The 72,089-nt window shown below is 36.1% G+C and overlaps 2 protein-coding genes across 4 annotated transcripts; both read right to left on the reverse strand.

Annotated features, from left to right (window-relative positions):
- Positions 1 to 6,282: 6,282 nt before the first annotated feature.
- Positions 6,283 to 37,362, reverse strand: URE (urease). Of its 2 annotated transcripts, XM_082892917.1 has the most exons (19): positions 37,152 to 37,362; positions 36,861 to 37,017; positions 36,080 to 36,153; positions 35,416 to 35,461; positions 34,843 to 34,948; positions 32,991 to 33,133; positions 32,181 to 32,291; positions 29,703 to 29,866; positions 29,194 to 29,572; positions 28,998 to 29,106; positions 16,759 to 16,898; positions 16,400 to 16,537; positions 16,199 to 16,290; positions 15,263 to 15,392; positions 15,026 to 15,184; positions 14,786 to 14,953; positions 13,741 to 13,875; positions 6,816 to 6,887; positions 6,283 to 6,736 (listed from the first exon to the last, which is right to left on the reverse strand). In XM_082892917.1, the coding sequence occupies exons 2-19, from the start codon at positions 36,984 to 36,986 to the stop codon at positions 6,515 to 6,517; spliced, it is 2,514 nt and encodes an 837-aa protein (XP_082749043.1). In that variant the 5' UTR covers positions 36,987 to 37,017; positions 37,152 to 37,362; the 3' UTR covers positions 6,283 to 6,514. The 2 variants fall into 2 exon arrangements, with proteins under 2 accessions (XP_082749043.1, XP_082749044.1); XM_082892918.1 differs by lacking the exons at positions 6,283 to 6,736; positions 6,816 to 6,887 and adding an exon at positions 7,057 to 7,140.
- Positions 37,363 to 46,512: 9,150 nt separating this feature from the next.
- LOC114283112 (adenylate kinase 4) lies at positions 46,513 to 51,320 on the reverse strand. 2 transcript variants are annotated; one of them, XM_028225943.2, is made up of 6 exons: positions 50,894 to 51,320; positions 49,110 to 49,255; positions 48,866 to 48,985; positions 48,590 to 48,757; positions 47,627 to 47,716; positions 46,513 to 46,864 (listed from the first exon to the last, which is right to left on the reverse strand). In XM_028225943.2, the coding sequence occupies exons 1-6, from the start codon at positions 51,000 to 51,002 to the stop codon at positions 46,766 to 46,768; spliced, it is 732 nt and encodes a 243-aa protein (XP_028081744.1). In that variant the 5' UTR covers positions 51,003 to 51,320; the 3' UTR covers positions 46,513 to 46,765. The 2 variants fall into 2 exon arrangements, with proteins under 2 accessions (XP_028081744.1, XP_082749046.1); XM_082892920.1 differs by having other exon boundaries at positions 48,866 to 48,981; positions 49,106 to 49,255.
- Positions 51,321 to 72,089: the final 20,769 nt, after the last annotated feature.

A 72,089-nucleotide genomic window follows, 5' to 3' on the forward strand; every position in this document is an offset into this window, starting at 1 on the left:
ATGAAACTCGAGCTCGTTCATTTAGTAAATGAGTCGAGCTCAGACGAGCTTTAAACGAGCTGAGCTCGAGCTAGAGTTATTCATGAACAGTTCGGTTCATTTGTAACCCTGCTATAAAGATACATAGGTAAACAAATTAAAATAGATTTCAGTTTAAAAAAATATAACAACATCATTCCATCTATGTGGCTAATGAATTATTGATGAGAAAATGAATTAAAATCTTAAGAGAAATTCATATAATTATATTAAATTTGTAACATTTTTTATAGTATTTTAAAAGCTTAGCGAAGTACGTATAATTTATGTATTTTATTTATTTATTTATTTATTATGGCACAAACAAACCAATACAAATGGTGACTACTTGAGATGTAATTAACAGCATGGTGTTTGTGTTTGGTAAGTGGGAATCGTTTTCTTTGAAAGGAAAACTTGAGTGCAAATCAACTGTTTCAAACAATATGCAAAACGTGTGGCTGTGGTAAAAATAAAAAAATTCATGGAAAAGACCCGTGGAAAAAGACAAAGCTGTGTTTGGTAGGTAGTTCATAGCTGTTACTGTTTTTTTTTTTTTTTTTAAGTTCTCGTTTGGCAAATCCAAAAACAGATTTGAATCCAATGTTAATTGAGGTTAGGTTTGACATTCTTTAAAAAAAGTCAAAAAATTAAAAAATCACTATCATATTTAAATCATATCATTTTATTTAAATCACATTACTTCTTTACTACATCACTTTAAACCTAATTCATATTTCAAAATAAATTATAAAGTATAAGATATTTTAAACAATCCTGAATCATCCATTTGATTTCTTTTTTTATAAAGATTATTCTCTTCAAAAAAAAATTATAAAGTATAAGATATTTTAAACAATCCTGAATCATCCATTTGATTTCTTTTTTTTATAAAGATTATTCTCTTCAAAAAAAAAATTGATTGGACCGTTCAATTTATACAAAGAAGTTGTGACATGTGACAATTTTACCTAATCAACAAACTTTTAACTTTATGAGTTAATGATATCCGTGGAAAGCAGGGAAATGAGGAAAATGATTGACATGAGGTAACTCATGTATGTATTAATGAACATCATAAGAGGTCTATCTAGTACCCTTTTTTTAAGTGAAAAATTAATAATAAAAAGTAAAAATTAAAAGTATCAATTTTTGCCTAATGATGTTTGGATTCATATGGTCTTAACTTAATCTGGTGAATCTATAAGAGAAGGCGTGAGTCTTGAATATACACTGCTACAATATTAATTAAGACTCTCTGACTTAGATTAATAGAGTATATTTTGATATAAGAAATGTTTCTTTCTTTAATCTTTTATAAATGATTTCTATTTTACTTTTTTAGCAGTGATGAACCTCACATTTACTTGGCCATTTTTAATTTTTTTTAAATTTTATCTCATAAACTCAAAAACAATGCCAAAGACTTAAAACACATTTTTTTTTAAAAGTTATAAATAATTTCAAAAGGCAACACCAAACATGACTTGATTCTTCTCTCCTGAAGCCAACTAGGGTGGTTATTTATGTGGCAACTTTTTTTGGTTTGCTTTACAATGTTTCAGTTCTATAAACACACAAGAACGATCTGTGCAACTGTTACTCTCCCTCTCTCTCTCTCTCTCCCATAATGGGACTGATAAAGACTTATACTTTCCAGTAGCCAAAAATTTAATAAACTGTCCCCTAGTAAAGGACCCTATTGTTGTTTGCACCCATGTCTATTTATTTCATCAATAATATTATATAATATATATATATATATATATATATAAATGATCAAATGGAATCAAATATAAAAAGTGTTCATTTGAATGATCGGTCAGACAACTAGTTGGATAATCGGATGATTGACTAATCAGAGTTTATTGATCGCGACTATCATCTGATCATCTATTTGACCACCCGATTATCTAATTAATCATTCAAATGTACAATTTCTATATTTGATTCTTTGTTTGTTCTCTGTATACATAATATTACTGTTATTTCATTCATTATTACTTGACAATGTGCTTTTCATGTGAACGTGTCACATATTGACCTATGTGGCCATGGTCCCCCCTCCTATTTGGGAAATTTATTCATGTAAAGTATATAGCATAATAAATTTAAATGTATATTATATGTATCTTTAATTATAATATTTGTTATCTTTTATTGGTTATGACCTAAGAATTTTTTAATTGTACCTTATGTGGTATATGGTTATAATTCATTTTTTTAATTATGAATTTTATAAGATTGAGTTATGACATTTATAATAATTCAATCCATAAATGTCATAACTTGTATATGAGAGTGTGTATATATGAAATTTTTTACAATAAACACCCTTTATCATACGCGCCCTTAGTTTTGACATTATTTTGATATGTTTGGTTATGTCTTATATAGTATTTGATTATGATTTTTTTTATTATATATAATTATGACTCAAAAAGTATAAAGTTATATTATTTTTTTAAAAAAGATGTGTACCATAATCTTTCTTTATATATGTATATATATATATATATATATAAGTCTAGGTGCACAAAGAAAAATGAACTCAAAACCAAGACTAAGGCCTAATTGACCACTGTGATTCTCTTAAAAACTTAGTTTTAAATAGAAAATTATGGATTCAACTCTCCTTAAGAAAGAGTTGAATTAGGTGACAAACACTTAGTATTTTGCAAAGATAAGAAAGTTAACTCCCATAAATACTAATCTAACAACTAACAACTGACGTTTGTTGAAAAAAGAAAAGAAAATTGAACACAAAATATATAGATTTATTGTCTCATATTTATGCATTTTGTGTCCCATTTTCTCTGTTGCAAGTAGCACAAGTGCATATATATTAATCAACAATGCTAATTACCTCTAGTCTTACATATTTTTGTACACACTCTCTTAGATAGGCAAGAGGTTCACAATATGTAAACTCTACAACCAAGTAGGGGCGTGTATAATGCAGTTCGAATAGTTTGAGAGTAAAATTATAAATTAAATCATGGATAGTAAATTGACAAATAATCAAATCGCGATTTGAGACGGTTTTAATTTGCTAGTTGATTAAAAAAATATTCTTAAACAATTATCAAATATTTGTATAGTATGTTTTATATATATAACACATTAATTTTACAGAATATTTTTCAAATATATAATTATTAATTTGTAATAAATTTCACGTCTTAAATCTTTTATTTATTTTTATTTTGATATTTTATTAGAGATTAAAAATATATATATATTAATTATAGTAGAGGAAAACAGCTTCAAAGGCGGAATATATCAAAATTTAATCCGCAATTAACAGATGAATCAGTGCAGATTGGACAGTTTTAATAGATTAGACGATATTTTATACAATCATATGAGAGTGTAAGAAATTGTGTAGAATATTTAAGTAACCATTATCTTTGCTCATATATATGATATGTGAGAATGGTAGTAATAATAAGGAAAAATTTTAAGATGTTGCTAACGTGATTTTATTGTGAAAATTAACGAGATCTCCTCAAAACCTTCAACTAGACAATTATTATTCTTGGTTTCCAACTACTAATTTCTCTATCTAATTGCACACGAGACTTTGTGCACCTATCATCTTCAATTTTTCAGTCTCAAATAACTTCTTTGCTACACAATAATAACTAATTGTGTAATAATGCTTTAAATTATAAGAACGAGATCCAAAAAGGGCGGCTAGGAATGTGGGAAATTGTCAACCTATGCCCTGTAGCCAATCATGTACAATACAACTTACAAGGACATAAATAAAAAACCAAGACTATGGTACATAATTAATTTATTTTAATATAACAATGTTCTCTCAAAAACCAGTTGACGAGGCTAACAATTATATTTCAATTCTCACATGTTCGCTATGTGAAAAATGATTTCTTCAATCCAGAAGCCACTCCCAACAAAACATAAGCAAATAAGAAAATATTATTATCATTTTCATGACAGATCAGTGTGTTCATATAATGTAATCATATAATATAATATCAAGGTTCAACATCGAATCATATTATCTATCTATCTATATAATATAACTTATAGTTTGTCCATATAATCTAATCATTTAATATAATATTAGGATTCGACAGTGAATCATATTATCTATCTATATAATATAAGCAATTTCCACCTAATTTATATTATCAATCTCACTCTAATAAACTAGGAATATTCCTAATTATAGCATTAATTCAATTCACATGTTTATTTATTTCCTCAGTCAGTTTACATCACCAGTTGGCATGAACTCAAAACTCAAAACATTCATGCCATCCCTCAAGTTCAAATCAACTTGTTCTATTTTTCTGCTGTATCAAATAAATACGTTTTCTATCAAAACAAATGAAACGTAAATTATTCACATTCTAGTACTATAAGATTCAAATGAAATGAATGTTTTCAAACAACATAAAAATGAAAGTAGAAAATGCAGTCCTGAGTTTAACATAAGTGAGGATACGAAGTAATGCCTCAACCCAAATTTTTAAGATTTTATGCCAATAAATAATTTTCTACAGAATAAGTCGCAATCACAAACTTAGAAACTGGGAATATCAATCTATTACCATTTGTAACGTCTTGACCCACAAACCGTTGTTTACATAAACTCAAAAACTCAATAAGTAATTTACAAATAATTTTAATATTTTCATAAATTATAATTTGATTCTAGAATATTCAGTTCAAGAATATAATTATTTTATTATTGCTGAGACCTCATGCTACATATGATATGATACAAGATATGCATCTTCCCATGAATTCCAGCACTTCTTAGTGTTCACAAAAAGAACATCCACTAGCGACAGATTTGGGAGTATGAACATGAACATGATTAGAATAGTTGTTTGTTTACTCAATAATGTTCATATGCAACTTGACTATATTTAGGTCTATGGTTTACTGTACTTGCCTAAAGTTTTTAAATACTTCATTAAATTAACAAGTGTATGTTTGAACATAACCCGAGTAAAAGTGTGTTACCAACCATGTTTTCATTAAATGCACCATTGTCAACTATATAATATTTTTTGTTTAAACATGCAAGTAGCAACCTTATTTTCTCCATAATTCTAATTAACCGACTTCAAACATCAACAATTTATTGGGCTTCAAAATAGGAAACAAAAAAGCATTGTCAGCAAAAACATTTTCATTAAAAGAACATGTAAATAAATTTTGTTAGGTTAAGACTTAAGACGCCCCGGTCCTACATCCCAAGCCATGTTCTGTAGCATAAAAATATAGACTCAAAAGAAGTCCAATTTTTTTGTTTTTTCCAGGGACGAGTAAAGAAAGCTTAAATGGTAACTTAGCAGGGCTGAATTTTTTTAGAGTTGAACTTTGAAAATAAAAATCTAGGGACAAATTGGTTTATTATGATTAAGACCTAGGGCTATCTTCTAATGCATTTAGCATTCAATATGATAAGTCAAAACTCTTTGGCTTTATTAAAATTGACTAAAGTAAAAAAATAATTGAAAATTTTCAAATTTGAGCACTTACCATTGGGACAATGTGAATCCTGATAAATATTGAACAATAACCACTCGACCTAAAATTCAACTACGTATTTAGAGTTAAAGTGCCACATCTCTCTATATCGTATTATAATACATTCATATCATAGTAAAACTATAAAGAGGTTAATGTAATCCTATTCTAAGGTGAACCACGTAAAACTTAGTGATTTTGTATGTTTGATTTAGATTCTTGTTTTGTTCTTTTTTGTGTTTTGTGCCTCGTCAATCCTAATTAGATGTATTAAATCTTAACAATTATCAAACATCAGCCTAATTCTTATTTTTTAACAATGATACTAGCAACCCCATATGTTTTATCCTCCCCTATTATGATACATGTCGATTTTAATTCACATGTCAATATTGCCACAAATCTAATTAGCTCTTCCTCATCCAATCAAATAGATTAGCAGATAACACCAATAAAGTAAGACTAAAGCCATTAACACAACAAGATGAGACTTTGTTGTAGACTCCTACATTGGATAATCAAAATGAGTATATACACTTATATGAAGGAATTCCATAAGGTACTACAGTATTTGTTATCACCATTATCATTACTGTCAACACCAAAAAAATTCAACTGACCTAACTGGTATACATTGAATTGTTCCTAAATACATTGCACCAAATATCAATTTAATAATAAATCATACAAGCGTGGTTTCCATAACAAGTAATTGACTCATGTTCAAGCACTATTAACTGTAGGGAACACAAAATATTTAACAAAACTACAAATTTTTATTATCTTCACAAAATGATATCTGATGATGGACTCATTTACTTATTGGACCCCAGAATGTAAGATGCAACCAAATCATCTAGGCAGCAATCAGAAAACAATTTGATATTTTTGTTTATTAAATTTGGAATGAGAAATATTTTTCATTTATTACAGTTCATTTCAGCAGTTACCTAACACAGTGAAATATCAGAGCCATTATCCATGATGCCTAAAAGAGGAAGTAGTTTTGAGAAAGAGGAACCGTGGTAGCTGCAGTGCAGGTAAGAACCACATCATCTGCTGTCACTGTGTACGTCTCTGGATCTACCTTGATGTTTGGGAGGGCATCATTAAGCTTCATGTCAAGTTTGGTGAGCTTCCTCACATTTCCTACAGCTTCCACCCTCTTGTTGAGTCCATACAGGGCTTTTATCTCATTCTCTATGGCCACCTGTTCGGAAAAAGGTTGATCGATGAATTCTACAAGGCTACAAGCACATTGAGAGAGAGAGAGAGAGAGATGTCCACACCTTACTGACAAAAGCAATGGAGTTAGAACTTCCAGCCTTGCCAAATGCTCCAAACATCGGCCTCATTATCACCTGCAAAAACATGCATTCCAATAAAAAATTGGACTTTCATAAAAAAAAATTCTTCTTGGCTGCCTGATGAAAAGCCGCTGAATAGATTGTCAAACCAATAATTCAACTATAAAATTTCTTTAACTCTTTTTGGACAAATATCAGATTTTGTGTTTTTAATAATAATTGTGAGAGCTTATGAGGTCTACATCCTGCTAGTTGGGCAGGCAGATGAGCATAACTGCTGGGAATTTGAACTTACACTGATGAGCACCTGAAATCCATGTTATATAGACTCAGGTACAAGTATCGGACACAAGTTGATGCAGGACAGATTCGAAATAGGCCTAAATATGAGCAAAAACACAAATAATAGGGCTGTTTTTGGGGTTGTGAACAGTAAATATGAACAGTAGACGTGAACAGTGATTTGTGGGAAGTAGAGGAAGGGTTAAAGAAGGATAGATCTAGATATCACACCTAGAAAATCCAAGGCATCACACCAATGGGCTCTTTAGCATCACACTAAAGAAAGATTGCATCAGCACAATCATAGAAGCATAAGCTTAATTTTCATTCATTCCATTCATAATTTGCCACAAGACTTACAATATAATTTATACTCACTTCATCTTGATTCTAAAACTTTCCAAATTAAATGACATGACTAACTTAGACTCCCTAGGACTCTTTAATGCATTAATCATGTGAAAGACTCAAGAAGACTATTTGACCAACTAAATAACCCAAAGACCTTGACTAGAAATTTAAAGACATTTGACTTGAGAAACTCAAAAGACACTTCTAAATAAATCCCAAGTCTAGTTAATCTCCCAAGTAGGCCCCACATCATCTAGCATATGCCAAATTAAGGCTTGGGCCTTAGAACCGTTGGATCCACGCCTTTTATAGACTTTAATTGGCTGCTGCCATTTTCCATCAACTCTGCCCGGCTTGAAAGAACTCGACCCCGTCGAGTTAAAAGCATGGAACTCTTCATAAAGGTCAGGGTTGAGGCGCCAAAACTCCTCATCAGTAATCCAAGTGCAATTTGACAGTGAACGTTCCTTCCACTTAATGAGATACTTTTGATGACCTCCATGTTGAGTTGAGACAATTTGATGATCAACCACGTCTTCGATTTCATCTTGAAAAATTTTGGGTGCTGGGAGAGATGCCACAGGGTCAGCCCAGTTACTGCTCTTAGCATGCCCAGAATATCGAGTGAGATCCTCAATATTGAACACATTACTTATGCTCATGTCATCAGGTAATTCGAGCACATAAGCATTTGAACTGATCTTCTTGAGAACTTTAAATGGTCCAGCACTCTTCGAATGAAGTTTCTTATATACCCCTTTAGGATACCGTTCGGGTTTGATTCGAACCATGACCATGTCGCCCTCATCAAATTCAGCAAACCTCCGCCGCAAATCAGCATGTTGTTTGTACCCCTCATTGCTGATGGCAATCTTTCGTCGCACTTCATCATGGATATCACGGATATGTTGACTAAAAGCTTCAGCTTCAGCACTTGGGCGAGCCTGAATAAATAGGGGAACCAAGTCGATTGGTTTCCTTGGAAGCAAACCTGTGACAATTTCGAAAGGGCTGCGACCTGTAGATCTGTTCATAGAGCTGTTGTATGCAAATTCTGCCATAGGAAGTACCTGATCCCAGCTGCCAACATGATCACTAACAAGGCAGCGAAGTAGATTACCCAAATTGCAATTAACAACCTCCGTTTGACCATCAGTTTGCGGATGAAAAGCTGAAGAAAATTTCAGCTTTGTATTCAGCAACTTCCATAGTGTTCACCAAAAGTAGCTCATGAATTTTGAATCACGGTCAGAGACAATGGTCATTGGCAGTCCATGAAGTTTGACAACTTCTTGAAAGAAGAGCTTAGCTATGTGGACTGCATCCAATGTCTTTGAACAAGGAATAAAGTGTGCCATTTTGGAGAAGCAATCCACAACCACAAGGATAGAATCGTGCTTTCGAAGGGTTTTTGGTAATCCAAGGACACAATCCATACTTAAATCTTGCCAAGGTTCGTGGGCCACAGGTAACGGAGTGTATAAACCTGTATTCTTCTTTCTTCCCTTCGAAAGTTGGCAAGTACGACATCGTGAAACAACCTTGCCCACATCTCGCTTCAGCTTTGGCCAATAAAAGCGATCCTCGGCCATTGCAATTGTCTTATCTCTTCCAAAATGACCTGCTGCTCCTCCGGAATGCAATTCCCAAATCATATCTTCACGAATTGATGTGTTGGGTAAGCAGAGGCGAGTTCCCTTGAAGAGGAAACCATCATGCAAACAAAACTCACCATATCCTCCCTGCTGTCCAGCCAGCAACTGAGCATGTATAGAGCTAAAATCCTTACAAGAAGGATAATCTCTCTTGAGCAAGTCAAAACCCACCACCTGTAGAGCCATGGAAGAGAGAACATACACCACTCGGCTAAGAGCATCAACAACTTTGTTCTCAGAGCCAGCTTTATGTTTGATAACAAAAGAATACTCCTGCAGAAATGAAACCCATTTACCATGTCGATGATTCAGCTTCTTTTGACAGTTGATGTACTTGAGTGCTTCATGGTCGGAAAACAAAACAAACTCCTTATAAAGAAGATAGTGTTGCCAATGGCAAAGAGCTTGAATCGCTGCATAAAATTCCTTGTCATACGTGGAATACTTTTGCTTGGTTTCATTGAGTTTTTCGCTGAAATAGGCAACTGGGTGCCCTTCTTGACTCAGCACACCCCCAATCCCAACATTGGAAGCATCGCACGCCAACTCAAATACCTTTGAGAAGTCAGGAAGGTGTAGAACAGGAAACTCAGACATCATCTTCTTTATGTCTTCAAAAGCTTTTGCTGCTGCCTTTGTCCAAACAAACTGTCCCCCTTTCATACAGTTAGTGATAGGTGCCATTACCGTGCTGAAATTCTTGATAAACCGACGATAAAAAGTCGCCAGCCCATGAAAGCTGCGAACTTCATGCAAGGAGGTTGGAATTGGCCACTCTAGGATAGCTTTCACTTTACTTGGATCGGCTTCCACTCCTTTAGACGACACAATGAAACCCAAAAATACAACCATTGGACTCATGAAAGAACACTTCTTTAAGTTAATGTAGAGCTTCTCTTGACGGAGGACCCTCAAAACTTGTTGAAGATGAAAGATATGTTCCTCCTTGGTCTTGATATAGATTAGAATATCGTCAAAATAAACAACCAGGAAGTGACCAATGAAAGGCTGTAATACCTGTGTCATAAAGCGCATGAATGTACTTGGGGCATTTGTTAGACCAAATGGCATGACTAGCCACTCGTAGAGGCCATCCTTGGTCTTGAAAGCTGTCTTCCATTCATCTCCTGGCCTTATACATAACTGATGGTAGCCACTTTTCAGATCAATCTTTGAGAATAGACAAGACCCAGCCAACATGTCCAACATATCATCAAGCCTCGGGATAGGGAATCGATATTTGATTGTAATCTTGTTTATAGCACGACTATCTATGCACATGCGCCAACTACCATCCTTCTTGGGTGTAAGCAAAGCTGGAACAGCACAGGGACTTAAACTTTCACGAATGAACCCCTTAGATAGTAGCTCATCTACCTGCCTTTTAAGCTTTGTGTGCTCCCTTGGATTCATGCGATAGGCTGGAAGATTAGGCAATTGTGATCCAGGAATGAGATCTATTGCGTGCTGGACATTGCGCATGGGAGGTAATTCATCTGGGAGTTCTTTGGGGGCAACATCAGAAAAATGGGACAGCAACTTGGCTACTTCTGTCGGCAATTCAGAGACAGATTCAGCAGCTAAATCTGACACTTCTTTCACCACCACGGCATATATAACTCCCAGTTCCATACTCTCAGCTTGAAAACACTTCTTGGTGAGAATATGGAGAGATTTTGGCTTATTTTCAGTGACATCCCTTGGCTTCTTTTCCTTGAATTTTCCCATTTCAGCTGTAGTCATTGGCTTCAAAACAATCTCCTTGTTCTTGAATGAGAAAGCATATGTGTTCTCTTTTCCAGAATGCTGCACATCTCTATCATAAAGCCATGGTCTTCCAAGAAGGATATGTGTGACATTCATGGGAATTACATCACACCAGATAGAATCATTATAAAAACCATACGAAAAAGAGACTAGGCAGCGCTGAGTTACGGGAATGGACGTGTTATCGATCCAAGCTACCTTATATGGATGGGGATGTGGTTGAACAGGAAGCTTAAGACGCTCCACCGTGGTTGCAGATACAACATTCATGGAACTACCACCATCAATGATAAGCTTCCTAGCTTGGTTTCCACAGCGAACCAGCATTTGAAAAATAGAAGTACGCCTCCAGTCTTCCTTTTCAGTTTTTGGCGCTGCAAGGATACGCCTGACAACAGAAATCAGAGAATTGTCCACCTCTTCATCTTCTAAGTCATCTGTATTTAGTACCCCAACATCAAAGGAATCATCATTATCATCATTGTTTTGTTGATCGAATTCAGCTTCTTGCTCCACTGCCATATGTAAACTCCTCTTTGGACATTGAAATGCCATGTGACCAGATTCACCACACTTAAAGCACTTGGTTTCCTTCATGTTTCCTTTGTTAGCTGCATAATTCTTCCCTTTTGGGTCAGCCGTATTGACAGAAGTTTGCTTTGAAACATTGAACCAGAAACGATTTGCATCATTGTACCCCTTGGTTATGGTTTCTCCAACTTGAGACACACTTTTTAGAAATTGGGTGGTTCAAATACTCCTCCATATCCAAAGCAACTTGGAAGGCATGTTCGAGACTGTACAAGGGTTGGCGAAGCAACTCCCTTCTTATGTCAGGCCTCAAGCCAGCCTTAAACCGAGCAAGAGCTTGACTTGAATCTTCCGTAATTTGACTCCTCATCTTTAGCTCATCAAATTTCTGCATATATTCAGCCACTGTCATGCGGCTTTGCTTTAATTCAATCAGTTGTTCACACAACTTCTCATGGTAATTTGATGGCATGTATTTCTCCTTCAACTTGGCTTTCATCTCCTGCCAAGTACCAATTGGTGGCTGCCCCAACCTTCGAATATCACCTTCCACACCCATCCACCAGATTTTTGCTAATCCAACAAGCTTCATTTTAGCAAATCTCACTCGCCGATCGTCAGCCATATCGTACCAGTCAAAGTACTCTTCCATAGAAGCAAGCCAATCATGAAACAAAGTAGGATTGACCTTACCTTCAAAATCTGGAACCTCCATTTTAATCTTCTTAGTGATATCTCTGGCTGAATCATAGGTCTCATATTGGTTCCTTTGCAATAAATCATGGGCCCAATCAGACATGGAATTTTGCTGCCTTCCCTGATTTTGGCCAGCCCTTAATTGCTGCCTTCGTAGCGGATCTACACGCTGCTCTTCCGTGTGCTGGCCTTGATTTTCGCCATTTTCATTAGTATTGTTATTCCCAGAGTTTTCGCCTTGTTCATCATTGTTAGGTTGAGTTGTTTGGCCTTCCAAAGTATTGATGCGCAGACTAAAATTATCTATCTGCTCCACAAGCTTTAGCAGAATCTCGTCACGCTGGTAATCAGTTAATCTTCCCCTAAATGGCTTTCTGGATCGTGTAGACATGATGCTACTCTCGCTCTGATACCAAGTTGATGCAGGACAGATTCGAAATAGGCCTAAGTATGAGCAAAAACACAAATAATAGGGCTGTTTTGGGGGTTGTGAACAGTAAATATGAACAGTGATTTGTAGGAAGCAAAGGAAGGGTTAAAGAAGGATAGATCTAGATATCACACCTAGAAAACCCAAGGCATCACACCAATGGGCTCTTTAGCATCACACTAAAGAAAGATTGCATCAGCACAATCATAGAAGCATAAGCTTAATTTTCATTCATTCCATTCATAATTTGCCACAAGACTTACAATATAATTTATACTCACTTCATCTTGATTCTAAAACTTTCCAAATTAAATGACATGACTAACTTAGACTCCCTAGGACTCTTTAATGCATTAATCATGTGAAAGACTCAAGAAGACTCTTTGACCAACTAAATAACCCAAAGACCTTGACTAGAAATTTAAAGACATTTGACTTGAGAAACTCAAAAGACACTTTTAAATAAATCCCAAGTCTAGTTAATCTCCCAAGTAGGCCCCACATCATCTAGCATATGCCAAATTAAGGCTTGGGCCTTAGAACCGTTGGATCCACGCCTTTTATAGACTTTAATTGGCTGCTGCCATTTTCCATCACGAGTGCTAAGCTAAATCTAAATCTTAAGATACAGGGATTATGTACCCAAAAGTTGGATAGGAATACAAACATATCCGACACACTAGTATATATTGCTTATTTTATAATATTCTTAGATAATATGATGTAAATTATGTAGAAACGTACTTGAAATTAAATAGAATTTCTATCGCCTAGCCTTGTGAAAAGTAAGAAAATTTTATTTACTAGTAAATGTGAGTTTCTTGTTTCTTCAAATATCATATAAAATTAGAAGATCCACTAGTCTAAAGTGGGTGCAGGTGTTGGATACATATCGCACACCCTTAGCCTCATCATATCCAGTGGACATTGGCACACATATCGCACATCCCTCACACAGGTTCTGTAGGGGAAATAGAAGAGCCCATGTAAACTGCCTAAAGTACATGCTATATAATCAGAGGCATGGAGAGATTCCAACGAAGTGAAACCAGCTTAAGATCCTTAATTTTCACTGGCAAATTTTCTACAGACAACATGATAATACAACAAACAAAGAATGTTGGACATTATCAGCAACAAAGCCTGTCACTCAGTCTGCAAGAACACTCGTATAGATAATAATATCATTTTTTACCGGTTCCGGAGTTGGGATGCTCGCATTTGGATCACCCATGTTAGCCCATGCAATCGTGCCACCTTTGATCACCATTTCAGGTTTTGCCCCAAAGAAAGATGGTTTCCAAATAACAAGATCAGCTAACTTCCCTGCCTGCAGCAAATTCATGACAAAAATTAAAATTTTTATTACTGATAATCAGAAATTAATTAGCTATCTAAAGTAGAATCAGCAAGTCCAACAGTATATTGTCCAACAGAACCGTCATAAAATAATTATATTAATTCTATACTCCAAACACCCTTAAGCTCTTCTTCAAAAAAATATTTAGAAGTAAAAACCTGCAAAAAAATATAAATATATTTAAATATGTAATTATAAATTTACCTTGCTCCAATAGTTCCTATTCCTATAAAAGTATGGGCAGAAATTCAAGAAGTGGGTAGGCTTTCCAATTTAAGATTGTTAGTATGTGACAAAGGGCATTATTGTTGCAAAGCAGTACATCACATGGAAGTTGGAACAACTTGATGAGCACTATTTTTTCATATTAGAATTCAGCTCCTCTTGTATGTGACCATGTGCATGTTTATGTCTTTTTTATGTACTCATACCAACTTATCAAATTTCACGCTAACAAAAAATTTAAGGAGAAAAAACATTTAATATTTTGAGCAAGTTTTTCAGATTTCTAGGATAATTATCAAGTCACGTGTCAATGACCACCATTTAAAGTCACACCTACAAATGCTCCAAAATCAAATATTAAAAACATTTGATGATTGAAATTATTATATAGCAACTTAATTCCTTCAGATAGTTCATAGTTTCACAAATCTGCAAAGATGTTGGTAGTAAGTGGGGACATGATCAGTACAGGATGCATTTCTATTACACATGATATTTTCATTAAATCCACATTTGACTCCAACCAAATGTATGTAACATACTATTCAGATAAAAATCTTCTCTTTTTTTTTTCCGACATAATATCTGTTTTTATTTGTTCTTTCACAGATGAGGTTAAGTTGAATGCAATATAACAACGTGAAAAGTAGCTTACCTCAACTGAACCAACAAATTCAGAAAACCCATTAGCTATAGCAGGATTAATAGTGTATTTTGCAACATATCGTTTTATCCTGAGGTTGTCATTGTCTGATCCACTCGATTCAATGGATCCTCTTAATAACTTCATCTTGTGAGCAGTTTGCCAAGTCCTGTTAACAACCTGGTAAGAAGAGTACTTATGTAAAGGCCCTGAAGTAAGAAAAGCAGCTGGGAGAAAATTAAAGATGGTAACCTCTCCAATACGACCCATAGCCTGTGAATCGGAAGATATAATGCTAATTGCCCCCATATCATGCAAAATGTCTTCTGCTGCAATTGTTTCAGCCCGTATTCGTGATTCAGCAAAAGCTACATCCTCCGGAATGTCCTTATCAAGGTGATGGCATACCATCTGTATACATTCAACTACAATTTGTGAAAAGCCATTCATTATGAGAAACGTACCAATATTTATGTTATCTTCTCATACCAGCATGTCAAGGTGCTCATCTATGGTATTTGAAGTGAAAGGACGTGTCGGATTAGTTGATGAGGGTAGAACATTTTTTACACCACAAACTTTGATGATATCTGGAGCATGACCACCGCCTGCCCCTTCACTGGCAAGAAGGGTAAGAAGGAGACAAACATAAAAAACTGAAAAAACTAGAAAAAGAATCAGAAATAGATAATGTCACATGAAACTATTTTGGCTTGACAGCAGAATATTGTAAGTTTAGTAATGTAAATAAATTCACACATGACACCACAAGTTACCAAGGGAAAAAAGAAGGGCTCCAAAATCCAGTAAAAGCACCAAAGAAATTTATGGAAAGGAGGGTACACTAGCAAAGGGCCAAAATGCAGCCAAAGACAATACAACAATTTCACTACAGCCTATGGAAATAACAACCAAGCTTACAGTCAATGGCAACAGTAAACAAAAGGCAACAAGAGGCAAGAACCAACAAAGGGGCCATCATGTGGGATTCATGACCTCAAACTGTATGCGAGAATGGAGAAAGTGCATGCGCCCTCACTAATGGACTGGAAAATTTTAAATTCCCTACATTAGTGGTACTTTGGTAATAAATTTTGTCATTATTTGATATCCGAGTTAGAAAGGTGCTTGGTTATAGGTCATCAATTCGTATGTTTAGCACAATTCACTCTTTTAATGGTGAAGTTACACTAATTCTTTTAGCTGAAACTCTTCAATGAAGAGAGGTGCATCACCTTTGGAATGAGCAAGATTTGTGACAATGGTACCTAAATGTTAAAGTCTTCATATGATACGAATCCAATCCATTTTTGACAAACAAACTGCAAGATTATTAAATAGTCTACAGATTTCAAATGATTGAACCTTCAATTTTTCCTCTTTTTTCTTTTTTTGGGAGAGTGGGTGGGAGATTGCAGCTTGTACCTGTGGTAAGCATGAATGGTTCTATCTTTAAATGCAGCAATTGTGTGTTCCACAAATCCAGATTCATTCAAGGTGTCAGTGTGGATATTAACCTGCAAATTTTGCAGAATTGATAGATGACAAATATGAGCTAACATAAAAGTCACCTTTCTTTCCCCATGAAGAATTCTAAAAAAACACACACACACAGTAATAGAGTACCTGAACGTCATATTGTTCTGCAACAGTCAAAGAATTGTCTATTACAGCAGGAGTAGTTCCCCAGTCCTCGTGAAGCTTCAGTCCCATTGCTCCAGCCTTAATTATTTCATGAAGCCCCTCTGGTTTGGCACCATTTCCCTAATAAGACAAAAGGTTATACAACACAAAACACATGAGCCACAGATGTATGCATGAACAGTTTCTCCGAAGAGAAAAAAGGTGAAGAACACGCATACAAACACAGAAAGCTAGCTCAGGATTCAGAGTGTTAATCACCAGTCCTGAACAGCATAATGCTTGAACATATTCAAGTCAAAAAAGTGGAGCACAACTGTTGGTTTGCAAAGAAGAAAGCATACCTTGCCTGTAAAACCAAAATTTAAAGGCAGGTCATCTGTGGATTGTAGCATTAGTTTCATATGTGATGCTGCTGGTGTACAAGTGGTTGCACGTGTTCCATCAGCAGGTCCTGTTCCTCCTCCCACTAATGTTGTGATGCCTACATATGTTACCAATATTAGGAAAACAAACTTAAGGAGCATATGAAAGAAATTTGAATTTACATCTTATCAGTTTACTTTACGAAAAAATATTCATACTTGTTCATTTTTATTTTCCCAACTTCAAAACAAAAACCTTTTATGTTTATTTTATTAAGGACTACTTTTTCTCTTTTTCCTGAAGCTACATGTCTATCACTTTCTTTATTAAAAAAAATGTTACTTTACAAACATCCTTCTTAAGAGCAACAATAACCTTAACACATTTTCTTATCACTTTACGGAGTTTCAGTCAATGTGGTTTGTGGAAGCTGGTCCATGACTCGTAGTTAAAGACATCTCTGATCTCCTCGTCAATCTGAATGAAATATCTATGATTGAAGTCTATCTGGTAGCTCTGCAGATGATGTACAGCATTCCACCTAAACAGGTACTGCGTAATAGAAGAAGCTAAAAGGTAAGGGCATGTAAGCCTCTTTGCAACAGAAGCCAGCAAATCACACGCATGACATCTTGCTAGTTAACTGCCTAGTGCAGTGATCACCCTATCAGATTCCAGCTACATTATCACAGTTACTGACACTAAAACACTGTGATAACTGACCTTATGCACACACACACGCGCACACACAAGAAAAAAAACACCTGGAGGTACATCCTTCTTCCTTCTAAGAAAAACCTACAAGGTCACTGATTTGTATACATATCTATAAGGGATGCCTTGTGTGAGCTAAATTATCTTGTGTATTTTTCAGCCTCAAGCTGCAAACTTCATCTAGATTGAGAAGGGTGATTGAGGCCTCAAGTTTCAAGATTTAAAGATTTACATAGGAAGATTTATACATCTTAGCACCAATTTTTTTCATGTAAACTCCTAGCAGCAGTATACTCTGCACACACCAAAACATTAAAAAAGAAGAGACTATTACCAGACAGGTGAGGCATAATGTAACATGTTAAAATCCACCTACTTCACCCACTTAAACCTACTCCACTAAACCTAACCTACTACACCACTACCACCTCACCTATTCCACTAAACCTAACCCACTACACCACTACCACCTCCACTTCACCTACTCCTTACCTACTACACACTCACCCTCTTCTATATATAGGAATCATGAATCATTGTAATAGATAACAATCAGATATCAATCAATAATACATCATTTTATTTAACATGGTATCAGAGCTGGTTTAGAACCTACTATTTTTCGCTTCCCCGGCGGGCGGCAACCGCACCTTAGCCGTCCGCCGGACCTCAACCTAGTCCCCTAGAATTTTCTACACATACCTTGATATTTCTTCGAGTCCACCACCTTCACGCCCAACTCCTTCGAGTCGCTGTCCTTGACTCACCTAGTCAACCCATCACCACCAATTTTCTTCCTTGAAGCTTCCTCTGTTCTCGTCCCATCCCAGTCTCTGCATTTCACACAACACAAGTTAAAAGAAATCCAATTCTTGTCTCTCTCTCCTCTTCTATTCTGTTCATCGACGAGCCATGGCTCGCCGAAGCTCCGGTGGAAGATCAGCACCTCGTCGTCCTGCACCAGTGCGTAATCCCCCTCAGCCAGCAAGACAAGCTCCTCCTCCAGCTCCTGTTCAAGGTGGCAGTGGTGGATCCATACTTGGAGGCCTTGGTGCTACAATAGCTCAAGGCATGGCATTTGGTACTGGCAGTGCTGTGGCACATAGGGCTGTCGATGCAGTGGTGGTTCCTCGCACCATTCAACTCGAAACTGTCGTCTCCGAAGCAGCTTCTGCACCAGCACCCGCTACAAACAGTATGGGTTCTGATGCTTGCAGTGTGCAGTCCAAGGCATTTCAGTAGGCGATCACGTGGTTACATTCATGTTTTCCACTGCCTTTGTCCCCTTTTTTGCTTCCATTCCCACTTCTTTATTTATTTTTAATCAATTTTTATGTGACTTTCGCCACCATTTTTGACCCAACACTTTTTCATCCCATCTTTTTTAATCAATCCACTCCCTCTCTCCACCAGACATTGTCTTCCATCCTTTTCCTTAATTTATTCCACCCACGTTACACTCTTTTTTATTTTATTTTAATATATATATATCTATATATTTTTATTATCATATATTTCCTCTATCCCTACCATTGTTAGTGAGCATCACCATTTTCCCATTATCTTCTTATGATTTTGTTTTTATATTCCACACAAAAAAAAAAAAAAAAAAAAACCAATCACACCGATGTTTTTCATATCACTTCTCCACAAATATTTTTATCTATTTTCTTTCTCCATTGTTTTCTTTTCTTTTATTTTTATTCTTCACCAAAACAACAACACAAAATAACACCAACAACATTCCACAAACTTGTCATTTCTTCATGCCGGGATCAACCCCGATCACAATTTTACACCAAAAAAAAAAAAAAAAAAAAAAAAAAAAAAAAAACAACCAAACAAAACCACAAAAACCACATCCACAGGTGGGATTTTTCTTCTCTACTCTGCCGCGGGTCTCTTCTTCTTGCCTCCGTCCTGGGCGGCCCTTGCCGGTGTTGCCTCAGTACTTCCTTGTCCACTGGGCATGATCACTACTCCCTACTCCTCCACTGCAGCATATGGTGGACCTCCAAATCGAAACATCACGGTGGCCTTCCGCTTCAGCTCCTTGTTTTCTGCCCTTAGCACGCTTATCTCTGCTCGCGCATCCTTATACATGCGTTGGAGCAGAGCCAGCTGGGCGTTTAATTGCTGCACCTCATTTGTCCTACTCTGCAGCCGGTGCGACAAGTTTGTGACCGCCGTCATGGACTCCACACATGCCTTCAAAGTATACTGATTAGCCTCCACATCCGTTTGCACTGCCATTTTTTGCTCCACCGACCGCATCGGAAAGTTCAACGGAGCAAACTCCAGGGCACTCGGTTGAGGTTCCAGTGCCACCGCTCCAATTCTCTCTCTTGTTGACTCGTTGAGGTCGGGAAAGAGGGTGAGCAGTCCACGGGAAGACGAGGCCATTTTCTGGGCAACAAAGTGTTACAGACTATCTCTCTCAGCACAAGGAACTCTCTTTCTCAGCAACACGAAGGATTTTTTTCAGAGGTTTCTCTCAGTTTTTCTCTGCCTCAGCCTCTGCCTTCGTCTTGGTTATATAGCCAAGGCAGCCACGCGTATCATGCGCCGCTCGGCGCTAGACGACAACCTGGGCGCGCAAGCCAAGTCACGCGCCTCGCCATCATGTCCGGTACACCTTTTGATAAAATGGGCACGCCTTTTGATGGCACGCCTTTTGACAAAATTGGGCACACCTTTTGAGGGTGCAACTTTTACAACGGTCCGACATGACCCCATAAACTGTCCCGACATTGATTCCGGTTAGCTCCTTTATGGGTCCGACAAGACTCTGTAAACTGTCCCGACATTGATTCCGGTTAGCTCCTTCATGGGTCCGACAAGACTCTGTAAACTGTCCCGACATTGATTCCGGTTAGCTCCTTCATGGGTCCGACAAGACTTTGTAAACTGTCCCGACATTGATTCCGGTTAGTTTCTACAAGGGTCCAGCAAGACTCCGTAAACTGTCACCACAACTGTCACAACATTGTCTGCTACAACGGTCCGACATGACCCCATAAACTATCTTCTACATCGGTCTGACACCGCCATCCAGTGTCCTCTACAACGTTATGACACCCCCATACAGTGTCCTCTACAACGTTATGACACCACCATCCAGTGTCTTCACCAATGGTCTGACACGACCATACAGTGTCACCTATCCTCTTTTATTTTTATGTATTTTCTTGTTTTGTTACTCTCTCCAAACTCAAGTTGGTTAGTTCCTATCCCCCTTGAGTTTGCGGGGGGCTGTTAAAATCCACCTACTCTCCACCTACTTCACCCACTTAAACCTACTCCACTAAACCTAACCCACTACACCACTACCACCTCACCTATTCCACTAAACCTAACCCACTACACCACTACCACCTCCACTTCACCTACTCCTTACCTACTACACACTCACCCTCTTCTATATATAGGAATCATGAATCATTGTAATAGATAACAATCAGATATCAATCAATAATACATCATTTTATTTAACATAACAAGTGGAAGCTTTTATGACGTTTTTATCAAGTTCGAACACTACTTTGTGTTAGAATATATATTAAGATCATTGTATTATTTGTTTCCTTATTTAGATTATATTTTGATTCTTTAATTAGTGCCTTAGTACTTTTTTGTTCTATTAGCTATTATTTCCATATTTGTGCCTCTAATGTTTCCATTGTAAGCTACCTATTATTATCAATAAAAAAGGGGGTGATTGTCTAATCATTCTCTAATTTAGTTTTCTCTCAAAGAAACATGGTGTCAGAGCCAAAACCCTAAAACCATCACCCACACAGCCACCAACCACCATCAATACACCACCCGACCACCACCCGTCGCTACCCAACCTGTTCTAGACCCTGTTGGCTCCAGCAAAAGACCTTTAACTGCTGTTCAGTCCCTGTTTAGCTCTTCTAACTCTTCTCTAGGTGGTTTCAAACCAGCCGACACCCATCCTAGGGTTTTTTAGCTCAAACCGACACCCATCTGGGTATCTTCAGGCTTCTTCCATGGTCTAGTGGGTGCTTTGGACTTCCCTCTGGCCTTCTCCTGCGTGTTTCAAACTCTTTGTGATAACATCTAAGTGTTTCTCCACATCATATGTCCCGATAACACTCCTTGGTTCATCCTCTTTATTACTACTGTGTTTTTTTCATTGTTGTTTAACCCAAGACTGCTATTTTGATTAAAGTTTCACCATTTTTTTTATCATTTTATTTATTCTTTGGGGTGGTAAATGGCCCCATTAATCTAAGTGTTATGCTCCTATAGTGGTTTGTGTTTGAGATTGCTTACCCATTCCATTCCCTCTTTCCATTATTGTGATTAATGCTGTGTTTTTTGGTTAAGATAGTAGCATAAACATAGCTGACCCAGCTAGTGAATCCACTACTTCTTACCCATCTAAAGGGGAGAGTTCCAATCCAATTATGACTACTACTTTTGAGAACCTGAACCCTAGCTTCAAAATCACCACCTCTCTATTTAATGATCAGAATTACCTTGTATGGTCTTAGTGTCTGACACTTTTTCTGAAGAGTAGGGGCATAGTTGTCAAATTGAGATTCGTATAGTAAATCAAAATGGCTTCGTACCGAATCGTGAATCGTAAAGATTTGGTCACTTTTTCTAAATTCCTAAAAAACATATATCTACACATTTAGATATTAAATATATCTCATAAATATAAAATATTTAGATTTAAATCAATGAAAATGTTATTTTGAATGATAATCATGTAGTTTAATAGGTCAAAGTTAACAAAAGTTTCTATGTACATCTTACCTTTTTTCCTTTTTAGATATTTCTTATCAACCATTCTTAATAAAAATTATAACCAAATAGACAAATTATCAATTTCCAAAATAACACAAATTAACAACGATATTGATATTTGAGCAATAAGCATACATACTTTTCTAAGTAATAGTGAGCAAATAATAAGAAATAATTATTTAGAATACTTTATTTTAAAGACTAAAACATTTTAAAAGGTATAACTGACCTCACACATGTAATATTCAATTATATTCAATTTAATAAAATAGCAATAGATAATTCATAGTGTAACTTTAATCTTAAACATCTTTAGAATATATATTATGATTTTTTAAAGAGAAAAAAAATGAGAAGAAAGGTTAAAAATATGTTTGGTATGACTAAATCTAATTAGATCCTATTAAAAACTCTATGATCACTAAAATAACAACAAATCATGTATATATGTTGGTTATTTTGATTTTAAACGCTATTAGAAATTGTATTATGTCATTTTCACTAAAAGATGGAAAAAAAAAGAATTGAAATATGTCGGACACAATAATTTCAAAAATTGCATGAATCGTAAAAAGTGAATTGAATCGTGAATCGATTGTAAATCGTGCGATTCAAAATCATGCGATTCACTAGAAATTCACTTCCAAAATATATTCAACCATAAATTCGTATCGATTTTACAAAAATTGTGAATCAAATCGCGAATCATAAGATTCTGATAACAGAGAGTACGGGGAAGATGGGATATGTTGATGGGACAGTTCAAGCACCAGATATTTCTGATCTAGTTATGATCAATGGGAGATTACCAACTCTTTGATCATGGGGTGGCTCATTCATTCTATAGTCCCTGAGATTGGTGAAAGTTATTTATCCATGCAGACTGCCCAGAATGTTTGGAAGGCAGTAGCTGCTACATATTCCCGAAAGGGAAATTTTTCTCAGTAATTTGAGTTGCGCCGGTTTATTGAGCGCTCAATATAGGGAGAGCAGACAATTCTTCAGTATTACACCTTTCTAACTAATGGTTGGAAATGCCTAGATCATCTTTTGGATTACAAGCCTATTTACATAGTTGACTCAATTGGTAATGCTGACTCTCTTCATTTTGGACATAAGCAAAGGCCTCAATGTGAGTTTGACCCGGTTCGGAGTCGTGTCATTGGCATGGATGTTATCTCTTCAGAAGGCCTTTGCTTATGTCCAAAATGAAGAGAGTCATCATTCTGCTATGTTACCATTGACTTCTACAAACCGCTCAGCATTACTTTCTGCACCTTCTCAGGATGGAACTGGTTTGTCACTTCCTTCTTCTCATCCTTCTGGAAAGGATAATTTGTTCTGTGATTACTGTCGCCGACTGAGGCATACCCGTGAGACTTGTTAGAAGCTTCATGGGACTTCATCAGGAGGTCAAGGAGATTGCTCTGGTCATAGAGGCGGGCGCTCTAGTCAGAGGACGTGGGTCTCATTCTCGTGCTCATCAGCCTAGTGCTGTAGAGGCGCATGATTCAGCTCCGGTTATGCAAACTTCTGATTTGGTCTCTAGTATGTCATCTTCTGAGTTTGAAGATGCTCTGCGCAATCTGCTTGATCACCGGCCTCCTGTTTCTCCAGGTGCATCTTCTGCTTCTTTTTCGTTTGTCCGTTCAGGTAACTTAGCCTCATCTTCTAGTGCTTTCTAATCCTATAAGACTTTGCCATGGATTATTGTTTTTGGTGCCTCAAATCATATGTCTAGGTCTTCTGATCTCTTTTCAGACTATACATTAGCCTCTGGTCAGGATAAAGTTAAGATTGCTGATAGTACTATTTCTTCCGTCTCCGGGAAAGGTTTAATCCGTGTCACCCCTTCTCTAACTTTATCTTTTGTTTTACATGTTCCTAATTTTTCTGTTAACTTATTATCATTGAGTCGTCTTACTAGAGATTTAAATTGCAGTGTAACTTTTTTCCCTGATTCTTGTCTTTTTCAAGACCTTATCACGAAGAAAACGATTGGCAATGGTAGAACAGAAAATGGTCTCTATATCCTAAATCAGACTGACCAGCAGCCTCATCATTCCTTCCCGTCTCCATCCACCAAGGAAGATTTATGGTTGTGGCATCGACGTCTAGGACATCCATCTTTTTTATTACTTAAACATTTATTTCCTTATGTTTTTATCAAAAATAAAGTCTAAGTTTCATTGTGAGTCCTGCCAACTTGGTAAACAACATCGGGCCTCTTTTGCTCCTAGTAATAATAAAAGTTCAGTTCCTTTTTTTTTAATTCATTCAGATGTTTGGGGTCTCTCTCGTGTGATGTCAATGAAAGGTCGTGCTACTTGGGTGTACCTCATATGAAAGAAAAAAATGAGGTTTTTTCTCTATTTCAAAACTTTCATAAGATGGTTAGTATCCAATTTGGGACAGTTGTCAAAGTATTGCGTTTTGATAATAGGGGTGAGTACATTGATTCTAGATCTTAGTAGCAGGAATCGTGGAAGGGACTCACATTTCTGAGGAAGAAGCGCGATTTTACGCTTTCAAGGAAGAATCGCATAAGAAACGCGCTTCTAATGTGAGAGAATCGCAATTAAGGCTAAGACTAGGGCTTCGATTGTCTTCGTCCCTTTCTTCTCTTACTGTCAATCTCGATTGTCGTTGTCTCTCTCTCTTCTCTCAGTCTCGATCTCCTATTCGTCTTTGTTTGCTTCTCTGTCTCGATCTATTCTCTGTTCTCCCTTTCTCTCCCTCTCCATTTTTATATTTGTTTTATATAATATAAATATAATTTATCATATATAATATATATATAATATAAATTATAAATTATAATATTTATCATATATAATATAATTTGTCATAAACAATATAATTTTTCTGTCTAAAATAAAAAATTATTTATTTTATCATATAATATATTTTTTATTTTTTTAACAAAATTTATTATTTCTTAACTTTTTAACATAAAATAAATCATCTAATTGTTTAAAAGAAATCTATTTAAATCATATATAATAAAAAAATCTTTAAAAATTTATAAAATAAAACATCTAATTTTTATTTTTTATTTATTTTAATATAATTTCTTATTTCTTATTTATTATAATAAATAAAATATAATTAATAAAAATAATACATAAGCGCTCTTAATTTACGACTCCTCCATGTGGCCACGTTCCCCCGCTTCCACTCTCGCTCCCGCTTCATGCAACTAAGTTCTGGATTGGCAAAATATTTTTCCATTCATGGCATTATCCACCAAACACCTTGCACTGACACCACTCAATAGAATGGGGTTGCTGAGTGCAAAAATTGTCAGCTCCTTGATATGACTAGCTGTATGTGTTTTTCTATGGGCGTACCTTGGGCCTATTGGGCCGAGCTCATTAACCGTCTTCCTACACAAGTCTTAAAAAAATTTGCACCTCTTCAAGTTTTCTTAGGTTCTGAGTCTATATTTTTCATTCCTCCAAAAGCCTTTGGCTATGTGTTTGTTTTGTTCATAATCATTCTCCTTCTCGAGGTAAGTTGGATCCTCGTTCTCTCTTCTTAGGTTACTCTCCTACTCAAGAGGGGTACAAGTGTTATCATCCTCCTTCTCATAAATGGTTTGTGTCCATGAAAGTCACCTTCTTTAAGTCTCAATCCTACTTCTTGTCCCGTCTAGTGTCCCAGTCATCTCTTCAGGGGGAGTCTTGGAGTGAAGAGACTCCTATTGCTTCTATTATTCCTGATCCAATACCACCACCAACGGTACCTATTATTGCTCCTATTGTTCCTAACCCAATACCACCTTCAGTGATATCTATTACTAGCAAAACAAAATTCAATGTTGCCAAGAACAGAGAAGGGTAAGTCTATGTCAAGGATAAAGAAAGGTAGAAAGTTACTTTGATACAAAAGATCATTTCTAATTAGTCACTGCCGTCTCCTTCTCTTGATGAAGGTTCAGGTATCCCTGAAACTTTTGATATTACTACCTCTGAGTCTGAGCCCACTGATCTTGATATCCTCATTGCCAAGAAAAAAAGGTGTGAGATCTTATACTCATCATCCTATTTCTAACTTTGTGTCTTATTCTCATTTGTCTTCTTCATATAAAGCCTTTGCGTAAAAAATTTCCTCTGTTAGCATACCTAACCATTTTTAGAATGCTCTTACTATTCCTAAGTGGAAACTGGCTATGGTGGAGAAAATGAAAGCACTTTATAAGAATGGCACTTGGGATTTGACTGAGTTACCTAGGGGCAAACGAACTGTGGGATGCAAATGGGTGTATACTGTGAAGCACAATGCAGATGGTTCAATTGAGTAGTATAAGGCTCGACTTGTGGCAAAGGGTTTCACTCAGACCTATGGGGTGGACTACCAAAGGGTTTCACTCAGACCTATAGGGTGGACTACCAAGAGACACTTGCTCCTATTGCAAAGATGAATTCAATTAGAGTACTTTTTTCTCTGGCAGCTAATCTGGATTGGTCACTTCATCAGTTTGATGTGAAGAATGCTTTTCCTGCATGGTAACGTAAAAGAGGAGGTGTATATGAACATTTCTCATTACTTTGAAACTCTTCAAACTAAAGGTAAGGTGTGTCAACTTCGAAAGTCATTATATGGCCTCAAACAGTCCCCTGGGGCTTAGTTTGAGAGATTCACTCTGGCAATGCTAAAATATAACTTCAAACAGAGTCAGACTGATCATACTCTGTTTGTTAAACATTCCTCTCATGGTAAGACTACAACTCTCATTGTATATGTGAATGACATAGTGCTTACAAGAGATGATGTTAAGGAAATCCCTTTGTTGAATAAGTATTTGACCAGTGAATTTGAAATCAAAGACTTGGGAAACTTGAAATACTTTCTAGAGATTGAAATGGCTAAGTCTAAAGATGGGATTTTTATCTGTCAGAGAAAATATGTCCTTGACGTGTTAAAGGAAACAAGGATGCTTGGAAGTAAAGCCTGTGACACACCACTGGAACCTATGAAGCATGGGTACTTCGAAAAACATACCATATCCGTACCGGGTACTTACCGGCATATGATACTTCGTATGGTGCTTCTACATACATACCAGGTACACAAAACACGTACCTAAATTTTTTCTTCTTAATTTTCGGCATACCTAGACATACCTAGTATATATCCAAGTTGTACCATACCTCAATTGAAACAATATTTTTTTCTACTACAGAGATAAAACTCTTGTCATTAAACTTCTTTTTATTTTTAGTTTTATGCTTAGTATAATTTTAAAATTAAACTATGATTTGTAAGTTATTTAATATATTGACATTTAATTTTGATTTATACCTTTACTTTTGGCATTAAGTGTTAATTATAGGTTGGATCTCAACAAATTAAACCATTTAATTAATTTTTGCATTACTTTAAATTAAAAAGAAATATTTTTTTACAAGCGTACCAAGTTGTACCCGTACCTTATTTTTTTTAGATTTTACCGTATCGACGTACCCTGTATCGTACCAATACTAGTACTCATATCCGTACTTGTGCTTCATAGACTAGAACCTAATTAGAAACTTTGTGATGATAGTGGGGGAGTAGCCGTTGATAAGGGGAGTTATCAGAGACTAATAGACAAGTTTATTTACTTGGCCTATTCTCGTCCTGATATTGCTATTGTCGTTAGTATGGTTAGTCAGTTTATGCATGCTCCTCATGAAATACACTTGGCGGCAGTTATGAGAACTTTGAAATATTTGAAATCTTCTCCTAGAAAAGGTCTTTATTTTGCCAAACATGATCATCTTAGTGTGGAAGTTTATACAAATGCTGATTGGGCAAGATCAGTAACTGATAGGAGGTCCACTTCAAGGCATTGTACTTTTGTTAGAGGCAAGTTGGTTACTTGGAGAAGTAAGAAACACATAATGTCGTTGCCAGGTCTAGTGCAGAGGCTGAGTTTAGAGCTATGACACAAGGTGTGTGTGAACTCTTATGGATCAAGTTATTATTTCACGATCTGGGAATTGACTAGAAAGACTCCATACGGCTATATTGTGATAATAAGGCTTCCATTAACATAGTCCACAATCTTGTTCAACATGACAGGACAAAACATGTTGAGAGTGATCGTCACTTCATCAAAGAGAAGCTCACTAGTGGCACAATATGTACTCCATTTGTAAAGTCATGTGAACAACTTGTAAATATTCTCACCAAGGGAGTTGGCAGTAAACCATTTCATGATATTCTTGGCAAACTGGGCATGAGAGATATCTTTACATCAGCTTGAGGGTGAGTGTTAAAATATATATTAGGATCATTCTATTATTTGTTTCCTTATTTAGATTATATGTTGATTCCTTAATTAGTGCCTTAGGACTTTCTTATTCTATTAGTTGTTATTTCCTTATTCTGTTATTTCCTTATTTGTGCCTCTAAGGTTTCTATTGTAAGCTACGTGTTATCAATACAAAAGGGGGTGATTGTCTAATCATTCTCTAAGTTAGTTTTCTCTCAAACAAACACTTTGGTCAATTAAGAACTATCCTTACTCTAGGTTTAAGAGGTTGCAAAGTAAGAATCAATGTTGAGGCTTAGGAGGTGATGTGATAGAAATAACTTGAACCTGTAAATATAATTATTCAATTTTGAATAATATACTCCGTGTATTAGAGTAGATAAATTTTTACTTACAAAAAAATATATATAAACTTTCACCAAAAACTTCCCGACCAAGTAACTCTCAAAGATGTAGAAATCTCACCACTTGATATTGCTTCGTATGCCAATTGAGGGCAGATGAAGTGCACATGACAGTCTATTGCCCCTGCTGTTACAATCATTCCTTCTCCAGCAATGACCTCAGTGTTAACCTGATCAAAATAGAGGGAAGCATTAGTGTTAACCTGATGTGTTATCATACCTCCACCATTGTCACTACGGTGTGACAAAGTACTCACCCCAATAATCATGTTGTCCGATACACCATCCATGACATCTGGGTTGCCTGCTTTGCCAATGGCAACTATTACACTTCCTTTAATTCCAATATCTGCTTTGAAAATTCCTGTATAATCAATTATCAAAGCATTTGTAATAACAGTATCTAGACAGTCAGCAGCTGGATATCCAGAAGCCTGCCCCATTCCATCCCTTATAACTTTTCCACCTCCAAATACGCATTCATCACCATAAACTGCAAAATCTTTTTCAATTTCTGCAAATAAATCAGTGTCACCGAGCCGAACTTTGTCACCGACAGTAGGACCATACATGTTAGCATAGGCCTCACGAGAAATTGTATAGGTAAAAGATCCTCCTTCCGTAATGACACCTTCACTGCAAAATCAGTTTCAAGGCATTTATTTTATCCATGACCATTGCGGCAGAGAAGCTAATCTAATTTTCAAGTAATATGAATCAAACATGAAAACAAGAAGTAAAAAATTGCTTGGCCAATTTTCTAAACCTGGCGTTTGGCTCTTCAGAATGCCTAAATTCTCTTGTGCGGACAGCTTTCATCACTGATGTGACATTGGCATCATCAACAGGACCATCAGCAATGTTGTTTCCTCCTCTGATCACTTGCTTACCTCCAATCCTTACAAGAGTAACACTTTTCTTATCCCCTGGCTGGCCAACCAAACAAAAAATGGTACAATCCTTAAATCCTTACATGGGACAGATTAAAGTGTAAAGTAAGATGCGAAATGAGAACAAATCAATCAGTAACAATGCAAAGAAACTAGATTAATTTGTTCAAAGGTCTGATCAACCCAATATTAAGTAAAAGGACATAAACCCAATTCTCTGTTCCTTAATCCATGGCCATTATGCTTTTTCTAGGACACCTCTCCTTATATATAGCAAGTCATGTTGTTCTCACAACCTTAACCCATGTTCTTCTGGCCTTCATCTTGTTCTCAGAGAACTTCCCAATTAAACCACTTAACTCCCACCTATTAGTGCAGTCAGAGGTCACATTTCGCATCACTGAATCAGGTTAGACTATTTCCTCTCTCATGCTTGCAAATGATGGTACCCTTCAATTCTCTTCACTACGTCCATTTCTAGTTTTATTATCATTCATCTTTCTACACGCCCATCCCTCTATTTTCATCTCAATTTCATTCTTTAGGGACATGTTACAAAATTTCCCATCATTCTGTACCATATAGCTTCACCAGGTCCAAAAACTATCTTATAGAGTTCTTTATATTCAAGAGGTATATAATGATCACAGAACATTGCAATAGAAAGTCCCCACTCCACTTATCAGAAGAAGAAGGAAGTGCCCACACCATCCATCATTCTCTAGTGCCACAGGAAATGATTAATCTTAAATACATGTCTACCTCGTAGACGCTGAATTTGGATTCAAGATTGGAAATGTTTGGGTAAGAAGGGGGTTGCTCGATTGATTAGGTTATTTAGCAAGATTTTGTTGACTAAGAAAATGCCAGAGGAGTGGAGGAAGAGTATTTTAGTGTCAATTTATAAGAATAAAGGAGATGTCTAAAATTGCAACAACTATAGAGGAATCAAGTTGATGTATCATATAATGAAAGTGTGGGAGAGAGTGATGGAACGTTATTTGCGAAATATAACAGAGGTGTCAAAGAATCAATTTGGATTTATGCCTGGTAGGTCAACAATGGAAGCGATCTATCTTTTGAAGAGAGTAATAGAAAAGTATAGAGAAAATAAAAGAGACATTCATATGATTTTTATTGATCTTGAAAAAGTATATGATAGAGTGCTTCGGGATATAATCTGGTGGGTGTTAGATAAGAAATGGATGACAAAAAGCTACATTGATATGATTAGGGACATGTATGAAGGTGTGGTGGTGACCACTATTAGATCGCCGGCCGGAGAGGCAAGTGAATTTTCAATTACTGTGGGGTTACACCAAGAATCAACCTTAAATCCTTATTTTTTTGCTTTAGTTATGGATGAGTTGACCAGAAATATTCAGGATGATGTTGCATGGTTTATACTTTGTGCAGATGATATCGTGTCAGTGGATCAGACTAGAGAAGGAGTTAACACTAAGTTGGAAACTTAGAGAGAAGTACTTGAATCTAAAGGATTTAGAACAAGCAAAACTAAGACAGAGTATATGGAGTGTAATTTTAGTAATAGTAATAATGGAAATGGAGGAGACATGAAGATTGAGAATCAAGAACTGCCTAAGAGTGAATTTTTTTGTTATTTAGGATCAATTATGACAATGACTGGGGAGATTGAAGTAGATGTGATCCATAGAATTAAGGCGGGTAGCTTAAGTGGAGGAGTGCATCTGGGGTACTATGCGATAAACGAATACTCACTAGATTAAAAGGAAAGTTTTATAGAACGGCTATTAGACCAGTAATGTTGTATGGGATGGAATGTTGGACAACTAATAAACAACATGTAAATTGAATGAGTGTTGCTGAGATGAGAATGTTAAGGTGGATTTGTGGCAAGACTAGAAAATATAGAGTTTGAAATGAGTATATTTGCGAATAGGTAGGAGTAGCACCGATAGAAGATAAGTTGAAAAAGAATAGATTGAGATAGTTTGGTCATATACAACGGAGACAAACAAATGCAGTAGTGAAGAGATGCAATATAGTGACGATAGAGGGAAGTATTAGGAGAAGGGATAGATCTAGATTGACGTAGCCTAGTGTAGTAAACAGAGATATGAATTTCCTTAATTTGACTAACCAAATGGCCTTTGATAGAGTTGAGTGGAGAAGAAGGATTCATGTAGCCAACTCCATTTGATGGGACTTAAGACTTGGCTTGGTTTGGTTTGGTTAAAATACTTCCAGGCAAAAGACTATGCACGTATAAAAATGAAACATAAAATTAATATCTCAACTTATTCTAAATTGTTTTAGGAAGCATCGTACAGGTACAATCCAAATTTAAATCAGATGAGGTTAAAAGGTCCTACCTCAAATCTCGTAGCTGTTCCTGCTGGTATATTCAACCGCATGCCATGTGCTTTGCTTCGATCAAAAACTAAGAAGGGATTCACCTCAATAAAGTGATAGTGGCTGCCAACCTGAATGATTTTAAAAATCACCATTATCTTCACAAAAGATTTCTCTTGAATATAACAGCATGAACTGTTGATTAGGTAAATATAGACAGAAATCAGAAACATCACATTATTTCAGCAGACACTATAACACTGATTGGAATCCTTGAAATAGGTTGACTCCATGAAATGTGAATGCTGCAAATGACAATTAGCATGAAAGGGAAAGGAAGTATAAATTAATTGCAGCAAAAACTATTTAACATCTGATTTGGCACCAAGTGCTTTCTTTATGTGAATTATCAAGATCTTATCAAATAGACCTCAAGAGGGCTAAAACAACAAATTCAAATGGTTTAGACTTGTTCCACCAACAGCCTAGACTTCCTTTTTCTGCAAAAACCTTAGTAAGCTATAACCAGGAGATTGACTACAGCATTGTTTATATGACGGCAAGATCCTGTCAAACAATCAAGAAATATGCAAAGCACTTTTGTTCAGTATGATAAGTTCAATGTGTATTTAAAGGAATCACACTTAAGTTGCATATTCAAACTTCTCAAGTTGCGAGTGAAATGTAAGCTTAATAATGGAGTGTATGGTTCTAACATGCTTAATCAAGTAGAGATTTTTAGCATTGTCAAGTGGGATAAACCAGAATGGGGAAAAACAAAGAAGTAAAGATGCCACAAAAATAAGGAAACATATGTTTAAGCCAAGCACCTGAATTGGCCTGTCTCCTGTGCTAGTGACTTTGAGGGTTACAGCTTTCCTTCCATGATTAAGGGTAATACATCCGGCTCCATACCTTAGCTCACCAGGGATTCTGTCATCTACTATGAGGAGAAATTTGTCTAGTGAGGGAACTGCAGAACCAACATTCTTCCATCAATGCCGTTCAGAGACAAATAAGCAACCAATTTATACAAAATGTGTTTCACTCTGATAGTGTTTGTAGAAGCTAGTGTGCGTAGTCTACTAATTTTTCACACATTAAGCATATATGCAAGAATTCTGCAAAATGCAAAATCAAGAAATTAAGCTTGGCCATTTGAAAATAAATGTCAAGGGGACAAAATCCAGGATTGTAACAAAACAATCCGGATAGATTCCTTCTTCTTTACTAGTGTTGTTTGACAAACAGTAGCTTTAAAAGCTTTAATTGTTAGATAATGGGGACACAGAGGGACATGCTTCGGGACATGGCAGGCCATTATTTTAATTTATCAAATCTAATTTTGGGGGTCATATTATAATATCTACAAAACATAAGGGTTGAATTTAAAAATAAATATAGAACACATATCAAACCATCAACTACACAACACAGATCTAAACAGTGGTAAAGTTGAGAGATTGGCTTCTGACGATTCATGGAGCTTAACACAATACAAATCTAGTTTCTTGTTGATTAAAATTTAGGTTTTTTTTTTTAATGTGAAATTAGTTAGTTTTCATTAATTTTGGTTGTTTATGGATGTAATATTTATATACATAGCAAAAAAAGCCATACACTCATTGTGTCCGTGTCTTGATTTTTTTTGAAATCACCATGTCCTGTGGCGGCCATCTCCGTGCTCATATCCGTGCTTCTTAGCCTATTGCCTGACTTGCTCAATCTCAATTCTCAATGATTTAACTAAAACTAGAATTGTTTTTTACCTTTTATCCAAGCCAACTGTAAACATGTTTTAGAGCTTGATGTTATATCCAAGTCTATGTTACTTCAAACATTAAGCGGAAGAGCAGTATGGTAGTACATATTATGCAGAAACACACAACAAAGATTTTAGTCAGGTAAATTATTTCGCTTGTTAGTGCAAACTTTTATACAAGGTCTTCTCTTCTACTTCTTGCCTATAAAGAACTAAGAAACAGACCACTGCCACACCATTTTCAAGAAGCTGAGAGTGACAAGGCTAGTAAGCATTTCTTTAGGGAAATTCTAACATGCACACCCTTGAAAGGAGTGCACCATATGCACCCCTAGTTATGTCATTTTCTTCTTTAGTTATGACATTATTTTAGTTATGACTCATGAATTCTTTAGTCATGCCTCATGTCATGTTTGGTTATGATAATTTTTTTTTTTTTTTAGTTATGACTCAAAAAAGTATGAAATTATGCTATTTTCTTCTTTAGTTATAAGGTACATATGGTACACACCTTGGAGTGTATACCATAGCCTTTCTCATTTCTTTAACATCATGGTAAGTTTTAAGTGTTCAGAAACAATATTAGGAACAACTCTCATTGTTCAACGTAGAACACCACACTGCATGAATAAGTGGCTTCACATTGTTGTTCAGAAAATCACTTCATACACAAGACGGACAGGAAGCATCAATCTCAATAAGTCCAATGGACAAACAACTTGAAAGCATGTTAATGCCCAAAATCCTTCAAAAAGTAAAAATAATTCCATGCATCAATGTCATTCAGCTACAAATGCATGTACTAGTTTAAAACTTTGTAATATTTTCTTAGACTACTTTTCAAAAAATAAAAATAAAAATAAAAATCATTCATGAATACAGATCTCGTACTGCTGATTAAACCATACAAGAATCCTTACCTGGAAGGAAGGAACCATCTAAAGCCAACTCCAGATTTCCATTTTCACTAGCTATTGCATCATGGATAGTGATTAACTTTGTCCCGTCGGGAAAGGTCCCCTCAACCTAAAGGAAGAATCAGCAGGTGATATTTGCTTAAATAATAAAATTGGTTTACCTCTGAAAAAAGAGAGGGGGGGCAAAAAAAATGAAATGGGAAAAAAACAAAGAAAAAAATGCCAGAAAGTAAGCAGTTGAAAAATCTGACAATTCCTATATCATGAACAAGAAGTTCACAATACAAAAGAGTTTTGTTCCTAAACAGAAAATATATCACCCTAATGGTCATAATGCCTATTAGTTAGTCAGATGATAACTTCTGATCCAGAAGGCACAAAAAAAATTGAGAATGACAAGATTATAAAGCAGCAGATAAAACACCTTCGGGTGAAGCAGCTATATTAACAAAACAACAAAGAGGATTCAACATGTGCTGACACAAACCGTCAGTGTAAATCATTAGATTGTATGTTACTGTATCAGAATAACAGAAGAAGATATAATAATCACTACAAAATCAATAAATTTAGTACCTGAACAGAATGCAAAAGGTGTGGAACAGCTGGAAGAACTTGTTTCCTGTTGACAGGGTTGAACTTTCAGATCCAGTATTTTCCACTGAGGGTGAACAATTGTAAAGGAAATTTTGTTGCATGTTCAACTGTAAGTTTGTAAATCACCAAGTTTCATTGGCCACGTAATTTACAGTAAGAAAAATTCCAGTCAATTTTTCTCTACTCATTCCATATTGATTATTAATAAACTTAAACAAAATGTTTTCTGGAAGCTAAACATTTTCACTTATTAGCACCTTGGGATATTAGTATTGCCAGAACACACCCAGTTTGAAAAATAATTTTCATTATTCCCTTGTATGATAACTTCAATAAACCACGTTAAGCTGAAAAGATGATGCAAAAAAACACTAACTGGTGTCAGAATTCCAACAATATAACACGTGAGCATTTTCATTACTGAAAAAACCATTTTTTTGGACCACCATATGCTTCTTCTTCTCATTCTTCACTGAATATTTCAAACTGTCAGTATATCTGTTCTGTCAATTACGATTGATGCAAACTCACAAGATCAAACATTCAACAACAAAGATGAATTTCCCAGTGCCTATATTACTGTAGAATGGTAATAATAACATATGAATAAAAGAAGAAATTTGATGAACAATACAGATCATACCTTCCTAATAATTGTTTCCCAATGTCCATCAACTCTGCCACTGTCTTTTCACCATCACGAACAAATTCCAAAATCTACAAACAGGACCGAAATACAAAAGGAACATCAAACATCCTATTCCAGAATAGACTTGAGGGTTACAATTTCTAGATTAAAACAGCATGATTCTGTACATGTGCAACTAAAATTCCATAAAGCTTCAACACAAATACATTGGGACACCAAACTAAAAGACTCCATTTTTCACTGTTCCACTATACTTAGGCTGTGTTTGGTTGGGGGAGTTGGAGAGGGATTTGGAAAGGGAAAGAGAAAAGATGTATAAAACTAGGTGAAATAGATATATTTTATTCACATTTCACCTACATTTTCCCTTTCCCTTTCCCTTTCCCTTTCCCTTTCCCATTTTATTTATTGATATTAATTTTTTTATTTTTTTATATTTTCTTGTTAATTATTACTAAACAAATATGAAAATTAAACATGTATGATACAATAGGGATCCATCAATTTAACAAATTCTATTACTTTTAACTCACTATGTTCTTTTCAAAGAACTGAGTAAACATTTCATCCTTGCAATTACACTATATTAATTCTAATTTCGTAAACGAAGTAATACATGACTTTGAGTATCAACACTTCAAAATTAAGTAAATGATGCTTCAAAATTAATAAGAAAAAAAAAACAATTAAGAAGTATTTTATACATGTCCGCGAGTATCCAACCCTATGCAATCTTTCTTTCTTTCTTTTTTGAAAGTTTAAAATTTTCACTAACCTGTGTTGCTATAAGTGCCACAGCTTCAGTGTAATTGAGCCTTAAGCCACGAGCAAGACGCTTCTGAGCAAGATATCCAGCATCATGAAGCATAAGTTTCTCAACCTCTCTCGGAGTCAGCTTCATTTTTATTTTATTTTTTTTGCAAATTCTCACTCTGAAACCACAACAACAATCACAACTCACAATCAATCACAAACAGAATCGAAATTAAAACCACACAAACACATATCATAAACTTTAAATTGATTAATAATTATCTAAATCCACAAAAACAGCTTCGAATAGTACATTTAGAGCTCTCGATAGATCGATAGAGTTATGGAATTGAGGGAGTTGAGATTAGGGCATGAAGAGGTGAGAGAGTAATGGAGTCGTAGCTGTGGAAGTGCAGAGTGAGTGCGAGATGACGAAGAGGTTTTTGCTGCTCTGTTTGGCTGTGGGTTTTGTGGCAGCTAGCGACAGCTTGCGAAGGTGACGGAGGGAGGGAGGGACCGAAATTGAAATTATTTGAAACTAAGGGATTACTTTAGAATTACCCAAAAATATGGGGAAAAAACAAGGGAAATTCTATTTTCACCACCCTGATAAACTCAGTTGAACACACTTAATGAAAAATTAGATTAATAACAATTATATCTTAATTAAAAATTACTATAATAGTCATTGATCAATACTCCTAATATTATTTATACAAATTCTTTATACACATCTTTTAAAAATAAAAATATCACAATATACACTTTTTCTTTTGTAGTCACTTTTCTGGGGTGCTCTAACATGATATTGCAATCTGGGTGTCGTCCAACTAGCAAGGTTTCCTCGAATTCTTGGACTCGGTCGCTATTTTTAAGGGGATTGAAGGGTTTGAGATCAGGGACTGAAGGTAGATTGTCGAGGAGGAAGATGTTCTTGAGGATAGTGTTGTTCTTGAGGACAGTGAATACAGGGATTGTCTTCTCTTGTTCTTGTGCTTCTTCTCTCTTATCAAAAGCAGCCATGGTGGGGTCAAAAGTTGCAGAGAGAGAGAGATAATTGATTCGGAGGTTAAACTATGACGTTATGAATTTTTTTCGAAATTTAATAGACGAAATTATGCATAATATTCGGAAATCAAGTTCCGAATGAAACACATATATTAGGAAACCCAGTGCCGAGCACTTCCAGCTACAAAACAAACATACTTTCATGCCAATGGAGTGACGAGAGATCCGAAAATTGTCAATCTAATAACAAAATGATAAGTGTAATAATAAAATTGAAAGATTTCTTATCTTAAACAAGGTTTTCAACAGTGTTTAGTAGATATTCAATGGAGGTGAGGAAAGTGCAGATTTTTTTTTTTTTGGTTTTCTGTTTGAACTTCTTCTTCTTCTTTCCTGTTTGAAGTACAAATGTAAATTGGGGTCACTTTGGTCTTCACGAGAGTGGGTGGAAATTAAAGTGTGTGTATTTTGAGGGTAAAGTGTGCCTATCTGAGTGAAGGATTTATTTGTAATTTTAAGGATATGGGTTGAGATAATTACTTAATAACTAAATTAATAGGGATGTGTATTGAGAAAAGATTTGCCCTGAGTTTATTTGGGGGTGGAAATAGAATTACCCAAAAAATAAAACAAAAAAAAACTCTTTTAAAAGGGTAAATTATATTTACCTCTCCTGATGTTCTGACAGATACATGAACCTCCCTTATAGTTTGAATAATTACAGTAACCTTCCCTACCTTATCTGATAATGTCAAGATTTCTTTTTCTGTCAAATTGTTCCAAACGGTATTATTTTTTCTATAATAAATTACCTTATTGCCCTTCCTTTTAAAATATTAAAAAATGTTTTTGGATTGGATGACAAGTTTGGAAGAAACAAACAGTGTTTGGAACAATATTTTTTGATTTATTTTTTTAAAATATTAAAAAATGTTTAATTTTTTTTTTTAATTTTAAATATATAATTTTTATTTAAATATTTTATTTTATTTTGTAAATATTTTAATTTTTTTAATTTTAATATTTTAAACTCAAAACACAACTTCACACTCAAATAGTAACCCAATACATAACTCAAAACTCAATTCAAAAATTATTTTCAAATCTCATAACCAAATATATAACTCGACACTCCACACTTCTTTCAAAACTCTACACTCAAATCGTAACCAAATGTATAATAAAAAAATTAAAATATTAAAATATGTATTTATAAAATAAAATAAAATATTTAAAATAAAACTAAATATTTTAAAAATATATTTAAAATATTAAAAAAAATACAACATAGATGTATGAAATATAATGCACATTAAATAAATAAATAAATATTTAAAATATAAAATATTTACCCTAAAAAAATAAATTCAAAAAATTTCAAAATTTATAACCAAACAAATTTTTTCTTTTCAAAACTCATAACTCAAAATATGACTCCACACTCAAATCATGATTCTGAAAATAATTTTAAAAAAGAAAATAAATTTTTTTGAATTTTTTTTTCTTTTAAAATAGAGTTTCTAAAAAAATTTGGTTTTGAGTTTTGAAAATAGTTTTGAATTGAGTTTTAAGTTTGTATTTGGTTATGAGTTTTGAAAATAATTTTTGAATTAAGTTTTGAGTAAAAACATGTTTCGAAAAAAGATTTTTTTTTAGAAACATGTTTGGTCTCTTTTAGAATCACAATTCCAATTACAAATTTTCGAAAATCTTTTCAAAATTTATGTCTTAACCAAATATACAGCTCAAAACTTAATTCAAAAATTATTTTCAAAACTCATAACTAAACACAAACTTAAAAAAATACAAACTTATGTTAAATATATTTTTTAAATATTAAAAAAATTTCAAAATTTTATTTTTTTATTTGAAATATATAATTTTTATTTTAAATATTTTTATTTTATTTTATAAATATATTTTTAAATATTTAAATTTTTTTGTTATGCGTTTGGTTACGATTTGAGTATAGAGTTTTGAAAGTAATGTGGAGTGTCGAGTTATGTTTGGTTATAAGGTTTGAAAATAATTTTTTAATTGAGTTTTGAGTTATGTGTTTGGCTACGATTTTAGTGTAAAGTTGCGTTTTGAGTTTAAAATATTAAAATTAAAAAAATTAAAATATTTACAAAATAAAATAAAATATTTAAATAAAAATTTTATATTTAAAATAAAAAATAATTTTTTTTAAAACATTTTTGAATATTAAAAAATAATAAATCCAAAAATACTGTTACAGATACTGTTTGTTTCTTCCAAACCTGTCCTTTAATCTAAAAATATTTTTTAATATTTTAAAAGGAAGGGCAATAAGGTAATTTATTATAGAAAAAGTAACACCGTTTGGAACAATTTGATAGAATGGGAGAATCTTGACATTGTCAGGTAAAGTAGGAGAAGTTACTGTAATTATTCAAATCACAGGAGAGGTCCCTAAAATTGTCATAAACCTTAGGGGAGGTAAATGCAATTTACCCCTTTTAAAATGATTAAAATGAAATATATTTTGTGTATCTAAACATGGAAACTATAGTCATCATGCGTTTAAATGTACATCACTTTATGTTTAAATTTTTTGACTTTTTTTTTTTTTAAAATAATGTTGGAGTTTTTAATAGAAAGAAAATAAAAATACTTACACATATATACCATTTTGGAAAAGTTAGTGATAAATCCTAAGCATAGATAAAGAAGTGAACACTTATGCCTCGTTTTGGAATAGATTTTTTTAGTAATTTTTTGAATTTTTAATTAAAATATGATATAAAAAAAATTAATATGATTGGAATAATTTTTTGACTTTTTATGAAAAGATGTGCAAAAAGTAGAGAGAAAAGAGAATCTTTGATTTTTTTGTATAGGTTATCGCTTTTTGACTTTTTTAATAATTTTTTGACTTTTTAACTAAAAAAATTACTTGCCAAACGAGGTCTTAGATAGATAAGTAATCCTAATATGATTTTTTAAATTACTTTTGTCTTTATGACATCAAAAAAATAAAATTTGATGCTATTATCCTAAAAGTTTCAAGATTAAAAAGTGTCTCAAGTTGAATAATAAAGAGAGAACTAAAAAACAAAACTTCTTTCTTTTTTTTTTTTTTTTTTTGAAAATGACATGTTAAACCTTTCCTCTGAGTGTTCTGCGGTTATTGTCCTTGACAAATTTAAGGGCTAGAAAAGTTATTAATGCTTATTTGGGGAGTAATTATTTTAGTTAAAAATTAAAAAAATTACTATAAATTATCATATTATTTTCTTTATTTTTTTTGCATATTTTTTTATAAAAAATTAAAAAATTACTAAAATAATTTGTTCTCAAACAAGACCTAAGACTTAATTTGTGTCCATTTTAATTGAGCTATACAAATTTTCCATACTGGGCTATTTTGAAAAGATGGTTATAATCAGCTTTTTGATAAAAAGCTACTTATAAATAGTTTTTTTGTGAGAGAAGAAGTGAGTTATAATATGAGAAGTGGATTATAACCCACTTCCCAAAATAGGCCGCTATCATATTATTCAAGTGATTGTTATTTCAATTTCCAAAACTTTCATATCACACATTTTTAGAAGGGTAAATTACACTGACACTCCCTGATAGTTCCTCCATCACCTTTTGAAAATTACATCTCTCTTCCTGAGATTTAAAGTTTTATTACAGATTTTTCCCTCAGCAATTTAACTTTTTTAAATACTAATTTTGCCATCACTGGGTAAATTACATTGACACCTCTCACATTTTAGAAATTACAGTCCCCTCCCTAAGGTTTAAAGTAGCATTACCAATTGCCCCCTTGGTTAGTATTAGTTGGAAAAAAAATTTATTGAAAAAAAAAATTAATTGGGAAAAAAATTATTTGAAAAAAAAATTTGTTAGTAATTTTTTAAAATTTCTGTTTAAAAACCAACGTAAACTCATTTTTTGAATTTACGTTTTTCCCTCAAATTTATAAACTGAAACAACCATTTATAAACCAAAAAATTATCAAACAAGTTTTTATAACAGTTTTTAAAAATTTTGTAAATATAAATTAAAAACTGAAAACGAAATGGTTACCAAACAGGTTTTAAATTGTAAAAATATCGTAAAATTAACAAATAAGTAAATAAGTTACCAACGTAAGAAATGACTTATCAAAAGATTTTTAGGGTATGTATGGTTTGATTTTTAGAAAAAAAAATTAAAAATTAAAAATTAATTTGGTTAAGAAATAAAAAATAATTATCATTTTTATATAATTTTTATCTTTCGAGTGGTTAAAAATAATTTTTTACAAATTAAATTGAAACAACCATACATATGTATATAACATGTTCAAAAATTAAAATGATAATTATTTTTTACCCTTAAATGATAACTATATTTATTTTTAATTTCTCAACCAAATTAATTTTTAATTTAAAAAAAATTCTAAAAATCAAACCATATATAGCCTAAGAATTTTTTGATAAGTCATTTCTTTCATTGATAACTTATTTACTTATTTATTAATTTTACGACATTTTTACCATCTGAAACCTGTTTGGTAACCATTTCATTTTCAGTTTTCAATTTATATGTACAAAAATTTTAACAACTATTATAAAAACTTGTTTGATAATTTTTTTGGTTTATAAATTGTTGTCTCAATTTGTAAATTTAAAGAAAAAACATAAATTCAAAAAATAAGTTTACGTTGGTTTTAAAATAGAAATTTAAAAATTTTACTAACAAATTTTTTTTTCAATTATTTTTTTTCCAAATAATTTTGTTTCCAACTAATACTAATCGAGAGAGGAAATTGGTAATGTTACTTTAAACCTTAGGGAAGGGATTGTAATTTTTAAAATGTGAGGGGTGTCAATGTAATTTACCTAGTAAGGGCAAATTTGGAATTTATAAAAATTAAATTGCTGAGAGGGAATCTGTAATGAAACTTTAAACTTCAGGGAGAAAGATGTAATTTCTAAAAAGTAAAGAGCTAACTGTAATAAATATAAACCTCTAATTTACCCTTGTTAGAATAAAAAAAAAAGTTGTATATTTATTAATTTATATAACATTTATTTTTTATTCATAAATATAAATTATATGTCACATTTTGAAAAAAGAACTATTAGATAGTGACTGATAAAACATTGAGTGTATCAGCATCAAAAGTTTAAACTTTAGTGGCACAAAGTCAGCTGCAAGCATTGAAAAGGACAAGCAAATGAAAAACATGTGTTTGGCGTAGAGTTTTAAACATGATTTCACATTGATATTTGAGTGTGTTATTACAATTAAAAAAAATTGATTTTATATCCACCAGTGAAAACACGTTCGATCGCCCGGCCGAATGTTTTCCAACCTCCGCTTGATTGATCGGAATAATGTTCGTATTTTATTTTTTTACATCTTTTATTTTTATATTTTAAATAAAAAATATTTTTGAAATTTTTTTAAATTTCTTTATAAGTTTTGAATAAAATTTTAAGTTACGTATTTGGTTATGAGTCGTAAATTTTTTAATACCAACAGGGGTTGGTATTACTCTTTAATAATACTTCTTCCTCTCAAAATATTTGGAATCCTTAGTATTACTCTTTAATAATACTTCTTCCTCTCAAAATATTAGTCATTTATTTTATTTTTTAGGGGAATTAACCAGTAAATCTCATATTTCCATCTTATAGATCGTATGGTTCTAATTGTTTTTTTTAAAACCATTTAGTCCTCTGGAGTGTTTGTTTACTATTTTGCCATTGAGGTATTAATTTGAGGTTAGCTTGGTGCGCGTGTGTTTGTGAGAGTTGGGTGTGTTTGTGCTTCACGTCTCCATTAAAAAGGTACTAGGACTCATTTTAAGTGGTGTGCTTTTCCAAGCACGTTGATGTGGCTCGTGATGTAGCTGTAATTAGTGTTATTTGTGTGATGTGGGGGAGTCGGGTATTTATGTGATTTAACCCACCCACCCGTTCTCGTGTGATTGTGGAGCCTGTGTAACCCGACCCAATGAGAAGTTCCCAAATTTTATTGATCAATGTATGTTTGGGTTTTACGATTTCATAGTGTTTGTTCACGTGAACCCAGATTTCATCATCCTCTAAGATCTCTGATCTTGCTCCGTTTGGTCCATCAGTCTCGACTTCGTCTTTGCATCCAAGAACCCAACCATTTTTTCCGATTGTGTTGCCGTGGGTTTTGAAATTCAAATACCTGTGACCAAATTGCACCAACGTGATTTGTGGGATCGTATTCGAAATAGTTTTTAGATCAATTTGGTGTGGGTAAGTTGTGGGATCGTATTCGAAATAGTTTTTAGATTAATTTGGTGTGGGTAAGTTGTTCACTATTGGGTTCCCTTTATAGATTGAGTACGTGGTGTGATTCCGAATTCTAAAACCCACGTTATAAATGGAGTGAGTGGGTTTATGTTATAGTTGTTCACTGTTGGGCTCACGTAAGTTGTTCATTGTTGGGTTCACGCAGTGTCTGTATGATTCTGAAACCACGTTAGAGAGAGGAGGTTTGTTATAACAAACCCACTGCTGTGTATATAAACAAACCCACTGTTGTGCATATAAGCAAGTGTATAACTCAATATTGATATCAATGAAGATCATTATTTACTTTTCTTCACACACGTTATAGATGGACTGCACTACCATTTGTGGTGTGAAAAACGTGATTTGTGGGATTGCATTCAAAATAGTTTTCAGATCAATTTGGTGTAGGTAACTTACTCATTGTTGGGTTCATGTTATAGATTGAGTACGTGATTCCGAATTCCAAAACCCACCATTTGGAAATCCCGACTTGGAAAATTTTATAAACAAATTTTCACCACTATCAGTTCCACAAATCTTGGGATTACACATACCCAAAGTAAAATAGAATATCTCCATAAATTATGTCAAGGCATATTCGTCCAACATACAATCATCTACCTTCAAAAAAGGATTTATCAATAAGCAATTTCTCCTCACATGGACTTGTCAATCAAACAAAAACTCAGTGGGATCAAACGGAACACAATTTAGCCATATAGGACTTTCCGATAAATTTCCCTATTTTTTATTATTCTAAAATATTAATCTCTTTTCCAAAATTAAAAACTAAAATAATATGAATTTATTATTTTACCTTTCTTTTAAATTTATTAATAACATAAAAAGTATAATTATGACAATTGATATTCTCTAAAAAAAATACTATCAAAAAGGTAATTTTAAAAAATTATTTTTTTAAATACAACAATTATACTACTAAAAAAAAGTTAATTTTTTTTAAAAAAATTATTATTTTGAATAACGGAAGGAGTAATAATAATAATTGTTATTAACTGACTCACCGTAAAAAAATTATTATTTTGAATAACGGAAGGAGTAATAATAATAATTGTTATTAACTGACTCACCGAAAACCAATGTACAGTTTTGCATCTGTTTATTTTTTTCAACTAACGAGACATTAATGGCAGCTCAGCCTTATCTCAGCATTGCTTTTTTTGCTTTTTTTTTTGGTTTTATTTATGGGCAACCAAACCACCATCCTTCTCTAGTCTCTGCAAAGCTTGCATCACTCTCAATTTTTATACACTCAAAATTGTTCGGGTGAATTAAAATAAAATAAAATTAGAGTTTGACTTCAATAATAAATCAAATCTTAATTTGTTAATTGTTTCAATATAAACTTAAACATTTAAAATAATATCAATTTTAACTAATAGTATAGGGACAACTTAGACAATTTAACTATATTTTGTTGGTAATGTTAAAGGCAGTGGCTTTGGTCCAGTCCAAGATCGGATTGAACTGTGCTGTTGGGTCACGGGTCCCGTTCTGATAATTTGAACCGTACAATGTGTAGAACTCGTCGAGTACTATATGCCTATAAAAAATCACGTTGATCAGATATCGACAGCTATGTGAACAAAACCGTTTTTTTATCAACCGTTAATTGTTTTATCGTCCATTTTTTTTATACAAAACTGATTTGATCACATAACTATTGATATCCGATCAACGTGATTTTTTACAAGCATGTAGTACTCAACGAGTTCTACATATTAAACGGTTCGGATTATCAAAACGGGCCCAAAAAATGGGCCTCATGAACCGAACTGGACGGATCCAGTCTTAATCTCAACTCTAGACAAGCTTAAATGGCAGAAGTGAACTTGGATTGGTGAAGGAAGGAGAGTGGTGGTAGTTGGTTGGAAAACGGAAGGAGTAGTGGTGGACGAGAAAAGGAAATGGAAGAATGGCAATGACTTAGAGAAGAAAAGGGGTGGTGATACACAATGTTAAGGGTAAGATGCAGCTAATAATATGAACGGGAAGAATAATATATTATCTAAATTGCCTCTTCACTGTTCCCAGGTACAAAAGGATTGTTAGAATTAATATCATTTTAAAATTTTAGTGTTTATATTAAAATGAATAAAAAAATTAAGATTTAATTTGTTATTGAGATCAAACTTTTCCTTTTTTTTTTTTTTTTTGGTTGTAATTTCACCAAAATGTTATGTTTATCATTTGTTTTATCACTTTCATCAATCATCTTATGTACCACTAGGATTGGACAAACATCTAGCCGATGATGCTTCAATTAGATAGATTGCACTATAAGAGGTTATCATCTCTAGGGAAAAAAAAAATCTAATATGAGAAGAAGAGCATCCAGAAAAATCATTTCAGAGATTTACGATGAAAAATTCCCAACATCACTGGGTGATCATTATTATTCCAGAACAATAATGTAAATAGTACCTCAGGCACTCCACCGGCCAGAGCTCGCTTTTAAAAATGCAAACGAGAGAAGAGGGGAATCGATGGATCAGCCGACCCGACAATGTATCGGATTACATAAGAGCAAAATCCATACTGGTTTTTGGGAAAAAAAAACAAGAAAGGTGATTGAATTGAAAGAGAGGCTCATCCCACCTCCCTTTTATCATGATAGAACCTTCTGAACCTCAGCAGTGACCTCTTTTGGGGGTTTCTCAGCATGAAGCTGCGCAACTGCACCCTTCTTGGCATAATAATCGATAACCTGCAATTTAGACATATGTAATAATACTTATTTAGGATCAAGAAAACTGTAAAAATGAACATAAAAGATGAATTAATGCAAGAAATGTAAGGCATTGATGATAGTATGAAAACTTTATCAATAACTTGACACATAGAAAACCTTATTTTTGCAAGAGATAATGGTGGTGAAGTTTCAAACTTCAGCCATACAAGGATTACAAGGATTGTGGTTTACGATGTGTTACAGATAGATGAGATGCAAAGCATCACATCCAAACTAAGAAGCACGGACATGAACACGTGACATGATACGGACACGCGAATATGCAAATTTTCAAATAATGCAAGAAACAACATGCTAGGGACACATGCAAAACATATAATTCAATAAACTTACATAACTTATGGAGGAAAGTGGCATTCTCATAGAACATCAAATTGCAAGTGTGCAAGAGAATATCAGTTGGAATAAGTAAAAGGCTTCGAATTGCAATTTGCCACAACACAAAATTGAACGTGTGTGTGTGTACCTGATTATCACCCTATGTTTACAAAAAGCCAAATGACATGATGATATCTTATTTCACTGCCTCATTACAATCTTAGCTTTTTAAATTGAAGCATCTCACACCTAGAGAAAAGGACAAAATGTTCTAAACAAAATAGCAGGCCACATATTAATTCCATAATTATAAAAAAATATCACTTGAATAAACCAAAAGATTGATGACGTGCATCACCAACAGAAAATGAATGAACTTTATTCAACAAAAATGCTAACCGGTTCAGTTTGCCGGTGAAATGCCTCCAGCCTCGACTTCAGAACTTCTGCAGTATCATCTTTTCGCTGAATCAAGGGCTCTCCAGTAACCTTTAATTAAAAGGGAATGAATCCATAAATGCACATTCAATTAAAATATATATATATATATATATATATATAATACAGTAAATGCATAAACTAGGTGCAAGCTACAAGTACATGAAGGTGATGAAATATACATATGATAAATATGTATATATTATTATTGGATATAGAAGAATTATAACCTTGGCACTTTAATATCAAAGCACTGAATGTGGATTATATGAATTTGTGTATACAAAGCATAGAGTATTTAAAAGTGTCTGTTACTTTCCAGTAAGTAGATTATTAATAGTAGGGTAGGTGAAATAGTAAAAGGTAGCCAATAAGTTTTGGACCACTGGGAGCAGCTAAAGTTTCTAATTTTCCCAACAAACAAGCTATATGGCCCAAGGGTCCGTTGCACACCATTGACTGAATGATTCAGGGATTGAGTTCTTTTTCTTTTTTTAGTTCATTCATTTTAATAGGTATTATCAGAGGCCAAAACTTAAAAATAAATGTTAGCAAAACCTTCTTTCAGATGATGGGAGGAAAGCTTTCAAAACCTTCTTTCAGAAATAAAGTACATTAGCAGGGTTTGCTAACATGAGTTTCTTCGATCTTTTTTACTAGTCTTTATGGTTTGGCAGTTGAGTTGATTAACGGAGTTTGAAGCAGTTGGATTTTAATGATCCCCTCCAACATGCAATATGGAAAGAGAGAGATATAAATTCACATCTTAATTACTGGTCCATGGAGTGCTAGATTGCTTTAGCTTAAACGCATTACGCATGTAAAGTAACAAATTTTGCTAGTACAATGATCTTACTAGGACATCGCTCATTTATTACTGGAAAAACACAAGATTATATAAACTCTTATGTAGCATTAACTTACATCATCAACACCAGGCACTTTGGGAGGTGCAAATTTCATGTGGTAGCTCCGACCACTAGAAGGATGGATCCAACGGCCAGTAATTCTCTCCTCCAAGATGGCATCATCAATCGCAAAGTTGAGCACTTTATCAATTTTTGCTCCTTGCTTCTGAAGCATTTCGTCAAGCTGTGTCATATTAAAAAATGTCTTGATTAGTAGTCAAGAAGAAGATCAAATCCGAGAGAAAAAGAGAGTCAGTTAACAGGCATCGTGTTACTTCATAGTTAATATAACCTTTTCTGCTTGGACAACTGTCCTTGGAAAACCATCAAGAATGAAACCTTTTTGACACGAGGGCTTCTTCATTGCTTCATCGATAATCCCAACAACCAAGTCATCAGAAACAAGTTCTCCCTATAAAATAAAAAAGAAATCAGCAACAGAACCAACATAAAAAACAATGCAAAAATGTGTGAAACATGGAACAAACAACCTGATTCAAGTTGTATTATGAACATCAAGCCTAAACTTTACTTGCCTTACTCATGGCTTCCTTAGCCTTAATGCCAAGTGGAGTTTTAGCAGCAACAGCAGCTCTCAGCATATCACCAGTGGCCAAGTGGCACAAACAATACTCATCCTTAATGATGGGCGACTGTGTTCCTTTTCCAGATCCAGGTGGACCTGTTAATCATCCATTTTCTCATTAGCATGCAAATTGCGAATTAGCCACCCTCCCCAAACAATGAATGGAAATTATAGAAGCATTAAAAGAAAGATAATTAGCTAAGCCTGTTTGTCCTCAGGACCATCCATAGACAACTTTAGTGCCTACAAGGCTTCAATGCAAGAATCAGCATACATATGTTGGCAGTTTCACGCTCAACTACAGGAATCTGTGACATTAAGAAACAATAAGGCTGTATTTCAATCTTGGATTTGTGGAGGGAAAAGAAAAAGAGAGAGAATAATTCTTAGGTCATGTTTGATTGGGGGGCATGGCCTTGGGATTGGATTAATTATCCAACCAAATACATAATCCCATGTTTAGCTAAGAATATTGGGGCCTAAACGAATAGTCCATCTGGTCATGATATCCCCCCATATGGTGGACTATTGAATCGCAAGAGGAGATAGGATACAAAACGGGGGATTAAGAAGAGATTCGGAGGAATTGACGAAATTACAAAATTGATAGGATTTTGTCAATCTCTCCTTGTAATCTTGGGCTAATCCAAACATGAAATAAGATACACAATCCAAAAGGATTGATAATAGGAATGCTAATCCCATCTAATCCAGTCCGCCCTCAAATTCAAAATCCAAACACAACCTATGAGTCCATGGAGATGGATGTAAAATAACATCAGTGGGAGTTAGATATAGTCCTCTACCCTTCCCAACCCAAACCAACTCTGTGCACAATTTAGTTCCCCTTTACATTCTTCAAGTTCCCAAAATTAGACAACAGAAGCTCACAATAGTTCTAGGCATTAAAGGAGGATCTAATTGGCAAATTTGGAAAATTCGATATTTGGGAGAGTTAAATTGGAAAAGTTGAAGATGGGTTGTGCTTTTCATCAATTCTTTTTTACTTTGTGTGGACAATTTGGACAAAAAAAATATAGTGTCAATTCAATTTGACTGAAATGCAAAATAAACAATACACAATCTTCGTAAGCATTGGGCCTTTTAGCATTCTGGTTGAGTCTGTAAATTGTAAGAGCATCTCTAATCCTTAACCTTTTTTTCTCATTAAATTTAAATTTGATGAAAAAGTGCTCAAAAACCATCTCCAATCCTTTCATCACATGTTTATCAAATGAAGGGAGAAACATTTTTTCACCAAATTGAGAATTCATCAAATTATTTAAAAAGATAAATTTGGGATAAGAGGGGAATTGTTAAAAATATTTTGATGAAAGGGTTGGAGTAGTTCAAATCAAATCAAGCTTTTTACTCAAATTTGGAACCAAATCATATGAAAAAAGTAGTGAAGGGTTGGAGATACTAACACACTCATCATCATCCTCCGTGTGGCACAAATTAGAAAACACATTCTCACAATAAATATAAAAACAATAACATCAATCTAAAAGTCAGTCACAACCCAATTAATTACTACGATAATCACAGCAGAAAAGCTCAAGAACTAACAGATTTCTGAACTAATAGCAGATTTCGAAAGAAACCCATGAAATTAAACTTTACAAATATACAAATGGAACTAACAGATTTCTAAACTATTTGAAGATTTCGCAAGAGACCCATGAAATGAAACTTGACAAATCAACAAATGGGTGATATCATATAATTAATTACCAACGAGAATGAGGCGTTTGTCAGGCTTGGAAGAGCACTTCATGCGGCGTAGGAGTTCAGTCATGATGTCCACCGATGGCAAATCTTCCAATGCTACTGAGCTCGCCATTTCCCTTCTTTTTTGCTTCTCTTCTCTCTCTCTCTCTCTCTCTCTCTCTCGTGTTGTCTGGGTTTGTTTTGTTAGGTACACCAACAAAACATGGAATTTGAATTGTGTAAGATGGGTAGTTGTTTATGATAGCAATAATGGTTGAACTGAGAGAGAGAGAGAGAGAGAGAGAGAGAGCCTGTGTATGAGTATGGTGAAAGCAAAGACGGAATCTTCAAAGCTTTGCCTTTTTCTACTAATTGATTTGATGAGGCAGCGGTAGCCAAATTGTTGTTTTTTGAACAAGTAGCCAAATTTGTTGTTGACTCTGACTTTTGTGGTTCTTACCTCCCCTTTTTTTTATTTTTTTTATTTTTTAGTTATCGTATTTTGCTTCTCTGTTAGTTTGGTACTTATATTTTCAATAATACTTGAGGTGATTAAAAGTGGTGCTTTAAAAGCATAATTAATAATGTGATAGTGGACGGGATTTACTGCTTGTGTCTTGTTTTTTTTTTTTTAATTTTATTTAAAGTGCTTGCCAACTCATTAATGGTGCTTTAGAGCACCACTTTTAGTGGGATGTATCATTACAGTTATATTTTTAAGGTCTAGCTTCTCTAGTTTTAAATCAGATTAGAAGGTATTGTTGAGTTTGTAAAGTTTATTATAGGTTTTGTTTTAATAATTTGAACTGTTTGATATGTAAAATTTGTCGAATACTATATTTATGTAAAAAATCACATTGATCAAATATCGATAGCTATTTGATCGAATTAGTTTTATATCAATTGTTCATTTTTTCACCGTCCATTTTTTTTATACAAAACTGATTTGATCACCTAATTATTGATATTTGATCAACATGATTTTTTACATAAATTAGTACTCGATTATTTCTACATATTCTACCGTTCGGATTATCAAAACAGAATTCGTGGTGACCCTCATGAGCCCAACCGCACCCTCCAATTTGATCTGGGACTGGAGTGCCTAATTTTAATTGTTTTAATTTTTTTGATTTAAAGAAAATGATCACTGAGTTAGTTGTGACTAATTTATTGAGTTGAACAAATTTATAATTTTATTTATAAAAATATATTACATGTCATATATGTGTACATTTTTTTATTAAAAAATACTAACAATTATAATAATTAGATAAAATCATAAATTCATGATTAAAATTAAGTCAATTAAAATTATAAGCACTTAAATGATAAAAAAGCATCTATATATTAAGGAAAAGAGGGTTTTTAACTCACATGCCTTGTAAAAGCTTCAATATCCCAATCCTCATTTTTTTAATTTTTTGATTTTTTTTCTTTTAAAAAAACTCAGTATTTATTAACTTCTCCAAAGTTTTTTTGACTTCCTTTTCAATGTTCTACTCTATGATTGAAAGAAAGCCTATAGGCTAATGTGAACTCTACTATTGAATGCTTTAATTAAAGCCTATGTACACCAAACTTATTAATTGAGTCCCCCATCGCCCAATGAAAAATTCTGGCATATTATAAGAGTATTATGTCTAAGTATACTCCAAAACTATGTATTCCACATGCAATATATATATATATATATATATGTCTTGGCCCATTAAATTGTAGTTTCCATTAATTAAAATTTTTGTTTTCTTCACACATTTTAATAATGTGGGAACAAAATTAGACTTCTAAATGGGTAATGCTTTGTCTTTTAACTATCTATCTGTCTATCTATATATTAAAAAAAATGGGATTTTTAACTCACAGGCCTTGTGAGAGCTCAGCATTTATTAAATTCTCCAAAGTCTTTTTGACTTCTCCTTTTAACTTTTTTTTATTTTGTTTTTTTTTAAAAAAAAACTCAGCATTTGTTGAATTCTCCCAAGTCTTTTTCATTTATCCCATACACACACTCTTTTTAATTTTTCACATACTTATTGCAGCCTTCCTCACTTTTACCATACTTATCGGACCCTTTCAACTTCTTCACTTCAACCTTTCTCACTTCTTCACTTTCAACTTCTCACTTTCAAATCGTGAGCAATCACTGAACACCTGTAACGCCCTCAAAACAAACCCATAAATCATGCATTTATTACATCCATAAACTTAAGAGAGTAAAACATAATGCCATTTATTAGAGTCTTCTTACAAAAGATATTACATGTTGACAACAAAAGTAAATGCCCTATAGGCTTACAACTTTCCAAGTCAACACTTGGGTTTAACAAAAGTAGAGTTCTAATTCTTTATACAAAATAAGCCCAAGGCTTGATATACATATATTACATAAAGGATAACACAAAAGGTCTTCCAGCCTCTAGCCTCTCAAGCTACGTCCTGGGAAGTGGCATAACACCTGAACCTGAAAAACAATGTCTCATATAGGGTGAACCAACGCCCAGTAGAGATATGCTAAACATAATATATAGCGACCCCGGTCTTTTCCCATTTGATTATTGTATCCGGACTTACGTTCCGTAGATTCCGTCATTGTATAATTGTTGTTGTCATTTATTTTTTTTCTTATTTTGAGTCTTGGGTTGTGTTGGGAAGATTTGGAGCAGGTTGGTTGAGCTTAGGAACCAAGTCTAGTTGCCCAGATTTTGGCTTGTCCGCTCGAGCAGGGGTTTGGACGCTCGAGCGGGGAATACACCCATCCAGTATGTCCTGTGTAGTGTTGGCCGCTCGAGCGGGGGATTGGACGCTCGAGCGGGAAGTCGTGAGTGACGCTCGAGCGGGAAGTTGGGCGCTCGAGCGGGGACCTGTCTGCAAAAACTTCTGGGAGAGTGCATTCGCTGCTCGAGCGGGAGTTTGGCCGCTCGAGCGGGAGTCTGTGAGTGGCGCTCGAGCAGGGGTTTCCACGCTCGAGCGGGGCGACTGGTATAAAAATCCGAGATCCGACTTTCAGGATCATTTTTCATCTCCTTTTTGATTTTAAAACCCTAGAACCGTCTTCTCCTTCTCCTTACACACCTTCTCTCTTAGGTTTGATCTACTTAGAGTGTGTTTCTACCCTAAGCCCTTTGTTAAAAAGATAGAGTGGGTCGAGGGCTTCCGTTTAATCTGAACAATCTCGGGTTTGGAGCACTTTGGTTTTCGTCATCTTCTCCATTCGAGTTCTTCGCTTCAAGGTAGGGATTTCCTACTCCATCCTATGAGTTTTGTCCTAAGTTTTGGTATTTTGATATGTTGGGAGTACTTTGGTAATTTTGGGAAAAACCCTAGTTGTATTAATAAATTAATTTGTATAATTAATTTAAGGAAATTGGGGAAATTGGTTAAATGCATGAAATTGAGGAATTCATTGATTAAATGGTGTAGTTGGATAATTAAAATCACTCGCCTATTGAATTGTTGATATATTTACTTCCAGTCTAGAAATAACTGTTTTGGGCTATCGGTGGAGGATAGTCGTGTTTGTTGTAGACATTGCATGTGGATTAGGAATAACTGAAACTAATCACATTGGTTAAGTCATTAATTTTGACTATTGCATTAATACAGAAAATACGTGTATTGATTGAGCATTGCATTTGCATATATATATATATATATATATATATTGTTTTGTGTGGGAGGAGATAGGGGATGTACTCCACGGTTTAGGGGAAGATAGGGGATGGACCTCTAAACCGGATTTTGTTTGGGAGGAGATAGGGGATGGACTCCATTAGCATCACTTTTATGTGTGCTTATTTATATTGAAGTGTTTTATTTGATACAGCACTAAAATGTGTATCAAACTGGAAGTATGAAGTGTTTGATTTGAGCCTGAGTCTCATCTGTTTGTTGACATTGGAAGAATGTGAATATAATATATATAGTTCACTGTTGTAAGTTTGGCCAGGTTCTGAGCCATATTGATAAAGTTGGAAAGTAAAACGTGTCTTAGACAATATTGTCATGAGACTGTAAAATGATGTAATTGATTATCTTGGTTAACCATCTATTGAATGCTAATGCTTTATTCAATGCTTATATTTGGTTTAGTATTTTTCTACTGGGCTGTGGCTCACCCTTTATGGGAACTTCATTTTCAGGTTCAGGTGATAAGCTACCTCCAAGGACTTAGCTTGGAAGGATTTAGCTTTTGGATTCTGAAGACCATCTTTAGTTATTTGTTTTTATTTGATATATAATCAAGCCTAGGGTTTTATTTGTATTTGAGTTAGAACTCATATTTTGTGTCCAAGTGTTGACTTGGAAAAAATGTAAGCCCGTAGGGCATTTAATTTGGTATTACATGTAATGTTTTTATTTAATAATACTCTGATGAATGGGATAATGAATTGTTTTCTTTTAATATTGCATGTCAATGATGTATGTATAATGGGTTTATTTTGAGGGCGTTACATAATATGGGCAATAACTAAAACATTAGCATTTGATAAATGTTTAACTGATAAAAACCAACATAGAGTACAATCTAGTTCCATAATCCTTTACTTATCCAATTCTCAACTTATAAACACGACTCAGAACCTGGCCAAACAACTTAAATGAGACTACATCTCATGCCAACAATACGTCAAACTGCCATTTTACGAAAATTGCGTCCGGGATTCGGCACACATGTATAGTTATTTTCTAATTGCCATTTTACGGAAATTTCATCCGCGGGACTCAGCACCCATGTATAAATACTTTCGAATTGCCATTTTATAGAAATTTCGTCCGCGGGACTCGGCACCCATGTCTAATATTTTCAAATTTGCCATTTTACGGAAATTTCATCCGTGGGACTCGACACCCATGTATTCAAATACTTATCATATACAATGACCAATCAATACACATATTCGTTGTATTATTCCAACCGTCATACTCAATGACATACTCAAATTGATTAGTTTTAATTCACCTAATCATCATGCAGTGTCTACAACAATCAAGACTATCCTCCACCGATAGCCCAAAACAGTTATTTCTAAACAGACAATAAATGCATCAACAGATAAATTATCGACAATTCTCAAAGGTGAGTGATTATTAGATCCAGCTCCACCATTCTACTACATAATGAGCCAATTTCATTATTCCTAACTCAATTTCATATTTCCATAACATTCCCAAATTAATTATATAAATTAATTCATAAAAAAATTAGGGCTTTTTCCCCATTTTTCTCAATATTGACCCAAAGGCTCAAAATATCTTCAATAACATCAATACCCTCATTTTATGACCCGAAATACACAAGTGTGGGTCAAAATAACAAAACCCCTCTTTAAACAATTAAAACCCTAACACCCAAAATTACCCAACTTCAACATTTTATCAAAATGACTAAAAAGTTTATGTCGAAGACCATAAAAACGAGTAGTTATCCGTATCTCAAATGGAGAGACCAAATGGAGAAGTTGAAGAAAACTCGAAATGCTCCAAAACTCAAGATTTTCGGATGGAAAGGTAGCCTACACCAAGATCAACACTTTTTACAAAGAAACTAAGGAAGGAGATCACTCAAACTAGATCAAACCTTAGAGAGAAGTTGTATTCTAGAGAGAGAGGCTCTCAAAATAGGGTTTTGAAAAGTAAGAAAGAGAGAGAGTGTGTAAAAAGTGATTTAAAATAACACAGTCTAGATCTGATATACGTATGACCCGCTCGAGCGGAGAATAGGACGCTCGAGTGTCAAACACAAAAAACTTACCCGCTCGAGCGCAAAAACACCCACTCGAGCGCCAAGGTACAAAACAAGACACCACCCGCTCGAGCGCAAAAAGGAAACTGCTCGAGCGTAGATTACACTCTTCTAGTACTTTTACAGACATCGAACACCCGCTCGAGCGCAAGGTTACCCGTTCGAGCGCGACCCGCTCGAGCGTAAGGAAATCCGCTCGAGCGTGAAAAACACATCTGCAGTATTTTTGCAGACAGACAAACTACTGAAGGTATGCAAACTCCGCTCGAGCGCAAGAAGACCCGCTCGAGCGGCTTACTAAAAATCTAGGCAACAAGAGTTGGGACAAAAGCTCAACCAACCTGTTCGAAACACGCCCAAAACAATTCTAAACTCAAATACAAAGAGTTAAAGGACGGAAATGAAATACAGACAACAACAACTATCAACGGAACCGAGTCCGGAATACAGTAAACATGAGAGGAAAACCGAGATCGCTATAACATCCCCCCTTAAAGAATTTCATCCTCGAAATTAGGTACAAGTTTTGAAAACATGATTTTTCAATTCTCAACAATATTATAATTCAATATTCCACAACCTGACCCATTACCGGTCATCCCATCTCTATTCAAGAGACAAATTACAACATATGTTCCACCATGCATTATCAATATGCACCTTTTTCAAATCCAATAATTCTCAATGTACATGGTTCACAATTCCATAACATATTCAATGTCAATAATATATTTGCATTTCTACAACACATTTAACATATACAATGCTAAAATAACTTCCATTTCCAAGGCATATACAGTAATACCTCATAAACCGAAACATAAACAATGTTTTACAACTTAAAACATATTCAATGCTCTTAAAGTTTATTAATACATCAAAATATACAACATGTGCTCAAACATCCACAAATAGATCCGGGTATTTCTCTCAGACCTCCAATTCACGTTCCCAAGTGGCTTCCTACACTCCGTGATGCTACCACAAAACCTTCACCAAGGGAATGGTCTTTCCTCGCAAGACATGATCCCGCCTATCCAAGACCTGTACCGGCCTCTCCCCATACGAGGTATCCTCGTCTACCTTTAAGTCAGTCCAATTCAATACATGCGACGGATCTGGCTCGTACTTTCGAAGCATACTAACATGAAACATGTCATGCACTCCAGACAACTGTGGTGATAAAGCTAAACGGTATGTAACCTCCCCAATCCTCTCAAGGATCTCAAAGGGACCGATAAACTGAGGGGACAACTTCCCACTTTTCCCAAATCTCATCAAACCCGGCCTAGGTGATATTTTCAGAAAGACGTGAGCACCCACGTCAAATACCAAAGGCCTCCTCTTACGGTCGGCATAACTCTTTTGGCGACTCTGGACTGTAACAAGCCTCTTACGGATAAGCTCAACTTTCTTCGTCGTTTCCCTCACCAACTCTAGGCCCAACAAAGGTGCATCACCCACTTCAGCCCAACAAACTAGAAACCTACACGGTCGGCCATATAAGGCCTCGAACGGTGACATACCAATACTCGATTGGAAACTGTTATTGTAGGCAAACTCCACCAAGGGCAAATGCCTCTCCCACGACCCACTAAAGTCAAGAACACAACCTTGAAGCATATCCTCAAGGATCTGAATAGTACGCTCGGACTGCCCGTCAGTCTGAGGATGATAAGTCGTGCTAAAGGTCAATCTAGTGCCCAAGGCACTCTGCAAACTCTGCCACAACCTAGCAGTAAAACGAGGGTCTCTATCTGAGATAATCGATACTGGGACCCCGTGCGACCTCACTATGTCCCGAACATACAAGTCGGCAAGATGATCTACCGAATCTCTCACGCTCATAGAGATGAAGTGCGCCGACTCAGTCAACCGATTTACAACCACCCAAATAGTATCACTACCCCGCTGAGTCCTCGGAAGACCTACAACGAAGTCTATAGTGACATGCTCCCACTTCCACTCGGCGATAGGCAAGGGTTGCAACAAACCCGCTGGCCTCTGATGTTCGACCTTCACTTGCTGGCAAGTAAGGCACTTAGACACAAAAACTGCCACATCTTTCTTCATCCCCCGCCACCAAAACTGGCGACCCAAATCACAATACATCTTAGTGCCTCCCGGGTGCACCGCAAGGCGTGAATGGTGAAACTCTCGGAGTACCTCCTCTCGGTAAGACTCCGGCACAAACAAATGGTCTTAGTATCTCACACTCAGATCAGGACACACAGTCAAACCCTTCTCAACCTTCCCACTGGAGATCTTCTCTCGGAGGGATTCCACCTCAAGGTCACCTCTTTGTGTCTCTAACACTCGACTCACAAGTAGGCCGCGCAACAACAGAAAACAAGGCTGCAGCATCAACGAATTCGCCCAGAAGTAAATCAAACTCGTCAAGTGCTCCCAACATCTCCCACTCTCGGATGGCTATACAAGCTACATCACTAATGAATTTCCTACTAAGGGCATCGGCCACAACATTGGCCTTTTCCCGGGTGATAGTGCAGCTCAAAATCGTAATCCTCGATAAACTCCATCCACTTCTTCTGTCTCAAATTCAAGTCTCTCTGAGTAAACAGATACTTCAGACTCTTATGATCAAAGAACACCTCGAATCTCTCACCATAAAGATAGTGCCTCCAAATCTTCAAGGCAAAAATCACAGCTGCTAGTTCTAGGTCATGTGTAGGGTAATTCCTCTCGTGTATTTTCAACTGACGTGAGCCATAGGCTACCACTTTCCCCTCTTGCATCAACACACAACCCAAACCCTCTCGTGAGGCATCACAATAAACTGCATAACCCAAGCATCTCTCTGGAATAATCAACACTGGAGCGGTGGTAAGTCTAACTTTCAACTCCTGGAACAAATTTTCACAAGTCTCACTCCACACAAATTTGACCCCTTTCCGCGTCAATCTAGTCAACGGCGAAGCTAGTCTGGAGAAATCCTTCACAAACAGGCGGTAATACCTAGCTAATCCTAGAAAACTGTAGATCCCAATCTTGCACTGCCTCTATCTTAGATGTATCAACAGACACCCCTTCCCCGGAGACTACACGGCCTAAGAATTTGACATCTCTTAGCCAGAACTCACACTTTCCAAACCTAGCATACAGCTTATAGGCTCTAAGCAATTCAAGCACCACTCTCAAGTGTTCCTCGCGCTCCTCCTCCGAAGGTGAATAAATCAGAATGTCGTTTACGAAAACGACCACAAAACGATCTAAGAATTCCCGGAAGATCCGGTTCATTAAATCCATAAACACTGCCGGTGCATTGGTGAGCCCAAATCATAATGCCATACCGCGTACGGAATGCCATCTTCGGAATATCCTCCTCCCTGACCCTCAACTGATGGTAACCCGATCTCAAGTCTATTTTAGAGAAACAACGGGACCCTTTCAACTGGTCAAACAAATCATCTATACGGGGCGTAAGGTACTTGTTCTTAACCGTAGCCCGATTCAATTTCCGGTAACCGATACAAAGTCTCAAGGCACCATCTTTTTTCTTAGCAAAGAGGGCCGGTGCTCCCCATGGCGAAACACTGGGGCGGACAAAACCCTTATCTAGCAACTCCTAGAGTTGAATCTTCAACTCACTCAATTCGGCTGGGGCAAAACGATAAGGTGCCATAGAAATCGACACCGTGTCGGGCACTAAATCAATAGAGAACTCAATCTCTCAATGTGGTGGCAAACTAACAAGGTCATTAGGAAAGACGTTTGAGTACTCACAAACCACTCTCGGTAGTATAATCTAGGTCTCATCAAACTCACTACTCATAAGGCTAACGAGAAGACCACTAACCTCACTCTGCCCTCGCGGATCATACACTGGTGGTAACACACTACCAACCCGATCCCTCCAAGAAATGGAAACAATCCCCGCTCAAGGTACAAACAGTGACCCTTTGGCGATAACAATCAATAACTGCCCGGTATGATGATAACCAGTCCATACTCAAAATTACATCAAAACCCGACAAAGCCATAACTACAAAAGAGAATGGAAGACGGCGGTCACAACCTCTACGTCACAACCTCTACATCCTTGTTTCAAAATCAATTCGCCCCTAACAGGCAATACAACACAAATAGGAGATGCTAACTGTGCTAACTCCAACCCCAAAACAGATGCAAATGCAGTAGATATAAAGGAATGTGATGCACCCGTATCAATCAACACATTGGCAACCGAGTTGCAAAACAAAAAGGTACCTCTCACAACAGATAGAGCCGGTACAAGATCCTGCGCGGTAACAGCATACACGCGCCCAGTAGGTCTCTGGTCTACCTGCTCATCTCTTGGAGCAAAAGACTGCTGCACAGATTGGGATGATGAAGCTCCCTAATTGGACCTCGAGGCCTGAACTAACTGTATTGGCTGAAACTCTACATCTGCCTCGAACTAGACGCACCGGGTGTGCTACTTAACTGTGGGCAGAACCTTTTCAGGTACCTCGCCTGACCACACTGGTAACAAGAGGACGACTGGTCTTTGCCCTGACTCTGGCTCTGAGGTCGAGTCGAAGATGAAGCTGCTCTCTAACCTCCTCTCCTCTGCGGGTAAGCTGGAGACTTGTGGCCCAGCTGACCATATTTGAAACAGGTAAAGTCTCCTTGGCTGCCTTTTCCAGAACCTGAACTCGGCACTGGAAAGGTAGATATCACCAAAGCACCCTGGGACTGCTGAGGGTTAGAATCCCTCTGCTTCCTACCATTCCCCTGGCCATCCTGACTCTTCTTGGAGCCCCTCATCCTCTCTTCCTCCTCCTGTATAATAATCTCCATATGGGCCGTAGCATCCATAAGGCGCCCATACTCCCGAGTCATGGACCCAGCGACTCTAGTCTTAAGCCCGTGCCTCAGCTTCTTCTCGAACTCAATACAACGGCGTTCCTCAGACGCCACAAGCTCAGGAGCAAACCTAGATAGGCTAGTAAATGTGGCCTCAAACTCAGCTACTGGCATACTCAGCTGCTTGAGCTGACAAAACTGGTCCCTCAATTTCTCCCTGACAGCTGAAGACAGGAATTTCTCCTGGAAAACATCCACAAAGGCCTCCCAAGTGCCACCAATACGACCCCACACAAACTTTCACCATTGACCTACGTCTCCCTTCAGCTAGAAAGACACTAAGGTCACCTTTAAAGCCCCGTCTTCGATGCCAAGCATCTCAAACGTCTTCGTCATCTGTTCAAGCCACTCATCAACCTTAAGTGGCTATTTCGGATCACCCACAAACTCGTCCGGGTTAGACCGGTAGAACTCCCTCTTCAGAAAGGAAGGCCCTGCCTCAGTAACATGGGCCTGGACCTGATTCTCAGCTCTGAGAATGTCCATGGATTCCCTCAAAGCTGTTACCATCTCGCGGGCTAAGGCGCCCATGGCCTGCTGACCTACTGGCTCAGCTATATTGGCCTGACCAACACCCTCCTGTTGCTGCGGAATCTCATCTGGTATAGGCATCTCCTGCCTCCTAGGCCTACCTCGCCTACCACCATGTCCTCATCCTGACATCCTAATCAAGGTAACGAAGAACATTAGCACATTGATAAATGTGCCGAAGCTATAACACTCGTGTCCTAATGCATGGACAACTTTAATTCACTCCACGTAAGCATATAATCACATAAGCATTTACGAATTTCATTTCAGGATAATGACAGTCCCATGGCGTTACTAGAGTTCCGGATAGAAACAGCATTGATCAGGTGCTTTTCCAACAAGACTCTCAGAAACCTAAGGATCTAGTCAACATCCTAGAAATTTAATCCCATACTCATATAGTCACATAAACATGTTATCACATAAACATATAACACTACATCTAAGTCTCTAACAAGCGAGACAAACCCATTGTGATACTAATCACTTCCCACATACCCAAAGTATTCAAACCCGGTACGCTCTGATACCAAGTTGTAACGCCCTCAAAATAAACCCATAAATCATGCATTCATTACATCCATAAACTTAAGAGAGTAAAACATAATGCCATTCATCAGAGTCTTCTTACAAAAGATATTACATGTTGACAACAAAAGCAAATGCCCTATAGGCTTACAACTTTCCAAGTCAACACTTGGGTTTAACAAAAGTAGAGTTCTAACTCTTTATACAAAATAAGCCCAAGGCTTGATATACATGTATTACATAAAGGATAACACAAAAAGGTCTTCCAGCCTCTAGCCTCTCAAGCTACATCTTGGGAGGTGACATAACACCTGAACCTGAAAATAATGTCCCATATAGGGTGAGCCAATGTCCAGTAGAGATATGCTAAACATAATATGGGTAATAACTAAAACATTAGAATTTGATAAATGTTTAACTGATAAAAACCAACATACAGTACAATCTAGTTCCATAATCCTTTACTTATCCAATTCTCAACTTATAAACACGGCTCAGAACCTGGCCAAACAACTTAAATGAGACTACATCTCATGCCAACAATACGCCAAACTGCCATTTTACGGAAATTGCGTCTGCGGGATTCGACACCCATGTATAGTTATTTTCTAATTGCCATTTTACGGAAATTTCGTTTGCGGGACTTGGCACCCATGTATAAATACTTTCGAATTGCCATTTTACGAAAATTTCGTCCGTGGGACTCGGCACCCATGTCTAATATTTTCAAATTTGCCATTTTACAGAAATTTCATCCGCGGGACTCGGCACCCATGTATTCAAATACTTATCATATACAATGACCAATCAATACACATATTCGCTGTATTATTCCAACCGTCATACTCAATGACATACTCAAATTGATTAGTTTTAATTCACCTAATCATCATGCAGTGTCTACAACAATCAAGACTATCCTCCACCGATAGCCCAAAACAGTTATTTCTAAACAGACAATAAATGCATCAACAGATAAATTATCGATAATTCTCAAAGGTGAGTGATTATTAGATCCAACTCCACCATTCTAATACATAATGAGCCAATTTCATTATTCCCAACTCAATTTCATATTTCCATAACATTCCCAAATTAATTATATAAATTAATTCATAAAAAAATTAGGGCTTTTTCCCCATTTTTCTCAATATAGACCCAAAGGCTCAAAATATCTTCAATAACATCAATACCCTCATTTTATGACCCGAAATACACAAGTGTGGGTCAAAATAACAAAACCCCTCTTTAAACAATTAAAACCCTAACACTCAAAATTACCCAACTTCAACATTTTATCAAAATGACTAAAAGTTTGTGTCAAAGACCATAAAAACGAGTAGTTATCCCTACCTCAAATGGAGAGACCAAATGGAGAAGTTGAAGAAAACTCGAAATGCTCCAAAACTCAAGATTTTCGGATGGAAAGGTAGTCTACACCAAGATCAACACTTTTTACAAAGGAACTAAGGAAAGAGATCACTCAAACTAGATCAAACCTTAGAGAGAAGTTGTATTCTAGAGAGAGAGGCTCTCAAAATAGGGTTTTGAAAAGTAAGAGAGAGAGAGAGAGAGTGTAAAAAGTGATTTAAAATAACACAGTCTAGATCTGATATACGTATGACCCGCTCGAGCGGAGAATAGGACGCTTGAGCGTCAAACACAAAAAACTTACCCGCTCGAGCGCAAAAAGGAAACCGCTCAAGCGTAGATTACACTCTTCCAGTACTTTTACATACATCGAACACCCGCTCGAGCGTAAGGTTACCCATTCGAGCGCGACCCGCTCGAGCGTAAGGAAATCCGCTCGAGCGTGAAAAACACATCTGCAGTATTTTTGCAGACGGACAAACTACTGAAGGTATGCAAACTCCGCTCGAGCGCAAGAAGACCCGCTCGAGCGGCTCACTAAAAATCTGGGCAATAAGAGTTGGGACAAAAGCTCAACCAACCTGTTCGAAACACGCCCAAAACAATTCTAAACTCAAATACAAAGAGTTAAAGGACGGAAATGAAATACAGACAACAACAACTATCAACGAAACCGAGTCCGAAATACAGTAAACATGAGAGGAAAACCGGGATCGCTATAACACCCTTTCACTTTCAAACCGTGAGCAATCCAGTGAAATCAGTGAGCATCCTTTCCTACCGTGAAATTAATAAGCAATCTATAGAAATTCATGTTGTTTTTTTATTCATGTTGCTTTTTTTCAAACCGTGAGTTACAAATCTCAGCACTCCACATACAATTCTTTTATTTCCTATTTTATTGGGTTTTTTTTTCAATTTTGTTTTTTAATTATGAGAAAAATTGTGATTTGTATGATTGAAATTATCCCCTTTTGTTTATAATTTGATTTTTTAATATGATTGAAGTTAAATATGATTGTAGTTAAATAAAAACAATTGTGATTTGTATGATTGAAGTTATCTCCTTCTGTTTATAATTTCATTTTTTAATATGATTGAAAATAAACACTATTTACTATTTTAATGGTTTTTATGATTGAAATATATGATTGTAGTTAGATAGCATTTAAAAAATTGTGATTTGTATGATTGAAGTTATCTCCTTTTGTTTATAATTTGATTTTTTAATATGATTGAAGTTAGATAAACATAAACACTCACAAAAAGACAAATGTGATTGTAGTTTGTTCAATAGTTCTAAATAATATTTTTATTTACTATTTTAATGGTTATTTTTTTCAATTATTTTTTTTTATTATGAGAAAAATGTCATTGTATTTAGATAGCATTAAAAAAATTGTGATTTATATGATTGAAATTATCTCATTTTGCTTATAATTTGATTTTTTAATATGATAGAAATTAGATAGCATCACTCACAAAAAGAAAAATGTGATCGTAGTTTGTTCAATGGTTCTAAATAATCTTTTTATTTACTATTTTAATGGTTATTTTTTTTCAATTATTTTTTTTGTTATAAGAAAAATGTGATTGTAGTTAGTTAGATAGCATTAGTTTAATGGTTCTTTTTTTTCATTTATTTATTTTTTATTATGGGAAAAATGTGATGTGATTGTAGTTTGTTCAACAGTTCTTTTTTTTGATGTGATTGTAGTTAGTTCAATGGTTCTTTTTTTAATGTCATTGTTTTGTAGTTAGTTTAATGGTTCTTGTTTTTTCATTTTTTTTATTATGACAAAAATGTGATGTAATTGCAGTTAAAAAATCAAATCATACAAATCACAAATATTTGTGAAGTTAGATAAATATAAACACTCACAAAGAGAAAACTGTGATTGTAGTTAGTTTAATGGTTTTTTTTCTTTTAATGTGATTGTATTGTAGTTAGTTTAATGGTTATTTTTTTTCATTTATTTTTTTATTATGGGAAAAATGTCATGTGATTGTAGTTTGTTCAATGGTTCTTTTTTTTTAATGTGACTTAATTTTTTTATTTTCTGTTTTAATGGTTCTTCTTTACAATTATTATAGCGATCCCGGATTTACCCTTGTTGTATAGTGATCCGGACATGTGTCCGTGGATGTTGGTAGTTGATCATTATCTTGTTTACATCCTTTCTTACCTTGTATTTGAGTTATAGGATGTGTTGGACAGGTTTGTTACAGGTTGGTTGAGTTTAGAAACCAAAACTAGTTGCCCAGATTTTGGCCTGTCCACTCGAGCGGGGGTTTTGACGCTCGAGCGGGGAATACACCTATCCAGTATTTCCTGTGCAGTGTTGGACGCTCGAGCGGGGGATTGGCCGCTCGGGCGGGAGGTTGTGAGTAACGCTTGAGCGGGTCTTCGAGCGCTCGAGCAGGGACTTGTTGTGTCGAGATGCTGGGAGAGTGCATCCGGCGCTCGAGCTGGAATTTGGCCGCTCGAGCGGAAGTCTGTGGGTGCCGCTCGAGCTGGGGTTTGGACGCTCGAGCGGGGCGACTGGGTTTAAGTTCCGAGTTTTGACTTTTCAAATCACTTTTTCACTTTCTCTTCTCTTTCCTACTTTTCCAAAAACACCATTGTTGAGCCTCTCACTCTATGTAACGCCCTCAAAATAACAACATTAAACCCATCAATAAAGATATGCATTGATATGTAAAAGTTCCACATTCTTCCATTTATTAGAGTTTCATTACAAAAGTATTACATGTTAACAACAAAAGCAAATGCCCTATGGGCTTACAGCTTTCCAAGTTAACACTTGGTTACAACAAAAGAGTACTAACTCATTTACACATTAAGCCCTTGGCTTGAATTACATGTAATACATCAAAAAGTATAACGACAAAAGTATGTCCGCCACTAGCCTCCCAAGCTATGTCCTTGGAGGTGGCATGCTATCTGTACCTGAAAATGATATTCCTATATAGGGTGAGCCACAGCCCAGTAGAAATACACTAAACCAACCATGAACAATGACTAAAAGATTAGCAATTGATAGATGGCCAACACTGATACATTCCCATAAATCACATATTTATGTCATACGACTTATGAGTCCAAGTTACTTTTCATTTTCCCTTTTTCAACAGATAAGCATGTTAGCACTATCCACATTCTCAACAGATATGTATAAAAACTATATCCCACATTCACAGATAAGCATATAAGCTATATCTACACTCTCAACAGATATGTATAACAACAATATCCCATATTCACAGATAAGCATATAAGCTATATCCACACTTCACAAAGATGAGCATATAAGCTCTATCTTCACTTCTCTAGACAAGCATATGAGCTGTATCTACGGAGTTCATCCCCTATCTTCTCCCAACACTATCCGGTTTAGAGGTACATCCCCTATCTTCCCCTAAACCGTGGAGTACATCCCCCATCTCCTCCTCTACACATAACGTATACAAACACATTGGTTCTATATACAATCACTCAATACATACAGTTAATGTATTCTATCAACCGTCAAATTCCATGACACATTCCATTGATTAGTTTCCGTTTGCCTAATCATCATGCATTGTCTACAACAATCACGACTATCCTCCACCGATAGCCCAAAGCAGTTATCTCTAAACAGAAAATAAATGTACAATGGATATTCAATCAACATTTCATTTCCTCATTTCTCACAATTAATTATCCCAATTAATCAAACAATGTAATTAGGTCATTATCCATAATTGACATTTCAACCCTTAGGTCCCATTTTCACCAATGATTCAACATTTATTCCCTTTCTCTATGCCAAACATGCATCTAGGTTTATTATGAATAAAACCCCAACTTTTGTAAAATGACACAAAAGCCCCAAACTTTCACCAAATTACCAAACCAACCCCAACATCTCAAAATACTAAAATTTAAAGACAAAATCCATAGAGAGGAGTAGGATATCCCTACCTCGAGGTTTGAGCCAAAAAGGAGATGAAGACTCGAAGATCAACGTGCTCCAAATCCAAACTTTTTCAGATTAAGTCGAAGCTCTCAACGCCCTCTATCTTTTTAACAAAGGCCCTGGGCTAGATTCACACTCTAGGGAGATCAAATCTTAGAGAGAGTATAAGTTTAGAGAGAGAGAGTCTCGGATCCAGGGTTTGAAAGAAAAAGAAAGTGAAAAACTGATGTTCAAAAACGCTACTGTCCGCTGATATAAAACACGCTCGCTCGAGCGAAGCCTTTGTCGCTCGAGTGACCAGACACAGAAAACTCTCGCTCGAGCCAAGAAGTTCTCACTCGAGCCGAAAACTCAGAAGTGCGCTCGAGCGAAAGAATGCTCGCTCGAGCTAACAACTCAAACCCTCAGGTCTGCCACCAGCACGCTCGAGCGACAGACTTCTCGCTCGAGCGAAGAACAAACCAGACCGCTCGAGCGAAGAAAACTCGCTCGAGCGAAGAAATGCAACTCTCAGGTCCAGAACCAGACGCAATCGCTCGCTCGAGCGAAGCCACTCTGGCTCGATCCACCAGACACGAACTCAACTCTCGCTCGAGCGACCAACTCCTCGCTCGAGCGAAGGTCCAAAAATCTGGGCAGCAGCACTAGGCTCCCAAACACAACCAACCTGTAACAAACCTGCCCAACACATCCTATAACTCAATATACAAAGTAAAGAGGATGCAAACAAGATAATAAACAACTACCAACATTCGGACACATGTCCGGATCACTGTACAACAAGGGTAAACCCGGGATCGCTATAACCTCCCCCCCTTAAAGAATTTCGTCCCCGAAATTAAGCACAAGTTTTCAAAAACAAGTTTTTCTCCATTTTAAACAATGTTACATTTTAACATTCAACAATTCGACCCATTACCGGTCATCCCATCCCCTTAACAAGAGGCATTTCACAATATGTAAACAACATATGTACTTTCAACATGCATCAACATTACGCATTATCTTTCCAATTTCAACAATATATTCAACATATATAGTGTTACATTCAACTTCCATATGAGGCAAGTTCAAAAACATACTTCCAATAAACCAAAACATTTTCAATGTTTCACAACTTAAGACATATATAAAAGCTCTTAAGTTCCACAATAGTTCAAAATTTAAATACAAGATTACATATCAACAAACAAGTCCGGATATTTTTCTCGGACTTCTAACTCACGTTCCCAAGTGGCTTCCTCCACTCCGTGATGTTTCCACAAGACTTTCACCAAAGGAATGGTCTTGCCACGCAGGACCTGATCCCGCCTATCCAAGACCCGAACCGGTCTCTCCTCATACGAGGCATCCTCATCTACCTCTAAATCGGTCCAATCCAACACATGTGATGGATCTGGCTCATACTTCCGAAGCATACTCACATGAAACACGTCATGAACTCCGGACAACTGCGGCGGTAAGGCTAACCGATAAGCAACCTCGCCAATCCTCTCAAGGATCTCAAAAGGACCAATAAACCGAGGGGATAACTTCCCACTCTTCCCAAACCTCATCAAGCCTCGCCTAGGTGATATCTTCAGAAAGACATGATCACCTACCTCAAACGCTAAAGGCCTCCTTCTACGGTCGGCATAACTCTTTTGTCGACTCTGGGCTGTAACAAGCCTCCTACGGATAAGCTCAACTTTCTCCGTCGTCTCTCTAACCAACTCCGGACCCAACAAAGGTGCATCACCCACCTCGGCCCAACAAACTGGAGACCTACACCGTCGGCCATACAAGGCCTCAAACGGTGCCATACCGATGCTAGACTGAAAACTGTTGTTGTAGGCAAACTCTACCAATGGCAAGTGCCTCTCCCACGTCCCACTGAAGTCCAGGACACAACCTCGAAGCATATCCTCGAGGATCTGGATAGTACGCTCGGACTGCCCGTCAGTCTGAGGATGATAGGCCGTACTAAAGGTCAACTTAGTGCCCAAGGCACTCTGCAAGTTCTGCCACAACCTAGCAGTAAAACGAGGATCTCTATCTGAGATGATCGTCACTGGGACCCCGTGCAATCTCACTATGTCCCGAATATACAAGTCGGCAAGATGATCTACCGAATCTCTCACGCGCATAGGAATAAAGTGCGCCGACTTAGTCAACCGGTCTACAACCACCCAAATAGCATCACTACCCCGCTGAGTCCTCGGAAGACCTACAACGAAGTCCATAGTGACATGCTTCCACTTCCACTCGGCAATAGGCAAGGGTTGCAACAAACCCGCTGGCCTCTGATGCTCGGCCTTCACTTGCTGGCAAGTAAGGCACTTCGATACGAAAACAGCCACATCTCTCTTCATACCTCGCCACCAAAACTGGCGACCCAAATCCTGATACATCTTAGTACCTCCCGGATGCACCGCAAGGCGCGAATGGTGAAACTCTCGAAGTACTTCCTCACGGGAAGACTCCGGTACAAACAAACGGTCTCGGTATCTCACACTCAGGTCGGGATACACCGTCAAACCCTTCTCAACTGTCCCACTGGAGATCTTCTCTCGGAGGGATTCTACCTCAAGGTCACCTCTCTGTGCCTCTAACACTCTAGTCACAAGTGTAGGCTGCGCAACAACAGAAAACAAGGCCGCAGCCTCAACAGATTCGCCCAGTAGCAAATCAAACTCGCCAAGTGCTCCCAACATCTCCCATTCTCGGATGGCTATACTAGCTACATGACTAATGGATTTCCTACTAAGGGCATCGGCCACAACATTGGCCTTTCCCGGATGATAGTGCAACTCAAAATCATAATCCTCGATGAACTCCATCCATCTCCTCTGCCTTAAATTCAAGTCTCTCTGGGTAAACAGATACTTCAAACTCTTGTGGTCCGAGAACACCTCGAACTTCTCACCATAAAGGTAGTGCCTCCAGATTTTCAAGGCAAAGATCACTGCTGCTAACTCTAGGTCGTGTGTGGGGTAATTCTTCTCGTGTATTTTCAACTGACGTGAGCCATAAGCTACCACTTTCCCCTCTTGCATCAACACACAACCCAAACCCTCTTGTGAGGCATCACAATAAACCGCATAACCCAACCCTCTCTCCAGAATAATCAACACCGGAGCGGTGGTCAATCTAACTTTCAGCTCTTGGAACGACTTTTCACAAGTCTCACTCCACACAAACTTGACTCCCTTCCGAGTCAGTCTAGTCAACGGTGACGCTAACCTGGAGAAATCTTTCACAAACCGACGGTAATACCCAGCTAATCCCAGAAAACTGTGGATCTCAAACACACTCTTAGGCTGTGCCCAATCTTGCACTGCCTCAACCTTGGATGTATCAACAGACACCCCTTCCCCGGATACCACGTGGCCTAAGAATTTGACTTCCTTCAGCCAGAACTCACACTTCCCAAACTTGGCATACAGCCTATGGGCTCTAAGTAACTCAAGCACCACTCTCAAGTGTGCCTCGTGCTCCTCCTCGGAAGGCGAATAGATAAGGATGTCGTCCACAAAAACGACTACAAACCGATCCAAGAATTCCCGGAAGATCCGGTTCATCAAGTCCATAAAGACTGCCGGTGCATTGGTAAGCCCGAATGGCATCACCAGAAACTCGTAATGGCCATACCGCGTACGGAATGCCGTCTTAGGAACATCCTCCTCCCTGACCCTCAACTGGTGGTAACCCGATCTCAAGTCTATCTTAGAGAAACAACGGGAACCCTTCAACTGGTCAAACAGGTCATCTATACGGGGCATAGGATACTTATTCTTAACCGTAGCCCGATTCAACTTCCGGTAGTCAATACACAATCTCAAGGCACCATCTTTCTTTTTAACAAAGAGGGCCGGTGCTCCCCACGGCGAAACACTAGGGCGAACAAAGCCCTTATCTAGCAATTCCTGGAGCTGAACTTTCAACTCAACCAACTCTGCTGGAGCAAAATAGTAAGGTGCCATAGAAATCGGCGCCGTGCCGGGCACTAAATCAATAGAGAACTCTATCTCTCGGTGAGGTGGCAAATTAACAAGGTCTTCGGGAAAGACATCCGAATACTCACAAACCACCCTCGGCAACACAAGCTGGGTCTCACCACTCTCACCACTCTCAAAGCTGGCAAGTAGACTACTAAGCTCACTTCGCCCTCGCGAATCATACCCCGGTGGCAACACACTACCAACCCGGTCTCCCAAGAAATGGAACCACTCCCCGC

Source organism: Camellia sinensis, chromosome 10, assembly GCF_055761805.1.
Source record: "Camellia sinensis isolate YWXY chromosome 10, ASM5576180v1, whole genome shotgun sequence".
Lineage (NCBI taxonomy): Eukaryota > Viridiplantae > Streptophyta > Magnoliopsida > Ericales > Theaceae > Camellia > Camellia sinensis.

What these genes read in the sequence shown, in the direction of transcription:
- URE (XM_082892917.1), bottom strand. Translation starts at nt 36,986, where the DNA reads ATGAAGCTGACTCCGAGAGAGGTTGAGAAACTTATGCTTCATGATGCT. An exon ending in TGGCACTTATAGCAACACAG is followed by an intron (nt 36,154 to 36,860) that starts GTTAGTGAAAAT and finishes TCCTGTTTGTAG; the next exon opens with ATTTTGGAATTTGTTCGTGA. An exon ending in GAACAGCTACGAGATTTGAG is followed by an intron (nt 29,867 to 32,180) that starts GTAGGACCTTTT and finishes TTGGTTGGCCAG; the next exon opens with CCAGGGGATAAGAAAAGTGT.
- LOC114283112 (XM_028225943.2), bottom strand. Translation starts at nt 51,002, where the DNA reads ATGGCGAGCTCAGTAGCATTGGAAGATTTGCCATCGGTGGACATCATG. An exon ending in CTAAGGAAGCCATGAGTAAG is followed by an intron (nt 48,986 to 49,109) that starts GCAAGTAAAGTT and finishes TTTATTTTATAG; the next exon opens with GGAGAACTTGTTTCTGATGA. An exon ending in AAGTGCCTGGTGTTGATGAT is followed by an intron (nt 47,717 to 48,589) that starts GTAAGTTAATGC and finishes TTTTAATTAAAG; the next exon opens with GTTACTGGAGAGCCCTTGAT.